General features: G+C 29.0%; 1 protein-coding gene across 2 annotated transcripts; it reads right to left on the bottom strand.

Annotated features, from left to right (window-relative positions):
- Positions 1-17394: 17394 nt before the first annotated feature.
- On the bottom strand, positions 17395-62402 carry LOC132720329 (pyrokinin-1 receptor-like). Of its 2 annotated transcripts, XM_060704457.1 has the most exons (5): positions 62266-62402; positions 61583-61831; positions 20700-21245; positions 19928-20053; positions 17395-18207 (listed from the first exon to the last, which is right to left on the bottom strand). In XM_060704457.1, the coding sequence occupies exons 2-5, from the start codon at positions 61647-61649 to the stop codon at positions 17720-17722; spliced, it is 1227 nt and encodes a 408-aa protein (XP_060560440.1). In that variant the 5' UTR covers positions 61650-61831; positions 62266-62402; the 3' UTR covers positions 17395-17719. The 2 variants fall into 2 exon arrangements, with proteins under 2 accessions (XP_060560440.1, XP_060560438.1); XM_060704455.1 differs by lacking the exon at positions 62266-62402 and having other exon boundaries at positions 61583-62245.
- Between the last annotated feature and the right edge of the window lie 9687 nt (positions 62403-72089).

Below are 72089 nucleotides of genomic sequence, written 5' to 3'. Positions count from 1 at the left end.
CAGAATCTTTTCTAAATACAATTGTACCGGTCATCAATTATTTCATTGTTTTGAGGAATATATCGTTATAACATATTGATTTTTGCATATTTATGAATCCAACATAAACGACAACAATGATAAAATTTTGAAGTCTGTAATCTTAGAATTAAGCAGCTATCGAATACTCGTAATACTCATATACGGAATTGTTCTGATGCTCAAGCAGATACGAAGGTATTGTTTAAGCCTTTACTTCATATAGATGTTTTGATGGCTTTTCGACCCCCTCCCCTTTTTCAAACAGTGAAAAAATACCCTATTTAGGCCCCAAACACTGTTTTTCGTTTGGGAAATGTTGCTAAAAAGTGATCACTTTTTCGGCGCCGCCCCCTATCGAAAAGGTACATCAGGGGGTTGCCAGAAGGGGGATATGCCCCTTCTGTTTTGGGGGTTTGTAGTTCCCCTCATCGCCAAGAAAATTTTGGACTTGTGAGAGGCTAAAAATGACCCAAGGTCGATCATAAGGTAATGTAAAAGCAACGCTGAAAAGCCTTTGACTTTTTCTCAATCCATTGAGAAGTTGCAGCACTTTGAAATCAATTTTGATGGAAAAAATCAACGCAAAATAGTATTTTTGGCAATTTTGAGATGTCCCCTCGTTGCCATGTAACATGAAATTTAAAACTGAGCATGTCGTTACAAAGGCAATGGCCCAGTCAACATTTGTGCCAAGTTTGATTAGTATTTTGAAGCATTTTTTATAGTTTCATAGCAGTTCGAACTTGTGACAGGAGGCTTTTCAATGAAAACGGATATGCTTATGAGGGAAAGGGTTAAATTAAGATATATTTCGCTGAGTTACAAATAACATTGTATTTATAGTGAAGAATTGACCATTTACAAGACTTAGCCAACACAAAAACGAAATTAAATATATTGTTTTTGTCGTACAGTTTATCACGATTGATGTTTGCTTTACACTTGATTCAAACATCCGCAACATAACGTAATGTAAAGTATTTTCATAACTTATTATCGTAACATTTTGATAGAAATTCAATTAAGTTGATTAACCTGGTAGATTATATTTCGACAGGTATTCCAACTTACAACTACATATTCTTCAAAACAGGCGTGTTTTAATATACAGAGGCCTTAACGTATGAGGCACTACTTCTGTCATATTTAGTTTATTGCATACTTGTCGATTGTAAACCTATTTAAGTAAAAACTCTTAATTAGGCTTTTTTATCTCCTACGTAGGAGTTTTTATTTTTTTTATAGAACATTTTTAATTGGCTCCAGTACGCTTCTGTACCAATGAACAGGTCAATATGTGCAAATTAGCAAATAATTTGGAGGTTTTACTCAAAACTACCAGATTTTAAACAATAAATTAGTTTTGGACACATAGTACAAGATGTAAGGCAAGCTAAATCATAAAATTCAATTTAGCACCTAAAACTCACCTTTTAAAGATGACCTTTTTGACGAGTGTTTCTGTAGTATATACAAAGGTTTTCCGACAAATTCCGTGACAGTCATCACAAAAAGTCCTGACAAGTTATCATAAGAACTCCATCCGTCGTGTAACAGTCCCGTGCAAACGATGTTAACTAAGAAGTGCGCAAGATTTTTTTAAACTTCAAAACAAAGAGATACAACTGTTGTTTTTCTGTTAAAGCTTAATTGACAAAATTGTTTATTAAATGATATGAAAAGCGAATCATTCCTCATACAGATAAGTTCATCAAACGATGATTTGCAGCAAGGAAGTTTATAAGTTTATATTTTGCTTAATGCAATAACTTACATAATACTTAGAGCTGTCGTAATACAAAAATCTTGACGTAACATTGTTTAACACCAATCTGTGTATATGATATGTTAGCTGCTATGTGTGTTACCTGAAAACTGTAACCTGGAAACATAGTTATCACCTTTATAAATCACCTTCATTTATATACTTTGTGTGATTTGAAAAGTAACAAAACATTTTAACTTAAACTTTGAAAACACTCAATAAAACGAAAGAAATGAAACAAAAGTTCTCAGTTTGAACGTCGATTTGACATAAACATCATCAGACAATATCTTTAGTTCATTTCAAACACTATCATCATCTCGAATTGTTCCCTGTTATACAGATAAAATAAAGCTTTGATTTAAGTTTTGACGCAATGCTTTACAAGGATATTCGTATGTTCTGATGCCAGACGGTAGTATTTAAATATCTGAATTTCATTGATGGTGCATATATCTTCATAAATAAGGAAACGTTTATTGCAAGAGACTATGCTTTCTTGACATCATTAACATCCTATACACATACACGAATTATCATCACAGTCTTAACGTCTCGCCAACAAGAAATCACAACTCCTCAATTGCTCATAAATGTGGTCATGCCTGTTTTTCATGTTAATGTTAAAGGCACCAAGGGCTTAAGAAACTATCAATGAATATTGGTCCAATTTCATAGGGTCAATGTCTATTTTTTACATATCTAACAAAGAAACCATAGCTATATTGGCTTGCGAACTGCTTTACAACAGTCGTGCCATAATTTTCAATTCGTACTTTTAGGTTTCTGCATGAAAAAGTGTTTTTGTTTGATGCCTTCTGGGTGCCCTGCTGTGGTAGCTTCGATGTGTCGGAGGCTGCGTCCTGTAAACGTTGCCTTTGCCTTGGCGATCTTTATTTTCGTTTTTTAACTTTTTTTAGATTGAAAGTTTTTATAACATGTTGGATATTAGTTGTCAAGACTTATTCATCAGCAACTCAAATGTGTACGTGATGTTTTCTATGTTCAAGTTACAATTTGAATGTTCTTGTACATTCAAATGAATCTGCAAACTATATGCCATTGTTATATCATATCTAAATATAATTTAATCTATATCTATGAAAGGAACTCCACTACGGGTTTTTGACACGATTGGACGTAAATCTTTTATTTACTAGTTTAATGTTCAATTTGATGTAGCTCTAGAAAAATAATATGTGTGCAAAATTTCAGATCACTCGCTCATTTCGTTTTTCTTTATAGAATGATTATTTTAGTTGTGAAAAATGACCTAAAGTAGAAAAGTAAAGTTACGCTTTTTCACTTAAATCGGGCTAACAATAGCACAAAAATACATTTTTCAATTCCGTTTTGTGTTTATTTCTTAAATGTCCTTTGCTAATCTTTATGTTTTAAGTGTGCCAGCTGATCCATGTAAGCTATTCAAATTTTATGTTTTAGGGTCTTTTTTTTACCTCAGTGGAGTTCCTATAAGATGTTACTTTTTAAGACTGAAGCGTACTGTTCCTTCATTCTTATACGATATTAACATACGTAAATAAACGATTTATCTATATCCAATCAATTAACAAGATTAAAAAGGTATATCTTTAAAGATAATAAAGTACCTTAGATGAAATTATTTTAATTGCTATATTCATGCAGTGCAATATGCTTTATTTACTCATTAATATAAATAAATCTGACATAAGTAAATGAGAAAAACATTTATATGCTACGATTTTTGTGTTATCTCAAGTCAGCATTAAATTAACTCATATTTGTTTTAATGTATAAATTTTGATTTAATCTTTTTGCATGGTGCTTAATACATCTGAAACATTCAAGCAGATGCTAGACACATTTTCAATAATAATTAGGCAAATAGTTTGGAAGATGTATCTTTTCCTGTTTGAAATCGCAAAAATAACAAGTTTCACAAGGCAGTAGGAACGATTGTTGATAAAACTATCAACTGTAGTAATGTACAAATTGATAGACTGTATAGTCATGTTTTAATTTCGACCTCACGTCACGGAGAAGTTTAAAAAGCTTGCTAACATGTAAACATCGTTGCTTTGAACCGTATTTATTTGTCAGATTTCAAGCTAAATGTTACTGTTTATCATAACGTTTATACATTTCCGACTGGTGTTTAATTTGCATCCCTGCAAGAGAAGAAGTGATTGTTAAAAGAAAATTCAACACTCATAAAAGTAGAGATGGGGATCATGCGAATAATAAATGGACAATAAGTGATTTAAAATAAAATTGTACTACTGTTATTTCGTTGTTTTTTTTCTGTAAGTTATTAAAACTGAACGTTTTGGGAAGCACAATAACAACACATATGTATTGTAGTATATTTTACTTATCAAGAGAGTGTTTTAATTTTATTGAAATAATTGACACAAAACTTTTATTTACTGAGTTATTGCAAAATATGACCTGTAATATTTCTTATTCTAAGCACAAGGAAAAATTCTATTTTGATGATTACAGATGACATCACGAGTCAGTTCAGAAATGCTTCCTTGCACTTTAGGTGGTATACAATCTTCTCTCGATCAAAAGTTATAACATCTATTCGTATAACCGATAAAAAACGTTTCTTCAAAAGATATAAAATTGCTGTATCGCATTAAAATCGTACTGAGGCTTGCTATAAAGTGCTATAGAACAAAATAATATTGGTGAGAACTAACGTTAAGGGTGTATACGGTACAAAGATGCTGTAATACTTTTAATGATTCGTTTTGTATCAAATTTATAGCTTAGCAAGTAAACAAGTGTTTTCTTTATTCTTCCGTGCATGTGCATTGCACAAACACCAAACATCAAACGGCAAATAGGTAACCAATTTCTTTGATGATATAGTTTATTGATATACAATAAATGCATAATGATGTAATCAATAAAAGATCAGACACCATTAACAATGTCTAATAATACAATCTAAGATACAGTAATGTTGTACTCAGTCATAATTACAAATATTAAGGTTATATAGAAATATTGATTAATTTTAAACTCACATCATAAAAACACCTGCGAATAATTCTTAACTTTGATTCAACGTGAAAATGCTTAGTTTCTTTAATGCCAGTGCTAGGATTTGCAACAGAGCTGTAGCATTCACTATCTCCAACCTTAAACAGTTTCTATAATTCCATGACAGACGTCCATAAAGATTTATAACATATCTTTATTGAGAGATTTCAAAAATATTAAAGGAAAAGAGAACAACATTTTCAACCAGTATCTCTCGATAGGTTAAAACATCGATTTTAATATAAATCAGCAAATCATTTCAATTAAATTATCTAAATGAGTTACTCTTGATATACAGATGGTAGATGCAGATTGCTTTAAATTCTAATTGCATTTAAGACGAAGTGATTAAAAGTTATAATATACTCTCATGTTGATGTATTTGTATGTAATCGATGCCACTAGTTTTTGGAAGCATTTATTGCATACAAACATTTATTTTATTTATTAATTAGTACCAAGATCAGTTTCACTGAGCGTTACGGATTGTAGAAATGTAGCCAGTATCTATAAAACACTCATTGAAATCATTGGAACATTTTGTTTGAAAAGGGTAGTCCCTAAGGAGCAATCCCGTTAGAATTTACACTTAAATTCTGTCGTTCAGTAAGATTTAATGGCAAATTTTGAAGAATCTTAAAACGTTAAAATTAGATTAAATTACCACTTGACTTTGTTGGTACAATATCATAATTATAATCAATATAATTTATTCTTAAGTGTGTGTAGTACAAGCTTTTGACCTTCTTCACAACATGTGTCTCAATTTCTTGAATTTCACACTATAATCAAGTATTTAACATGCTAGATAATTTATTATTACTGCTAATTGAGAGATACTGACATTTTAAAGGTTTTACAATCTCAAATATAATAATCCTTCAAACCTTTCCAATTTCCGGATTTTTGAAATTTATTATTTACATACTTAACAGCTTTAAAATAACTGCAGTACAACCACTATAGAATAACACCTTCTGGAAGAGCTGCGGAGAGGTGTTGCTCTATAAACGTTTAATTTATTGTGAAGTCCTACTTAGGTGGAAAACGTCACTTAGTTTAAATAGGTGGTTGCTCTACAGACGTCTTATAATCTTTTATAGAAATGTTAGTATGAAGAGCTACCTATCTTTTAATATTGTTGCATTTAACTATGTTTCTTTTACAAATTCCAAGGATTAAGTTACTGTTTACCATACACTTCATAAAATTCCGACTGGTGTTTAATTTGCATTTCCGTAGATAGAGATGATTGTTAGAAGAGGATCCAACTCTCAAAAGCACAGAAATGGAAATCATGTGAATAATAATATAAGTGATTTAAATAAAGGTATATTACTGTTATTTTGTGTTTTCTTTCATTGTTATTAAACCTTAATGTTTTGGGAAACAAAACTAACAATAGGCCTACAATGTTGTATTTGATGGTGAGTTCAATATTGAAATTTTTTAGGAGAGATATTTTTTCTCATTCTTTATTATTAATAAAAAGAAACCTTAGAAATGATGAATTTACGAAAAGAACGACCTGCAACTGCTTCTAATTGTAATTATAAGGGAAAGATATGAATTCCATTTCGATGTTTACAGATCACATCAAGAGTCAGTACATACAACATGTTTCCTAAATATAAAATATCTTATTGATTAAAAGTTATAACATTTATTCAAATAACTGATGAATAAACGTTTCACCAAAAGATATAAAGTTGCTCGTATCGCATTAAAATCGCACTGAGAGATGCTAGGAAGTGATATAAAACAAAAAAATATTGATGAGAACTAACGTAAAGGGTGTGTACGGTAAAAAGATGCAGTAAGTCTTTTATAGATTCGTTTTGTATCAGTGTTATAGTTTAACAAGTAAACAAGTGTTTTCTTTGTACGAACATGTGCATTGCACAAACAGCAAACATCAAAGTTAACGGCAAATTACAGCAACCACTTTCTTTGATGATATAGTTTAATGATGTACTATGAATGCATAAAACAATATTAATAAAAGATCAGACGCCCTTGACAAAGTCGTAATAATAAATATACAGTAATGTTGTGCTCAGTGATAATACCAATTATTATGGTTATATAGAAATGTTGATTAAACTCACAGCAAGAAACATCTGAGAATAATTATTAACTCTGATTTAAATCCAGTTTTGACGTGCAAATGCTTAGTTTATCTAATGACAATGCTACGGTCTGCAACTGAGCTGTAGCATACACTAACTCAAACCTTCAACAGTTTCAATAATTCCATTCCATGACAGGCGTCCATAAAAATTTACAACATATCTTTATTGAGAGATTATAATAATATAAAAGGAAAAGAGAACTACACTTTCAACCAGTAACTCTCCAAAGATTTAAACATCGATTTCAAGATAACTCAGCAAATCATTTCAATTTCATTATCTAAACGAGTTATTCTTGTTATGCGTATTGTAGATGAAGATTACTTAAAGTTGTTATTGAATTTGTACCATGTCATTACAATGATTTCTGTTGATAAAGTGTATATCTGATCAACCTCAGCTTTACCAGACACGTCATCAATACATATTGAAATAAAATGAAGAGAATAAAATATTTTTACCTCTTGCTAGTTTGAAATTATTAACTGATAACTTTGAATCGAATATCCTTTTTGAATATTAAAGTCTCTCTGACATTTTGGACTATTTCTTATCATGATGACCCTTGGCAAATTACTGCGCGCGGCACGAACGAAGGTCTTTGTTTCATTTCAAATTCAAAGAAAGAAACGCATATAGTGCAATTGAAAACATAATTAATAGAATACCAAACAAGTGTCTGATATTAAAACATTTATCAGGCCCGGCAACAAAAACAGTGATCGACATGAAGGCTCAACAATGCCTTCTTTTTTCATAGCATTGCCTGATAAATTTTGTAATATTAGACACTTACATGGTTTTCTCTTGCAGACGGTTAAATCATTTATCGAGTTACTCACATGTTGAAGTATTTGTAGCCACTTATATATTGGTATACAACCATGATTTATTTTATTCATTAATTAATACCACGATAATGTTTACTAAAAGTTACAGATTGTTAATAAGTAGTCAATGGCAAGGATCTGTATATCTTTGGAACAATTTTTGAAAAGAGCAATCATATCAGAAATTTCACTATACAGTAATATACTGTAGTCCAATTCCTCCGAATGTCAATAATCGAATAATTGTTAATATGAAATAGGTAACTATAAAGTTTTTGCCTAAAAACTAGCTAAAAATCATGAAAGCTGCACACATATGTGAGGAAAGTAAGAATTTGTAAACCAAGCATAAAAAGGGATCAAAGCTAATGAAAACTACAGTGACACTTCTGAAAATCGATCACCTATGGGGGCACTAAAAAGTTCGACATTTCGGAAGTGTCTGTAATTCAGACGTTTGGAATAAGCTAATCCGTTGAAACATTTGACATCAGTTAATAAAGTAAGACATGAGGAAAATTATATGAAGGTCATGAAAACTATAAAGAGTCTTAAAATGTTAATTCAATTTAATCACCACCTATGACTGACTTAGTTTATACAATATTTTAGCATAATGATAATTGTCAATAATTTACCCGAAAGTGAGTTAAATGTAGTACCAACTTTTAACCTTCTTCACAATATGTGTCTCAGTTACACGATTTACACATTATAATCATGCATTTAACATGCTAGGCAGGTTGTGCAAAATAAATGGTAATTGCTAATTGAGAGAAACTGACATTTTAAAGGTTATACATTTTCAAGTATAATATTCCTTTACACTTTTTTCAATTTCCGGATTTTAAAAGTACATTTTCATTGATATATCGCAAATTTTATCAGAAAATTGTTCGGAATTCAGAATTTTGAAGCTCTGGAATTCAGAAGTATTAATTGCATAGAAAATTCAAGAAGAAATTTCGTGACGCTGAAAATTGTTCGGATTTCATTTACAAGATCTGGAATGAAATTACTTCATTCAGATGCATTTTAAAGTTCAATTAAACATTATCTATTTATGGAAATGAATGAATCGAACTAAAAGGACTTGTGAATATAAATATTAAAAAAATTGTAGCATTACCATTGAAAAACTATTAATTGAAGAGAGTAAAAACCGTAAAAGGTATGGAAAGAGTAGATCCCTCGAAGGCATTGAAAACAAATGAGCCGCGTCACGACAAAACCAACATAGTGCGTTTGCGACCAGCATGGATCCAGACCAGCCTGCGCATCCGGATCCGAATGTCAATAATCGAATAATCATTGAAATCTAGAGATTTAACCAATGTAAGTAATAAAGCATAATACAATTCATTGTTTCATGCGTTTACATTTAATAAGCGTTCCAAGATACTCATCAAGTATGATTATAATTATTCACTTTGAATTATAGGAAGTATGTTTCTATCTTTAAATAATGATTACATATAAGAGGTATGACTATACAAATAATGAAGTTAATCTTGTTGATGTCTGATTAGGTTTATTCATTTTAACTATCTATCGATACTTCACTTATGTTTTGCTTAATAAACTTATTATTAATATAAACAGGTATAACACAACTACAACTACAGCATTACCACTGTTGAGCAAAAAACAGTCTGAAAAACAAAGATTTTAGTTGCTGCTGAGTGTTGTTCCTCTATAGATGTTTACTTAATTGTGAAGTCTTACTTCCGTAGAAAATGATACATTCGTTTGAAAATGGTGATTGCTCTACAGTGAACCGCTTTGCAAAGGTTGATCTGAACATATCTATAGACGAAGCTTCTAATAACTCAGACTAATAATTGTGTTTGTGTGTGTTTGTGTCAAGTCAGGATTAGATCAACTTAAAATATTGACCATATGAAGGTTGAAAGATCCATTTTATTCATTTTGAGATTTTTCAAATAGAGTTTCATGCAAAAAGAGAGTTAAAATAAAGTTGCAAAACTATTATTCCACTTTTTATTTCTTTCATATTTACAAATTACAAATTGTCAATTTAAAAAGAATAACAAAAAATATATAGCAAAAAATGTCAGTCAATATCAATCAAATATTGTTTGGTTTCTATGTTCTTTCTATAACTTGAGTTGGTTCTCTTTTTGCACCGTAAATATGTAACAGGGAAGTACAAAATGATAAACTTCCTTTGATATCAATTAATCGTCAATGTTCGAATAATAAAAACGAGTGGGCCAGTCTTTTTATATTTTAGCTTTATGTTTGTTCGTCAATGACCATTATAACAGTCAATCTTCTTAAACATATAGCCGTTTCAGCCCAACTCGACAACGAAAAATGAGCATAATGTCACTTTTAAATTAACACAATTAAAGAAATATTTGGATTTTTAGCAGACAAGAATGTCTAATTTAAATATAGATAAGTGTAACTGAGTTAAAATAACGCACCCTAGCACCGGCTTAAGCAGAATTCAACATTTAACACGAAAATGGTGAAATTTTGAATTAAGAAACATCCGCAGATGTGTCCATACGGCGGTTATCATGGAACCTTCAATGTGGCATCGGCTTAAGCAGAATTCAACATTTACTATGCACTGGTACAATTTTGAATTTTGAAACATCTGCATTGTTGATGTCTGATGAGGTTTATTCATAATAACTATCTATCGATACTTCACTCATGTTTTGCTTAATAAACTGATTATTTATATAAACAGGTATAACATTATGGATTTTTAGTAGACAAGAATGTCTCATTTAAATATAAATAATTGTAACTGAGTTAAAATTACATTTTTATCTGCTATCTACATGATCTATTCGCAATCTTTGCCAAAATAGAGAAAATAAGAATCCCTAAAGAAAGCCCAACACGGCATAAAACCGGCTAAAATATAAAAAAAAAAAACTGGCCAACTTTTTTTTATTATTCGAACATTACCGATATATTCTTGAGGATAACTATATCTACCAAAATTGAATTTCAATGTATCGTATCTTTTTTGTTCCATTATAAATAGAAATGATTTGACATTTTGTCATTAACATATGTTACGAAAATTGATTTTTGTGAAATATATAAAAGAAAACAGTAAAGGTGGCATAAATAGATCAAGACATTAGGTGAAGACCACCTTCGTGCAGGCTCTGTTTACAATTTTCGAATGACATTTTACGTATATCAAGAGATCTTTAATCTGGGCGTTTGGAATAATTTTGTTTTTTTTCCTTGCGAAGGAGAGGCTCTATGTCGATTTTGTCCATGCTAACGTATACGACATATATATGATTTGGCAAAAATGAATGAATTAGATAATATTTTAAAATTTTACCCTTTCTTATTCAATTTTCTTTTTCATTTCGGCTCGTTTTGTCGCACGGAAGGTTTGTACATGTACTTGCATTAAAAAAAGCACTATATAAAGATAGATGTATGAATACGTAATCAGCACATTTAAGCAGTTCTTGAGTTTAAAGACCGTCCCGTTCTGTTATCTATAACTACCTTTCGTTTATGTTTATTTTTATCTATACGTTGTATAAAGATTATGGCAGTTAACTTACATGTTTGTGTAATTATAAAATTTGAAATTTTTAACTTTTGAAAGCTATCATGTAGATATCAGAAATTTAGAAAGACATTAAACCATCATTTCATAGAAGATATAGAGGTCAGTTTGAACAAAAAAGTACTCAGGCAACATCACCAGTTCATTTAAGATATATTTTATAGTTTCTATAAAAAAAATTCTTACGAAGAAGATTGAATATTGTTTCGATCCTTTCTTAGACGAATACTTTTACAGTCATTTGTATATTCTTATGTCAGACAAATTTGTGAGAATATCTGTAAATAATCGGTAACGTAATGCATATGGCTTCAACATAAGGACACATTTTTTGAAGAAAAAAAAAATTCAAAATATGCATACTTCAATGTATACATCCATTTTATTTCTGCGATTATTTACCAATCTTAACAATGAAAAACATACACACTCACCTTATAAGAACTTGCTAATACAAGCGTTGCCTTTTAAAATCATGATATTTGTTCCGCGGTCGTTGTTGTTGAAAATATTTATTACCACAGGGTTCATTATCAGGTCGCATTGACAAGTAACCCTCTATAAACTGGCAACATGAGGATTAAGTGACTCATAACCATTCATGTTACAATTCATGGTATTTAGTCAGAAACAATAAACAATCTTGTAGCCTAAAGTTAAATTTATGCAACCAATGATCATACCGTTCGCAAAGGAATCTGCGAGTGAGCTAGAAGTGACAATCATCTTTTCAGCCTTGGTCGAAGAATATCTGTGAACTGCAAAATTAATTAGTGGCTTTACGACTCATTGTTTATCATTTGTATCAGTTAACATCATTTAATATATATCCGCTCGAATATCAGTATAGACAACTTTTCGTTTGCTTTAAAATGATGGTTTGCAGTTCAGATAAGCGTTCAATTACCCTTATGTCAAATAGAACACAACGTATGATTCAATATAATCGTTAACAACGCTGCACTAATATCTTTATAACTTGGCTTATTTTTCATAACTAATTTTGTTCACGGGAGCTGTTCTAGCTAAATGATTAGGCTATCTTTATTGATGTTTGCTTAAATATGATGCCAACATCAGCATTATTCAACAGAAAGTTACTTATTATTTTCTCTTAACATAAATTATTAGTTTCAATAATGCTTACCAAAATAATGAATTATTTTGAAAACTACTCATCAAATAATTAAAGGACGGGTGATTTGTATAAGCTACAATACAGTTCAGTAAAATAATTCAAAGGTATGATTTTTATCTGAAGAATATCTCGGAGATAATTGTGCCGAAATGTTCTGTGATATGATGTTTATTAAAACAGGTGTGTTTATCATTTTAGACAGCTTTTCCACCTAAAACATTTTATTGCCAGTATTTCTGTCATGTTCAGTTCATTGCGAAGGTTGCTAATGAAATAATAATTTTATATATAAATAAGTTGTATGCACAATAAAATAATTTTATTTTAATTGCTTCGGATTATAATTTTTCCTACATACTGCTTTGATGCGCGTGCAAATAATCCCGATATATTACATTAAATAACATTTCATTTCAGAATTGATTCTATGCAACTGACTGTTATGTTAGTTTAAATTTGATTGCTATAATAAATTATTAGATTATATAAAAACAGTACATACATGTACAATGTTGCTTGTATTTATTTTTTATGATCCGTGTGTAATATTTTTACGTCGATTTTCAACATATTGTGGCTCATAACTCGGCGTTCAATCCATCTTGCCCGCTCTCTCTGGATAACCAACTAGTAATTACCAATTCCTCTGCGAGTGACCAACTGCTTATCCAACTTGATTGGTGAGAGACAAATGACTATTTGATCCAATGTCCGCGAAAATGTCAAGAAGAAGTTCGGCCTAACCAGCTTCTTTTGAAAATTTTTGATTGCAATAATGAAACGTTGCTTTGTATTAAAATATTCCTGCTAGAGCTGAAAATACATATTGGTTTTTTGGACAGCTACAAATTTATAAGATATGAATAAAAATTGACTTAACCATGGATGAAATGTAAACATTGGAAAACAATATCTAAATGATAAATATGAAAATTATTTATTACAATATTTTGTTTCTTAATCAAAACCAAAAGGCATACAATTTTGTGTTTTTCTATGACAAAATGTGTGCTTAATTTGCAATGCTTAAGATGAAATTATGCAAAAAGCATAGCAAAGAAACTATTTGAATAATGAAGTGCACTTTCTTTGTTTTAAAAACAAAGGCAAATAGCTGATGTTTGTTTTCTAAACTAAAACTTGATTAGTTTATTAGACGTTTAAAAATCAAAAGAACGTGTCTCAAATAAGTAATTGTTTTGTTTTATATGTCGGTAAAATCTTTTCAATTTTTTTCAGTTTAAGACTCATGTACCCCATAAGCTAAAGCACAATCACATTTCAATCAAAATTAGGACAATTAATTATGGTAAACGAAAACGTAGGATGAACCATTGAATGCTTAGTTTAAACATATTTTATTTCGAACATTTTACACATACAAGATTTACATACAATGGTGAAATAATACAATTTATTACATGCTTTTCGATGGTTTATAGAAATATATCAGTGAATTAAAACTGATAATTTCACTGTTTGAAACAGTGAAATTATCAATTTGATAATTTCACTGTTTTGAATTTAAGCCCCTTACGTTGTTTCAGTGAAATACCAGCGTTCACAGAACTGGGTACCAACTTAATGACGTGACGTCGTAAATGACGTCACATTGTATAATTATTTGGCGCGCGTTTCATTGATTATTAGGTAAAAATGTCCTTTTTAACGTTTGATTGCATGTAATAAAAAGAAAATTTGTTTAGTTTAGTGTAAGATTGAAATATATTCACCTCGTGAACACCAAAAGTTCACATTTCACTCGTGGCTGCGCCACTCTTGAAATATACCTTTTGGTGCTCACTCGGTGAAATATATTCCGATCTTACACTGAACTTAACAAATATCCTCTATACAATGCTGAAAAGGGATTGAATGCTTCACAGTACAACTAACTGAAGTTTATATATACAACGTTACCAATTAACGTGCTTGCGGTTTCTTGGTGCTTGACTTTTATATGTTTCATTCACCTGTAAATATGACAAATAAATGCAATGCAAATAAAGGTTAAAAAGATAAACTATCGAGTCTTTCAAGGTGATGAAAGTTGCGACATTGTTCGACTATCAAGGTCTCGTCATAAGCGGAATCTTGCATTTGAAATTTACCATCACATCAGAGTTACCGCCTCGTATGAATCTGCAAAATACGTGTTTCTACCTTAAATTAATGAGTGCAGTAAACAGGTATTTCTATGATGAAAAACAAATTAATCAATCTCGTCGATGATGTCTCTGGTACGATTTAATAAAAGTAGCTATATTTTTGTCTGACGCCTCTTAAATGTTGAGAAAAAATACATTATGAAATAATGATATGAACAAGTTTTATACACAAGATGAAACCAGTAACTGTCAATTACATAAGTATGTATCAAATCAAAATAAAAAAAATATCTTATCAAAGTACTGACAGTAGACTTTTTATTGAACTGGTCTAAATTGTTGATTATGATTCAAACTCATTCAAGCAAGTGATGGAGTATGCTTATTTACATTTTTCAGTATCGACGGGGCAAATATAAAGAATGATACAGTTTTCCTTCATTTTTAGACGAAGTGCTATAAGCTTCAATAAATGTAGTCGTTGCCAATGTTCCATGCAATGGTAACAATGGATAAGTCATTCTATCGCATTGCAATAATATATACAAATAAATTTATTGGAATATACATGCTTTTTGACTTTATATGTAGTTACTTTCTACAGTTTAAAATCTTCTTATTGTATGCAATGTTTCTATTCAATTGCATTCTTTTATACACTACGATGATGTATTACGTTGTTGTGTTGATTTTTTACAGTAGTTTGTGGAGTGGAAATAAAATTTAAAAAATAATAAAGCAAGAAGTACAAAATTGAACATAGAAAGAACATACAGTGAACGTTTCATTGTTACTGTGTAATAACTTTTCTCTCTTTTCTAGAAAATGTATTAGAGACTAAATTATTTACTTCCTTCAATATCTATACTGCCTATTGTAATTTCCCTCAAACTTTGATTTAGCATATTCTGTATTAGAACAGTGTGTTCAACATTAAATGGCACAAATAATACAATTCGGAAAACTTTTATCTTTGATTTTTTTTCTGCTGTTTATGTTCGTGATACGCCATTACAAAAAATGTTTGATGTTAAAGCAGATACGATTGTCTAATTTAAACATAGATATTTATAACTGAGTGAAAATGGTGAAATAAAATTGTATAATTTTCTGTGAAGAAAATGGAAAAAAATATGAAATAATATTTATAACGTCATTATGCTTTATCTTGAATAAACTCTTATTTTTGCAATAAAAAAAAGAACAATTTATTCATCTTTTGCATTGATAATAAATTTATATATCTGTTGTCATTGATTTAAAATATTCATAATTTGTGATTTAAATGTATTATGACAAATTCTTAACTGTATTTCTGCCAACGCTTTAATAGTGAAATCAAATATAAGATTTTCGTTTTTGAAACAGTCTGGCATTTTATCATCAAAATAAATAATTCTTATTGACTCGTGAAAGATGTTAAATGAAAGAGAAATTGTAATATAATTAGATTGAGACTTTGTGTGTGCCGCTGTGTCGATGGAATATGATTATTCAGTTAAAACCGCTTTCATGATTAGAATAATTTGTTTCATATCGCGTTCACGCAGTCTAAAGACAAACTTGCATTCCAAATGATTAAAGCAACTGACATTTTGAATTATATTATGTACAATTTGTAAATATCACTTGATTATCGGTGTTTGAACCTCAACTCAGAAATATTTATTTGTTGCTTCTACTTAAATGTAGAATGTAGAACACAAGCAAATAACATGTTAATTGTGCATAAATAATTCAATAGCATGACTTTTCAAGATAGTTACATATCTAACTCCAAAGTGCCAATGAAAATATTTTTTCATCATGTTGCAATATTCCTATGTATGTTTCTTTTATAAACACGATTGCTTTGTATAAAGTCTGATATTTATCATCTACATGAACTCTTACCAATTTGTTTTGCTTTTCTTCATTAAATGAAAATGTCAAGAAAGCAAATGGACAAAATAACTTGATTTAATTCAGAATTTGGTTTTGAATCTGTTTGCTACATCTTCTTGTATTGAACATCTAGAAGAAATCACTCATGTACTTAAAAAATCAGAATGTATGTATTATACTTTAAAAGGAATAAGGTTATTTTCATTACATGCGGACAAAACAGATTTATATAAAGTTAGACATTCCTTTAGGTTGTAGAATGTATCAACGTTAAACGATTTAAAACATAAAAGTATGGTTTGCATGATCAGCAATTATTTACTATTCACTTGTTTTTGTCTTTTTAATTCCTTTCAGGAAATATCCACTGTTCCAAACTTTTCTAGAGTCATGCATGAATAACTTGTAAAATATGGATGCTTCTTGAAGAGTCTTTTCAAGAAAATCAAACTTAAGAAAAATGTATCAAGGGTCCAAGGAAAGAAAAACAGATTCACGATTCAAGCCAAGATGTACATGTTTTGTGCCACTAAAGAATGATTTCGCGACAGTTATCACCATATTTTTCCTGTGTGACTATTGCCGTAATGAGTATTTTTGCATGCTTTGACGTCATTTTGAAAATTACTTGGATTGTTAAGTGCTGTCTGCAATGTGTAAATTATATTCTTTGTTTCTTCACAATATTTTACTTTTAGATAATTTTTAAAATTTTCATGGAAATTTGCATTAATCAGGAGGCATGCTGCTTTAAATGTAAAATTTAACAATATTATTTCCTAGACAGATTTAGAATTCACCATATCCTTCTAATGCAAAATCAATCTAATTTGAAAACTTGAATTTGGAACAAATGAAAATATAATTATCGTCCAATGAGGTCAAATACAAACTTTAACAACATAATAATAATGGTTTATGTTTTTATTACAAATGTTATTATAACCATGATCTTTAAAATATTCACCAATCTTGTCAACGTTCATCAAACACAATATACAATTTGCATTTTTTTTTGAAAAATAACCTCTTAATTGTGTGCACAATTCATATTTGCTGCTAGTACTAATTCACCAATCAACGTGTTTTGAATGGTTTCCAAAGCGATAAGAAAATATGTTACATTTTTAATCCCGTTTATCATTATATCATTCTTTTTTTAAATAAAAATTATGAAATATATTAACAAGCAAATTCCATGCACATAAGTTCTTCTGACAGAAATCTTATCGTACTAGCATGCACTGTCGGCAGAATTTGTATGGAAGAGTAATCCTTGACGCTCGTAACTAGGTGAAGGTAATTTATCCGTTTGTTCAGATACACACACATTACAACACACTGGCTTCTTCCTGTCTTCTGTCCACAGTTTTTCACAACAAGTTGTCTGAGTTACTTCCGGAAGAAGGTGTTCCCTTTGAGGTTCACATTGCTCATCGCTTTGACCAGTTAATGAAAGACTTACTTGGGTTTGTATTGTATCAGATCGCATCACGTGACTTCTATCTGACGAGCCACTAGTTGTTGGTCGTGAAACAGTACGAGTGGTAAAAGGTCTAGCTTTACTACTGTAATATGACTGGTGAAGGCCGCTGGTTCTTATATTTAAATTACGTTTACGTCTACAGTGACATATTGTTTCCCGAAAAGCCTCTCGGTAGCGCTTAGACATCACATTATATAGAATTGGGTTAACAGTTGATCCAACAAAATAGAGTACACCTATAAAATATAAAAAATATATGTTCATAACTTAACACAATGGCATGCTTTTAATTACATTATTTAATGCATATGCCACCTGCATAGAAAGACATAAAATCCGCATTATATAACCAAGTTTGATTTTGCTGATGTAATAACTTAAAGTTAGGCATACATATATAGTAAAGGAGTTATTGTAGGTGTGTGCATTTAGATGTTTTACTTGTATGTATTTCGCTCCAATGTTATTGACAAGAACGGATCACACTAGGCGCCGCGTAACTGCTTCGTGAGATACTGTCCTGGCAAAATCTACAAAACTAAAATACAAGTTCAAAATCAAGATACTCCTTACAAATTCTTTTCTTGTCTTATCATTTTTATTTTCGTAACTATTTGTTTTAATGTACTCAATATTTTCATAAGTGAACAGTTGTGAACAGACATATTTTCTTATCGATATTTCAATATTTGAAACTTTACTAAGTATGTAACAATAACAATTTAGCTAAGATTTTTCGTAGTGCATCAAACGTTATAGTTTATTCTAAAACTGAAAGTTGGATTCTTTCTTTACTCCCAAACATGTTTGGAAAGTCGTATAAGAGAGTGTGTCGTTATTTGTGATAAGTCATTCTATTATAACCTATTTTGTTATATTTTCCATTACTTCTCTCAACCTTCTATTTATGTGAATGGTAGGTAATTATGTTAAATAAATATGTATTTTCTTAATATATAGCTTATCAAATGCGAAGCAGAATACATGTTTAGATTATCTGTAAAACTCGTCTATGACTCTAGTATTTAATTTTCTTGATCAAAAGCCTGACATAATGAAAAAAAATCACGAAGCAACACATTTAAAATATCAAAATATTTCAAAGTTTTGATCATAAGCCAGAAATGTGGTAAATTTATTTGTGCTTGTAGACTTTATTTATAGTTTTAAACCCAATGTGCTTCCATAGCCTCATAATTCTTTTCCTGAACTTGATATATGATGAATTCCCTTGCCAAGACATATATTGTTTTTCTGTTCAATCAGGAAAAAATAACAGATAGAAATACATTCATTAAAATCAGCATGGTTAAAGAGTCTGTATTACTTCCATTGTTTTATTAAGACAATTAACTAGATGCATTGGCATGTGGAATCAAGATATGATGTAAAAGCAATTTAAAGCACCTCTCTACATTACTTTGACATTAAATCTTGAAAAAGAAGAAACTTAATGTTCTTTAATTTTACATAACTTGAATGTCCACTAATATTTACTCATCTGAATACGATATACGTCAAGGATATGGATATGGAGCTGAAGGAATTTCATCATTTTAAAATGTTTGTTTGTTTTATTGGGTTTTCACACCGACACATAAAACATATGGCGACGTTTCCGCTTAACTGGTGGAGGAAGACCTCAGGTGCCCTTCCGTTCATTATCATAAATACGAATGGGCACCTGCGGAGAACCACCGACGTCCCGTACTGAATTTTAAGTAAAAGCAACACATGCTTAAATTCTATTACAATATCTAAAATTAATTAAAAACTACATTCTTTGTTATATTTAACTAAACTCTTTGCAAACGAAAAAAATTAATACAGCTATTAAAAAAACGAAAATATTTATAATCGTTTAAATATAAATGCTTTATAATCTATTTGCTTGAGTAGTTGAAATTGTATTAAATATCTTTAAAGTGTAATTAGATAATTTATTTAAATATTTACCAGAAATGTAAAACAATGCGCTCTGTATATCCAGCAACAACGGCGTCCAGACCCTGTTATATAAAGTGAGCAATCTTTGCGCGTGAAATGGCGCCCAGCACGTGAAAAAGGCAACAACAACTCCCACTAAAAATTGAAAACAATTGTACTATTTAGTTGGTAATGATATCATTTACATTGAAATTGGCATAAGTTCCGTGCCGTTATTAGCTTTTGTGCCCGCATTTAAAACATTATACTGTTACTTTTATGTATATAAAGAACGCTGAGCACTTGCAAACTATGTATCCTATCAAAATATATTGCATTATGTGTATAGTGGTACCTGGTAAAAAAACAAAAACAGTTACATGTGCATATTAAATAAGTAATCTAAATATTTCAAACTAAACAGGGCAATAATAATTACTGTTAACATCAGTGTAAGGGTTTTAATATTTCAGTTTAAGACCAGAATAAGTTTAATGGTAACACCCTGGGATTGGAGTTGTTAGGGGTCCCTCGTAAATATCCGTCTGCAAATTGTCAGTATCTAAATATATCTGTATGATACCATGCTACTGCGAATGTAAGCATTAAAACTTCAAGTGGAATTAAAACAATCATAAATCATTAAACTATCTCTGACTCACTGTTGACAAGAAAGGTTTATAATTGCCAACACAAATATATAAATAGTTGGTCTGTTCACAATCTTAATTATATTAGGCTGAGCTTGTATTTTTAAATTGATAGACATTATCATTAAGACTTTAACGTATTCATTACTCACCAAGCATTCGAAACACAGATTTTCCTGATTGCGAAACAGGCGTTCCCAGGTTTCCTTGGGTTTCCTGCGAGGCAACTCGTTGTAATGCGGCATGACGCAAAGAGATAGCAATCATCAAATATAACACAGCCAATAAACTCATTGGAAAAACAAAAAACAGGAAGGTTGAAAATTGGAAAATATAAACCATTGTTGAATGGTATCTTTGTGGCATGTTACAAATTAATGACTCTGCAATTGGAGTTCCATTGTTGTGTTCTGCGTCAATGTAATAAAATAGCTCCGTATGCAGCGGATATGGTAAAGCACAGACTAATGATATGAACCAAATTGCAGATAAAATAATGATGCTTCGAGACAAGTTAGCAAATTTATGAGCCATCAGAGGGTGACATATAGCCACATATCGTTCGATAGTAAAGGCTGTGATAGTCAGAACCGACGCATATGACGTCATTTCCTGTAGCAAAGCTTTTATATAGCAGAATATTTCTCCAAAACGCCATGGGTACGACTCTAAGATAGAATATGCCTCCGAAGGTAAAGCTGAAATGGAAAGAATACACAACAAATTGTTTTATAATTAAACCACTGATTTAAGTACATTAAATATGAGTGTGGCCTTTCAAAACGAATATTTTGGTAAAAGTATGTCAATTTTAGTTAGCCTACATACTGCTCTGTTGAAACAACGAATTTACAAGCATTTTATTCAGAAGTGTTGTTAGATGATACAGATAAAAATATTGTAAGTTGTTTTCTTTTTTTTTAAATAAATAATACTACTTAGATAGGTCTATAACAAAATTCTGGTAAAACACCTAAAGCAAGGTTTTAAAGAAAAATGTAGTTTTATTGATAATTGTCTATATGAGACACTAAAAAATCTATAAAAAACAAATCGAACCTGCAGCATTTTTAGTTTTGCCGTTTTGTGGCCTTTTTTATTACTAGGGCTTCCGTGTTCTTTATTGTTTTTATCTAAACCATGAATGGCTGGATGTCTTTATGTAACATGCCAATCTTTCATTATCTGTCCGACATCAATTTTTTGGACATTAAGATGAGAACATAAAAACTAGGAAGCCAACAATAAAGAACCTGGTCAGACCGCACATACTTTGGTGGCAAATTTCAATCACTCCACGTAATGACTTAATGACAATTTCGATCCTCAAAAGCAAAGAAAACACATTCAAAATAGATTTTGGCTGTTTATAAAAGGTAACAAATTTTGTTATATTTTAATTTAGTTACATTTTATTGTAATAGATGCACAATAAACATTCCTTATAACAGATGACCATCATATTATTTAAAAGGTGTGGTACAACAGCACCATATGAAACTTTCTATATATGAAACGAAACTGAAGTTTTTATTACTGTTTCCTTAAATGTAACACATATCAGTCAACCGAACGCTTTTTATAACAATTCGCTAACAGGGCGTTTGGTTCTTGGATTACACTATAAGAATTGAGCGATAATTAGAATGCGACACTGAAAGAAATACTAGATATTTTACCGCCAGATATAAGTTGCATACGGGCCTTATATAAACTTTTCTATTCAAGAGCCATTTTTTCCTGTTGAAAACTGATGAGCGCTCCGCACTGTTAAAGATTATTTTTCGCTCATAATTTACACCATAATAATGCAAATATGTAGAAACATGTTTGAATATTGATGATGATAGTAGGAAAATAAAAGGTTGTAGTTATACTTATATCTATACAATTCATTTGTGTCCCACACTTTTGTTGTTGTTGTTGTTGTTATTCATATTTTTTCCTATTTCAATTCTATTTCTACTCAGTTATACTTCATGTATAAAGGGCTCGCCTATATAAAATATCTTATAATTATAATGATTTTGAATTAATGTAAAAACATTGATATTGGCTTTTTGCAAAATAAGAAGAAAGAAAAACATTATCTGGAATACTTGTTTTCAAAATATTTTGAACTCTAGTTAAAAAGAATTGACTTTATTTGAATGGAAACAATTAGTCATTTAAAATGTTACTGTCTGTTACACACTACGAGTCATATTTCTAAGCTGGACATACAACGAAAATGTCAAAACAATAATCGACTTTTAATATTCATGTTTTACATAACGTTTTACATAATTGCCGCTGCTGAATGTTAAATCTGTAACCAAATCATAGAAAAATGCAGCAATTATAATTCCACGGAGATTTCGAATAGTTTTACGTTCTATAACAACAAGACATACCTATTAAGTATGAAACTATTACTGCGAAATGGAGTTCTACGAAATGAAGATTTGCGTTTTAGTTTTATATGATAGAGATCTCTTACTTTTCATTATATTCAGTAATATGTTTTTGATGGGAAGTGAATTAAAAGATTTGCGTTTAATTGCTTTTATATCTCTATATATTAACCTTCATAATATGCAATTTGAATTATACTAAGTATGTTTTGATAAAAGATATAACAAACGTTTAGATCTTAGAATGTTTCCAGGATTGTTGGATTTTGAAAGAACTTTAATAAATATATAGAAAAAACTAAATCCACCGTTAGCATGTGTAACCTTATAATGAATCAAAAAACTTTAAATTACACGCCATTGATACGAACTTTAATATGTAGCTACAGTTAGGGTCTTTTGCGAGTCCACATATTTTCCGTAATGTTCTGAACAATGTTGAATTACATATTTATACTTTATGCAAACTATTTTTAGGAAGACCATCATGATTTAAAAATATTTTCTGTTATTTTAAATTCTTCTAAGTATCTTATCAATCTTTCTTATTTATCCTATATATATTGCGATGTTTTAAAACTTTGTGACTGTGGTATTGTATATAAGTATGAGACAAATCAGTATAAATCAAATCAAATCAAGTCAAATCAAATAAATATCCGTACACATCGAAAGTTTAACCGTTAGCTAATTGAGACATTTTTCAATCATCCCAACAAGCAATGCTTCACTGACAAGAGAAATTTAAAATGTATAGACTTAGCATATAGGTAAGAGACTTTACATCTCTTAATTAACCTCTGTCCAGAATGAAATGGTATTTTTATGATAGAACGGTGTCTATTGGTATCATTGTTGTCTGGGTAAAACAGCAGACGATAATTACCTTCACATTGTTTACAGCATATCTCGGATGTTTCCTGAAGTTCATGGGAAATTAATTTGCGTGATGATTGTTTTGAAATGATCTTGTTGATAGTCAAATAATATATTTGTTTATCACTATAAATAAATCACATTTTAATAAATTCTAATTTTTAATTTCTAAATTTTAATAATTCAACATTTGACTAAAAACCTTGCTTTACACATTTTTCTCGTATATTTAAGTATGAAGAATACTTGAAATCTTGAAAAATTATTATCTTAAAAAATTAGATAAATCTTTTTGTTTCCTTTGCTTTTCTTTGCATCAAATATTGGTATGATTATAGTTATTTGAGTAACAATGCTATTTTCTTACATTTTGTCATTTGTATTCTTTAAAATATTTTATTTTGGCATCTTGTTATAATTCCAATAAAACCTGCATTGGGCATATTGATAGCCTATCGTTTGCCTTTTTGCTCTTATTATAAGCAATTGGTATAATATACAAACAACTACACTGGCCATTCAGATGAACTATCTTTTGCTTTTTGCCTCTTAAGTAATTGGTATAATTATAGTAATTAAATAATTTGTATGCAAGTCAAAATGTTACATTTCTCTATTGTTACGACCTTTCCAGACCTTTAACATCTGGCTTGCTCTAGAACCATTAACATACCATTAGTAAAGCATTATTAATTACATGTTTGACCTTTGTAAACAATACCAAAGTTGTTGATTTTCGAAGCATACTGTGCCTTTAACAATACATGTTGATGAATGTCTTATTCTTTATTAACATATAGGATTTTATGCGCCTTTCTTGAATAGGTTTTTCTTTCTCTTAAACCGGACTTCAGAGTTGTTGGATAAAGTGAGCGATTTTTCACTATACAAATTGCAACCCTCTAGAGATTTTCGCTTTCCGTAGTTCTTACAAAAGTTTAACATAATGATTTTCCTTTACAGCGGTATAAATCCTCTATAACATGCTACAGATATACATGTTATGTAGGCTCAAAATTTCTTTTATGTATAACCACTCGGTGATTTAAATCGAGTATTGTAGTCATTTGTAACAAATGTATCAATGATATCATCGTTAAATATACACAACTAGCTTTTAAACAAACGTATACTAGAATTTCAATTTACAATGTTTGTCTTTATTTCTTTTTTCTTTTTTTGTGAATTCATTTTCAATCAGCTTACTACATAGGTTTTACCATTTGAGCATCATGTAACACAGGGCGAAGCCTGGGTTCCAGTCAGTCGATTTTTTATGTGCCTCTGTTCGGCAAATCGACACTCGAACGAGTGCCAAAAATATCAACGCCTGAATCCCAGGCTATACATTGCAGACTCTTAATAAAAGATGTAATATAAATAAAAGATGTCGCAATTTAATGAATTGATTTTCGTAATTCGCCGTTAAAAAGACTTCCTTCATCGCATACTACTCATGTCATGAACAATATTTATTGAACAATCATCATACACGAAAATTATTCACTGAGCACTCCCCACAAATGAAATATATTTAATGAACAAACCTTACAACATGAACTACATTCATTGAATACTCCCCACACATTAACACTTTCCACAGAGCACTCCTGACACATGAACACAAGTCACTGAACAATTCTGCCACTTGGATATGAACACTCCTGATATTCTGGACACTTTTCAATAATATTCATTACAGCATGAACAGATGTCAATTAACATTTCTCACATCATAAATTTATTCCTTTAGCACTACTCGCATCATGAATATTACTCATTGAGTACTATGTGAACATTGTTTACTAAACACTTATTTACTTAGCAATAACACACTAACCTTTACTCACATCATAACCATTATTTACTGATTTTTACTTACGCTGTTTATCATTTCAATTGGAATGTATGCAAAATGAAATAAAGAAATATACTCAGAACTATTATAATCATTATCAAAATCTCGTTTTGGGTTAAAATCATTTTTGTGTAATTTTGCATCATTTAAAATTTTTTTCCTGGAAGAACGGAGTGAAAAGTACTTGTTTAAGACCTACATCAAATGATCCACACATTTCGGACACATATTTCCCGTCCTTTCTTGTCAAACATGTCGGTGAAGTATTTAAAGTCGCACGAGCGACTGCCTTCTTTGTGTCTTTTACGCAAGTGATGATTGTGGCCGTGTGTTGTTTCCTGTACACAACTCTTTCTTAGACTTTATTTTCTTGGACTCTGCCATTTTCATGTTGATGACGAAACATAAACTGAAACCGCTCATACAGTTTTTGATAAAACTAGAAGATATAGTTTTTGTTAAAACTATCAGATAAGATTTTTTTCAGTTAAAACAGTTTTTTTCCATTTACTGCGATGTGTGGTTGACAAGGTAGCTATTATACATATAATGCACGAATAATTAATTAAAGAATCATAATTTTGAAGGATCAGATACAGAAATAAACTTTATTTTCACATTTAAGTTTGAAAAAAAAAATTAGATTAAAACTTGTTTATACTTTTTATGCAGACAATAAACAATAAACTTAGATTAAAAAAATCTTAGTCTAGAATCTTTTAATAATGCAAGTTTATCACGACAATTTATCGTTGATATATTCTATATATACATGGCTGCTCTATATTTATTTTATTTGTTATATAAAGAAATTTGACTATTATGGCCGTTTATTAACGGTTGTTTGAATCATAATACTTGTCTATATAAACCTGCAAGACGTTATGCAGATATTTTACGTATTGATTATGAACTGAAGAGCTGAGATTTTACCATAGAGTATGTTCAATCAACATCTTTGATGTTCTTTCTCCAGGGAAAGGGGATCTAGTAGCAATATACCAGTGTATAAAATATAATTATGCAAATAACAAATTAAAAATAATTCATAACCTATTGTTCATTGCTTAAGTAAAAATATGAAGTTGCTATTTAGAACCGTAATAGTTTCGTAGTGCTCGATTTTTGTTAACATAAACACGTCTATTACCATTGATTGGTTGCTTCAATCATTGCTTCCTACAATTTACCTAAATCTTTTACAATAACTTTGCGATGTGATGTGCGTAATAACAGAACGTACATGAATTAGGAAATCGAATTAAGAAAATAATTCTTCAATTTACAAACTGCAAAAATATTCACTTTTAGCAGATATCCTTAGATTAGGGAAAAACAACAACAATTTAACGCTTGCTTCACGTAGGATTCATTTCATGAATAACGTATGAAACGCTGAGGTGCTGAAAATGTTTGCGTATTTATAAATAATCACAATATGCGGTGTTTTCTTTAACAGCTAAACGAATTTTGGAACTAAGCCATTACAAATAAACGATTCATTATCTATAGGAAAACATTATAAATGATTATACTTAAATCTTTGCATTCTATGCACGAATAATGAAATTATAGAATAATAAATATTGATGGATCAGAGACAGAAATAAACATTGTTCTCACATTTTGATCTGAGAAAGTAAATAGATTAAAAACTTATTGATACTTTTTATGCAAACAATAATCTTGAATGAAATCCTTAGTCTAGAATAATGCTGCACGTTGGTATTTTTTATGTACACGTCTAAGATTTAAATTTGCTGTATTATAAATTCGTTATATAAACAATATGACTATTATTTATTAAAGGATGTTTGCAATATAACACTTTTTATTTGACTTATAATCTTTCAAAAATCTTTTTAGACAAGGACTAGGACTGAATTGACAGTTTTCAAAGAAATTTTCAAATAATTATTTTTTGCCTCCCAGAAATGAGTGCTTGTTCTTGAGATCAGGCGGTGTTTAAATTGCAAAATGGGCCTGGTATTGATAAGATGATCTTTTAATTGCTCCTTTATAGTATTTGTACAAAAAACGTATTAAAATCAGTCTATCATGTGCAACTTTAGAAATCTTTAAATCAAGATTGAATAGCCAGCTTAAAAGCCCCCTTATACTATCTCACTGGTGATGTAAAAGCACAAGTTCTTCACACTCGTTCACGTCTAGGTTGCAGTTCTTGATATTTTTCGCAAATCTATTGTAAACGACTCACACTGTCCCTGTGGCAATATTGAAACTTTAAATCATTATCTTCTTACTTGTCCAAACTTTCAAGTTCAAAGAAATATTTTCTTTACAAACCTTCAATGTCCTTTAACTGTTCAAAATCTACTATATGGCATTAAACATCTCAATTTTGAACAAAACACAAATATCTTTAGGTGCATCCAAAATGCATTGTCGCCACTAAACGTTTCACATCATAGATAGTGTTTGTGTATGTTACAGAGCATACTTTATACATTATATTAAGTTAACGGTCTTATCGGTAGCAAATACCTCACTTCCACACTGGGACTCTTTTATCAATTTATTTGTAAATTCATATCTCAAAGCATTACACGTTATTTTGACGAGTCAGCCGACATTCTTTCAAACCCACTGAGGAAATGAATTTATATTAGTCTTGGACTTGTTTTCAAATCCTCTTCCGAATTTAATTAAGTTATAAAGTCATTAGAATTGTTTACCTCTAAATTCATATCTTCAGTCTCAAATGATTTTTGTTAAACAATGTCTTCTGGTTGTAATGTATATATGTTTGAAATTTTTGGAAATAAAGATTGTTTAAACTAACCTTCTTCACAATATATGTCTCAGTTTCATAATTTTCACACTATAATCAAGCGTTTAACATTCTTGACAGGTTGTGCAAGATAAATGGTTACTGCTAATTGAGAGATACTGGCATATTAAAGTTTTTTACAATCTCAAGTATAATAATCATTCGCACCTTTTTCATTTTCCGGATTTTCGAAGTAAATTTAAATTGACATATCCCAAATTGTATCAGAAAATCGTTCAGAATTCAATATTTAGAAGCTCCGAAATTCAGAGGTAAAAAACAGGAGTAATTTTCGTGACGCTGAAAATTGTTTTTAAAATTGATTTTATTTAGAAGTTCCGTATTTAATCAGTTTGATATCTTTTATCTATCTTGACATTCTACAGAATTATAAGAGCTGTCATTATTTTAAGTAAATCACGTTTTCTACTGATCGTTTCATAAGTTTTTTGTGTGGTATTGTACAACTTACTAATGCGAATGTAATGAAAGCATTCAAATGATTCCACACAAAAATGCGTTTAGGATAATTATTTTAAAATTATTCTAGTTTTTCATGTAGCAATTTGAAATAGGATAGTATTAAGTAAGCTTATTAATAAATAGAATAAAAACCTTTATTCAAATGCATTCTTTAAGATAAATTATAAAATTTGAGAATAACTCTAAAAACAAATTTGGAAGTCCTGTGAATTGAAGATCGTGAAAGTTATGGAACGAGTAGATCCCTCGAAAGCAGTGGTAACAAATATAAAACGTCAAAATACAGATTCGGCTTAATCGAATTCTTCGTAAGAGATGACTAAAACTCCAACGTCGTTCAAGACTCAGGCACAGGCAAAAGCAATAAAACATAATAAATTCGATAAATTAAATGATTCATGTGTATAGATTTTAATAGATCTTCAAGAAAATCATCTGGTAGGATTATAATTATTCACTTTGAATTATAGGAAATATGTTTCTATCTTTAATTAATGATTACTTGAAAGAGGTATGACTATAGAGATAATGAAGTTAATCTTGTTGATGTCTGGTAAGGTTTATTCATTATAATTATCTATCCGATACTTCACTCATGTTTTGCTTAATAAACTTATTATGTATATAAACAGGTATATCAAAACTACAGTACAAAATCTGTTAAGCAGAACCTTCTGGAACACAAAGCATTCGGTTGATGTAAAGAGGTGTTGCTCTAAGAGTTTTTGCTTTATTGTCTGAGGTTAACTTAATTGTGAAGGCTTACTTCTACTTTATTGTCTGAGGTTTACTTAATTTTGAAGTCTTGGTTTACTTAATTGTGAAAGCTTACTTCTACTTTATAGTCTGATGTATACTTAATTGTGAAGGCTTACTTAAACTTTATAGTCTGAGCTTTACTTTATTGTGAAGTATTACTTCTACTTGATAGTCGGAGGTTTACTTAATTGTGAAGTCAAACTTTATAGTCTGAGGTTTACAAAATTATGAAAGCTTACTTCTACTTTATAGTCTGAGGTTTACTTAATTATGAAGGCTTACTTCTACTTAATAGTCTGAGGTTTACTAAATTGTGAAGTCTTACTTCAATGTCTGAGGTTTACTTAATTGTGAAGGCTTACTTCTACTTTATAGTCTGATGTTTACTTAATTGTGAAGGCTTACTTCTACTTTATAGTCTGAGGCTTACTTAATTGTGAAGGTTTACTTCTACTTTATAGTCTAGGGTTTACTGAATTGTGAAGTCGTACTTCATAATCTGAGGTTGACTTAATTGTGAAGGCTTACTTCTACTTTATAGTCTAGGGTTTACTGAATTGTGAAGTCGTACTTTTACTTTATAGTCTGATGTTTACTTAATTGTGAAGGCTTACTTCTACTTTATAGTCTGAGGCTTACTTAATTGTGAAGGTTTACTTCTACTTTATAGTCTAGGGTTTACTGAATTGTGAAGTCTTACTTTATAGTCTGATGTTTACCTAATTGTGAAGGCTTACTTAAACTTTTTAGTCTGAGGTTTACTTTATTGTGAAGTATTGCTTCTACTTGATAGCCGGATGTTTACTTAATTGTGAAGTCTTACTTCATAGTCTGAGGTTAACTTAATTGTGAAATCTTACTACTACTTTATAGTCTGAGGTTTACTTAATTGTAAAGGCTTACTTCTACTTTTGTTTTGAAGAAGTGATCGCTCTACAGAGAACCGCTCTGGAAAGGTTGAACGGATCACTACTCTAGACGAAGCTGATAAGTGTTCGAATACATTTCGTGTGTGTGTGTGTGTGTGTGTGTATATTTGCCTGTGTGTGTGTGCGCCGACGCGCGCGTGCGGTAGTACATGTTTGTGTGTGTCACGTCGGGATTAAACAAAACCAAAAATAGTACATAAAATTTTGAAAACAGTTCTCTATCTTCCACCGTAAATGTATAACAGGGAATTACAAAATGATATACTTCCTTCTATATCAATGTTGCTTATTGTAATTTTCTCAATTCCTGATTACGTACAGAGAAAAGAAAGAAAAATAATAGACTCCGTAAATATTGCGTAATATATTGGTACTGGTGATCAATTACATTATTATTGGTGTTTGATTTATTGTTCCTTATAACATAACTATGAACTCAACATAAATGGCAACAATTAAACAATTTGGAAAACTCTATCTTTGAATAGAAATAACAGTTAAATTCTTGTTAAACACAATTACAGAATTTTTTGGATTTTTAAGCTGTCAAGAATGTCTCGTTCGAATAAAGAGAAGTATAACTAAGTTAAATATTTACATTCTTATCTTTTATCTATTCGCAATCTTTGCCAACACAAAAGTGAATTTCAATGTATCGTATCTGTTTCTGTCCATTATTTATAATAAATAGAAATAATTTGACACTTTGTCATACCATATGTTATGCAAATTGATTTTTGTGAAATATATTACGTAATTAAGTTACAGTGACATAATTAAATCAAGATATTCGTTGAAGACCGCCTTCACGCAATCTCCTTGCGTTTACTCTCGCAATCCATGTAATTAGTTTTCCGAATTAAATTTTACGTATATCAAAATAATTTGAACATGGGCAATTGCAATTTCTTCTTTCAAAAGTGATTGTTGTCTTAAGGTTGTATGTCGATTTTGTCCATGCTAATGAATAGGCACATACATGATTTAGCAAAAAAAGAAAAGAATTAATTAAAATTTTAAAATGTTTCCTTTTTTATTTAATTGTGTTTTTCTTTTCGGATCGTTTTGTCGCACGATCGGTATATATGTAATTAAGCAGTTCATAAGTTTTAAAGACCGTACCGTTCTGTTACCTTTAACTACATTTCGTAGTCTTTTATAAATTTTTCCTGTTAGCAAAAATTCATTTTTGTACGATTTATGATAACATATAATTCTTGTTAAAGACAATTACAAAACATTTCATACTAACTAAAACAAGCAAACAAAACAACAAAAAACAATTACTTCTTGCGTTTATGTTCATTTTATCTATACGTTGTAGAAAGATTTTGGCATTTAACGTACATATTTTTGTAATTATTAACTTTTGAAAGCTTCCAATGTAGATGTCAGAAATGTAGACAGACATCAAACCGTCAATTTATAGAAAATTGAAAGGTCATTTTGAAAAATAATCCTCAGATAATATCAACAGTTCGTTCAAATAATATATTTTATTGACAAATTATTTTTTACGAAGAAGATTGAATAATGTTTCGATCTTTCTCAAACAAGCGTTTACAAAGTCATTGCCAGGACCATGTGCGAGAATATCTGTAAATCATCGATAATATAATGCACATGACCTCAATATACGAAATACATTTGCGGTGTTATTTACCAATTTTTACAACTAAAACATACACATTAACTTTTATAGGGCAGCTGATAAGACAAAAGAATTTGTAAAAACAAGAATCTTGAGATTATTTCCGCGGTCGTTTTACTAGAATAGTTTAATATTTTCATGAATAACCACAGGTTTCGTTATCAGGTCGCATTGTCAAGTTACTCTTCATAAACTTGTAAGTATCTTCCCTTCCATTGCCCCTTCATTTATTTCTTTAAACTTCCTCTATGCCCTTTGACTTTATGGGCCTATTATTCAATTATTTATTTGTTTTCTTTGGGTTCCTTATCAGTTACAAATTATTTCCTGTTCTCCAATCATTTATTTTTCTTTGAATTCCTTATCGGTTGCAGGTTGTTTGTCATTTTAGTGATTAGTCTGTCAGTGCTCTGCCTTGTGTCCTGTCCTGTTTTTGTTTTGGGTCCGCCTGGGCTCCTTGCCACTGGTTCTTGTTGCTGGGTCGTGTGGGGGCTGCGTTCATTGAACGCTGCCTTTCCTTGTTGGTCTTGTTAATCATATTTTTGCTATATGGGGATTAACTGACTCGTAACTATTCATTTTACAATTGGTGGCTCAAACATGACAGCATTAAGTCAGAAAATTAAAACACATCTTGTGCAAAAGATGATCATACCGTCTCGCTGAATGAGTAGGCTTTTTTGATATTTGCTTAAATATGATTCCAACATCAGCACAGTTCAACAGATAGTTACTTATTATTTACTTTTTACATAAATTATAAGTTTCAGTGTAAAGTTTACCAAAATAATGAATATTATATTGAAAGCTACTCATCAAAAAATTAAAGGACGGGTAATTTGTATAAGCAGGGCTCAAACAAATACAATACAAGTCAGTTTAATAATTCAAGGTATGATTTTTATCTGAAGAATATCTCGGAGATAATTGTGCCGACATGCTCTGTGATATGATGTTTATTGAAACAGGTGTGTTTATCATTTTCAGACAGTTTTTCCACCTAAAACATTTTATTAACAGTATTTCTGTCATGTTTAGTTCATTGCAAAGGTTTTACATGAAATAAAAACTATTTTATATATAAGTACATTGTATGTAGGGTTGGACACCGGTTCCCGGTATCGGTCCTATACCGAATAGTAACTTCGTAAATAACCGGTATATACCGTTTCGTAAAATACCGGTACTGGATTTGATACTTTTGTAATTTTGTAAAATAATAATTTAATAGTCAATATGTCAAAAAAATAAGAAGATTTTTAAATAAAAACAGCCTACAAACACGTAAAACAAACTGTGAACTACTATTATCATGCGGCGAGTACGGCTTTCGCGGCAAAGTTGAAGTTTGTGACGCGGCGATATTTTTGTAAAAGTATTGTGCCGCTTTTGTTCAAGATCATAATATTTTTTTACTCGGCAGGAAAATATAATTATTTAAACTGATTTTGGTAAAAGTTTTTAAGTTTTAAATGTCAAAGGAACAACAAGAAAACAAATCAAATACTTGAGTAATCAAGGGCACATCACACACGGTCCTGCTAAACACATCGCACAAAGCTTTTGCTGTAATGAGAGCAAATTCAACATGTGACAATTGCTAATTCAAACAATGCTTTTTAAAAAATTATTAAATCCTTTTTTTCAGTTTAAGTTTCTAAACACTCATAATGAATACATATTTAATGATTCCAGGTTCTTTTCTTCCATTACCACATGTACAAATCCACACGTGAATTACGATTTGAACATAAATGGGGCCGACATATTCCAACAAAATATGCCTCATTTTGTTGTTGGTGTAACACTGAACTATTATTAAACATGTATAAATTTTCTTAACAAAAGAATGCTGACAGAACTTCAGTCAAAAAGTGTGAATGTCGGCGGCTCTTTGATGGTGATAGAGTAACAACATCAAAGGGAGGCATATTCTTTTGAATAGCCTATTATGCACCTGTCAAAGGTCAACTTGTGTGTATTACACATTAAGATCTGTGATACTTTAAGCAACTGAAACATATTTCATATAGTGTTTTGTAGGATTTTTTGCAAATGTTGGCTAGTATTTTTGCGTATTTGAGCAGTATGGAATTATGCAATTTGGTGAGGCAAGATGTTCACGGTGCATGCTATTGAAAAATAAAAGATGTATAAAATTGAAAGGTAAATTCAATATTAATAAATACCAAATCCTTATTATTTGTTAAGCATAGGTATTTGCTTTTTGACTTCTACAAGGACTAATATTAGGTTAACATGAAAATGTAAAAAAGTCATTTTGGAAACAGTCTGTGCATATACATGTATTTCCAAATTTCTAAGTTAATTACTGGTGGAAAATATGTTTGTACAGACTGGAAACATAAGTGACTTTGAAAAAACATCTAATGAAATTTCTTTCATGTAATTCCAAATTGCAAACAAATCCAGTGATTTTATTTTTTACAGTAAACAATAATGTGATTTAAAAAAGAATATCAGCATCAGAATAAAATTTCTTCACAGTAATAATAATAGCTGTAAGAAAATAATAGATAACCAACTGTCTTAAATTCTTTCAGATGTAGAGATATCAAGATTAAAACAATAATTTGTAGACTTCTCAGCTGCAGACTGCTGTCCTGCATAAGATATTTTTCTGTGTATAAATTATGTCATATTCTTTTGATGAAAAAGTAAAGGTATTTTACAATTAACATGTGTAAATGTTGTAAAAAAGAGTAAACACAAAACATGGAACTTGAGAAAAGTATACTTTACAGCATGAAAGACCAGTAATGTAACATATTTATTTTCTAGCACTACATGTTATATCTCTTCAGTTCTTATACTTGCAGCAAAGGGTTTGATGTGGTATTGTAAAAGTATCAGTATCAGTATCGATAAAATACCCGTATCGTTTCGTCAGTACCGGTATCGGTATCGGACCGTTTCGTGAAGAACGATATCCAACCCTAATTGTATGCACACCAAAAATCATTTAATTTTAATTCCTTCGGATTAAAATTTATCCTACATACTGCTTTGATGCGCGTGCAATTAACCAGATATATCACATTAAATAGTATTTCATATCAGAATTGATTCTACGCAACTGGGTGTTATGTTAGTTTAAATTTGATTGCTTTAATAATTTATATGATTATTAGAATAGTAAATACTCAAACATGTACAGTTTTGCTTGTGTTACATGTTTTATGTTCTGTATTAATGTTTTCACGCCGATTTTTAAGATATAGTCGCTAATTTCTCGACATTCCGTTCGATCCATCTAGCCAGCTTTTCTGGATAATCAACTAGAAATTACCAATTCCTCCGCGTGACCAACTACATATCCAACGTGATTGGCGAGAGATTAATGACCATTTGACCAGATGCCCGCGACAATTGTCAAGGAAAAATTTAACTTAGCGCGATCTAACCAGCTTTTTTGAATATTTTTGATTGAAGTAATGAAAATTTGCTTTTTATAAAGTGGTGAGCTTTAAGAATATTTGGTTCAAGACAACTACAAATTCGAAATGTATATAGACAGATGTGAATACAGCATTTCTAAAATATAGATGAAACGGAGAAAAAATGACTTATTTTTTATGATATACATATAAAAATCAAATACGATATGTTTTTTTCAGTTAAAAACAAAGGCATTCAATTAAGCTGTTTTCTTTTTGTTTAATAAAACATGTGCTTAATTGGCAATGCTTAAGATGAAATTATACAAAAAGCATAGCATAGAAACAATATTTATAATGAAGTGCACTTTCTTTTCGTTTAAAAAACAAAAACAAATAACTGATGTTTTTTTATTACTAAACTCTGTTTTATGTATTAGACGTTAAAAATCAAAAGAACGTGTATCAAATAACTAATTGTGGTGTAGGTAACAACTTTTCTACTTTTTCAACTTAAAACGCATTCTTAATTATAAAACTTACTTCAATTCAGAAAATACAAAGCATAGAAACATCTTTTTTAACAAGATTCGTGTACCCTATTGATAAAGCACAAGCACATTTCAATAAATTAAATGTTAAAAGAAAACAGTGGGAAGTACCATTGAATGCTTGACAGTACAACTAATTGAAGTCCAAATATACAACGTTTGCATGCTGTTTGATCGGTGCAACGTGGTTACTTTAACTTCGTAGCTGACTCGTATGCGTTACACGTACCTGCAAATATGAGAATGACGAAGTTCAAAATAGCAATAAAAACTAAGGTTAAAAATTGAACTCGTTTAATTTTAGTCTTTCGAGACGATGAAAGTTGAGACATTGTTCAACTTTCCAGGCCAGGGCACAAACCGAATTATGCACTTACATAGTACAATCACATCAGAATAACCGCGTTGTATGATTAAAATAAATCAGTTTAATTTGCAGAATGCATGTTTCTACCTTAAATTAATGACTACATTATTACATCATTACAGGTATTTCTATGAAGAGAATAAAGTTAATTTAATCAATCTCGTTGATGACATCTGTGGTACGATTTATTAAAAACAGCTATATTTTGTCTGATGCATCTTGAATGTTGAAAAAAAACTTTATGAAGTAATGATATAAACAAGTTTTATACACAAGATGAATGTTTCAAATCAAAATAAAATTATCTTATCAAAGTACTGACAGTAGACATTTTTATTGAACTGGTTTAAATTCAAACTCATTCAAGCTGGAGTATGCTTATTTACATTTTCAGTATCGACTTGGCAAATATTAAGGAGGCTACTGTTTTCCTTCCTTTAAAAACGAAATACTAACAGCTTTTAATAAATATAGTTATTGCAAGTTAACAATTAACATATAGGAATCCATTTCATCACACCGTCATTGCAATAATATATACAAATAAATATGTTGGATTATACTTGTATTTTTAAATGTATATGTAATAATTTCCACAGTTTAAAATCATGCAGTTGTATGAGATGGTTCTATTCATTTGTTTTCTTTTATACAATACGATGATGCGATAAGCTGTTTGTGTTGATTCTTTACTGTAGTTTGTTGAGATGAAATAAAATTTTACAACAAGAAATTTAAGCAAGAAGTACAAAATTTAACATAGACAAAACGTAAATTAGAGATCATACAGAAAAGTTTCATTGTAAAAAAATTTCTCTTTTGGTAGAAAATATGTTAGGGACTAAATGATTTACTTCTTCAATATAAATACTGCCTATTGTAATTTCCCTCAAACTTTGATTTAGCATACAGAAAAGAAAGAAAAATCATAAATTCAGTCCAGATTTAATCAGAAACTTTGCTTTATATCCCGGTACTGGTGATCAGTTATTTTCCATGGAAACAAATTGTTAGTGTATATTGATTTTTCAATATTCTGTATATGAACAGAGCGTTCAACATAAAATGGCACAAATAATACAGTTTGGAATTATATATCATCAAAATTTCCTGCTGTTTTTGTTCGCGATACGCCATTACAAAAAGTTTTTTTTTTATAATTAAGCAAATACGATTGTCTTATTCAAACAAAGATATGTATAACTGAGTTACAACTTAATGTGAATGTTGCAATATAATTATATAATTTTCTATGAAGAAAATGGGGAAAAAATGAAATAGTAATTATAACGTCACAATGCTTTATCTTAAATAAGAAATAAAAAAGAAAAAATAGTCATCTTTTGCATTAATAATGAATTTATTTTATGTTTTCATTGATATATTTAAATTATCCATAATTTGTGATGTAACTGTATTGTGTCAAAATTCTGATCTGGGTGTTTGACAACGCTTTAATAGTCAAATCAAATCTAAGGTTTGCGTTTTGTGTTAAAGATACGATTAGAAAAAGTCTGGAATTTTATCATCAAAATATATAATTCTGATTGACTTTCGTGAAAGATGTTAAATGAAAGAGAAAAAGTGATATAATTAGATTAAGACTTTGTGTGTGCCGCTGTGCCGATGGAACATAGATAATTAAGTTAATACCGCTTTCATGATTAGAATAATTTGTTTCATATCTCTTTCACGCAGTCTAAAGACAAACTAGCATTCCAAATGATTAAAGTAACTGACATTCTGAATTGCATTATGAACAATATGTAAATATCATTCGAATATAGGCGTTTGCAACTAAGAAATATTTATTTGTTGCTTCTACCTAAATGTTGAATGAAGAACACCAGTAAATAACATGTTAATTATGCATTAATAATTCAATAGCATGACAAGATACGAGTAGTCTCATATCTAACTGTAAAGTGCCAATGAAAATCATTTTATATCATATTTATATGTTGCAATAGTCCTATGTATGTTTCTTTTATAAACACGGGTGCTTTGTATAAAGTCTGAGATTTATTAAATACTTGAACTCTTATCAATTTGTTTTGCTTTTCTTCATTAAATAAAACTGTCAAGAAAGAAAATTTACAAAATAAATTGTTTTAATTCAGGATTGGGTTTATAATTTGTTTGCTATATCTACTGGTATTGAATATCTAATAATCACTCATGTACTTAAATTTTTTTAGGAAAAAAATCAGAATGTTTGTTTTTTACTTTAAAAGGAATAAAATTATTTTCATTACATACGGAAAAAAGAGATTTGTATAAAGTTGGACATTCCTTAAGGATTTAGAATGTATCAACGTTAAATGATTTAAAACATAACAATAAGGTTTGCATGATCAGCAATTATTTACTATTTACTTTTTTATTGCTTTCGAGAAATCTCCACTGTTCCAAACTTTTCTAGAGTTAAAGCCGCATGCCTCCAGAAGAGTCAAAGTATTTTCAAGAAAATCAAATTTAAAAAAAATTATCAAGGTTCTAAGGAATGAAAAACAGATTCACGATTCAAGTAATGATTTACATGTCTTGTGCGACTAAAGACTGATTTCGCAACATTTTTCACCATATTTTTCCTGTGTGACTAACGCAGTTATGACTATTACTCATTTTGGTAAATTACGTAGGTTGTTATGTGTAAATTACTTTCTTTGTTTCTTCACAATATTTTACTTTAAATGCTTTAAATGTAAAATTTAACAATATTATTTCCTAGACAAATTTAGAATTCACCATGTCCTTCAGCAAGGCAAAATAAACCTAATTGGAAAATTGAATTTTGTACACGGCAAATGAAAATATAATTATCGTCCAATGAGGTCAAATACAACTTTAACAACAGACTAATAATGGTTTATGTTTTTATTACAAATGTTACTATAACCATGATCTTTAAAATATTTTTCATTTTCCGGATTTTCGAAGTAAATTTAAATTGACATATCCCAAATTGTATCAGAAAATCGTTCAGAATTCAATATTTAGAAGCTCCGAATTCAGAGGTAAAAAACAGGAGTAATTTTCGTGACGCTGAAAATTGTTTTTGAAATTGATTTTATTTAGAAGTTCCGTATTTAAGTCAAGTTTGATATCTGTTATCGTATCTTGACATTCTACAGATTATAGTTTGTCATTATTTTAAGTAAATCACGTTTTTCTACTGATCGTTTCAATTAAGTTTTTGTTTGGGGGAATTGTATCATACTTACTAATGCGAATGTAAATGAAAGCATTTAAATGATTCCACACAAAAAATGCGTTTAGGACAATTATTTTAAAATTATTCTAGTTTTCATGTAGGCTAATTTGAAATAGGATAGTTTAAAGTAAGCCTATATTAATAAAAAGAATTAAAACCTTTATTCAAATGCATTCTTAAGAAAATTATAAAATTTGAGATTAACTCTAAAAACGAATTGGAAGTTCCTGTAAATTGAAAGATGCGAGAAAGTTATGGGAAATGAGTAGATCCACTCGAAGCAGTGGTAACAAAATATAAAACGTCAAAAAAATACATGGATTCGGCTTTAATGAATTCTTCCGTAGGAGATGACTAAAACTCCAACGTCGTTCAAGACTCAGGCACAGGCAAAAGCAATAAACATAATAATTCGATAAATTAAATGATTCATGTGTATAGATTTTAATAGATCTTCAAGAAAATCATCTGGTAAGGAATTATAATTATTCACTTTGAAATAGGGGAAATTTAAGGGTTTCAAATCTTTAATTAATGATTAAAAATGAAAGGGGGTAAAATTTAAAAGAGATAATGAAGTTAATCGGGTTGTTTGTTGGAAAGGGTTTTTTTTCTTTTTAAAAAATCTATCCGATACTTCACTATTTTTTCCCTATTTTTTTTTAAAACCGGGGTAAACATAAGTACGTAAAAAAACTGAAAATTTCAACCCCTTCGGGGGAACACAAGAATTTTTTCCCTGCTCTAAAAAGATTTTAAACCTTTATTTTTAAAGGGGTTTCTGGGGTTTTAATTTAAATTTTTAAAAAATTTTCAAAATAATAAAACCCTGGGGTTTATTTAAATTTGGGGTGAAGATTATTTTTTCTTTTTTTGGGAAGAATAAATTGTTAAACGAAAAACCGTTCGGGAAAATTTAGGGATCACTACCCGACAAAGGGTTTTATAATAGTGAAAAAACTTTTGGGTTGTGTGTTATGCTCAAGTACTTTTGGGGATTTGTTTCTGTGTGTCCCCAAGCCGGTGGGGTCGAAACTTTTTGTGGTGAAAGGGCCCATGTTAATTAACAAATTTAAAGTTTGGAAAAAATTTTAAACCCTTTAAGTATTAAATAACAAAATTTTAAAAAAAAAAATTTTCATTCCCAAGTTTTTGGGGACAATTCTATACCAAAAAAGAGTAGTGCTTTTTTGGGTTCCATAAATTGCACTTGTGCCCGAATTTTCTTTGGCAAGGATATAAATTTTTTTAATTTTTTTAACATACATTTTGGCTTTTTTCTGGGGGTTAAATTTATAATTTTGATACATGAAAAACTTTTTTTTTTGGGGTTTTGGGACACAAAACAGAAAAAAAAACAAAAACATTCGGGTTTTAAGTTTCCCGGTTTTTTCTTCTGAGGGGCCATTTCCCAGAAAATTTTCAAATGGTTTGATTTTCTTTCAAAACCTTAAAAATTTGTTTTGAACGGTTTAATTATGAAATGAAAAAATTGCGCTAACTGCCCCTTTGATTTTTTTGGAAAAAAATTAAAGACATTTTTTGAAACCTCAAAAAATTTAAAAAGGACGGGAAATTTTGTTTTTAAGCGGGGTTTAAACACATAAAAACAAGTCAGTAAAAATTTTTCCGGGGTATGATTTTATGGAGAAAATTGGGGGACTTTGCTCGGGTATATGATGTTTTTTGGGAAAAGGTGTTTTTATCATTTTAAAAACAGTTTTTCCCACCTAAAACATTTTTTGGGAAGTATTTTGTAGGGTTCGTTCATTGCAAAGGGGTTCAAAGGGAAGAAAAAATTTTTTTTATAAATAAGTTGTAATGCACAATAAAATAATTTTATTTTAATTGCTTGGATTTTAATTTTTCTACAAGTTTGATGCGCGTGAAAAATAACCCCAATATTAAAATTTAAAATAACTTTTCTTTTTCAAAATTTAAATTTAAAATGCAACTATTTTAAAGTTAGTTTAAAATTTGATTGCTATAAAAAATTATTAGATTATATAAAACGTACATACTTACAATTTGCTTGTATTTTTTTTTTATGACCCCGTTTTCATTTTTTTTAGGGTCAAATTTTCAACATATTGTGGTCATAACTTCGGCGTTAAACCCATTTTGCCGTTCTTCGAAAAACCCAACTAGTAATTCCATTTTTTTGGGGCCGGTAACAATGTTTAAAAAAAACTTGTTGGGGTGAGAGAAAAAATGACTATTTTGACCCAAATTTTCCCGGGACAATGTAAGGGAAAGAGTTGGCCCAAACCAAGCTTTTTTGAATTTCATTTTTGCTTGTATTTTTTTTTCATGTTTCGATGAAACTTTTTTTAAGTGTTTTTCCACATTGTGGTCATACTCGCGTTAAATTTTCCCCGGGTTTTTTTGGATTACCAACTAGAAATTACCAATTCCTTGCGAGTGCCCAAACGGGTTTAAATCCATTGTTTGGGTTGAAGAAAAATTCCCAAATTTTGGCTTTGCGAAAATGTAAGAAGAATTTTGGGGGCCTCCCCCGTTTTCTTTTGAATTTTTTTTTTGTTTCTTTCGAATTTTTTGATTGAAAGTAAAGAAAATTTGTTTTTTTAAACAATATTCCCCCCGGGAACGGGAAAATACATATTGTTTTTTTTGGGGACAGCTAAAAATTTATAAAAGCTAAAAATTTCCCGGATATGAATAAAATTGTTTAAGAGATAAATGAAAAAAAAGGGGAAACAAACCCTTTTTTTAAAAATGAAAAAACTTGAAAAATTTTTAAAAAATTACAAATTTTTGTTTTTTTAATTTCAAAACCAAAAGGAAAATTTGTTTTTTTCTTTGAAAAAATGGTGTGTTAAATTAGAATTTAAGATGAAATTTAAAAAAAGCATAGAAAAAAAAATTATTTTGGAAATAAAAAAAGGCACTTTTTTTTGTTTTAAAAAAACCAAAGGCAAATGCCTGATGATTTGGTTTTTTTAAACAAAAACTTAAATTTATTTTTATTAAAACGTTTAAAATAAAAAAAGGCATTTTGTCAATAAGTAATTGTGGTAAAAAAACATGTCGGCAACAATTTTTTTCTTTTTTAAAAACAAAAAAGCATTCGAAAAAGGATAAAAATTAATTCAAAAAATAAAAAAGCAAAGAAATATTGTTTTAGAAAAAGGGTTTCCATGAAACCCCATAGAGGGAACAAAAAAAACACTTTCAATAAAAATTAGAACAAATTAAAAATGGGAAACCGCAAAAGGGGGGAAGTGTTTAAAGGCTTGATTTCAACTGTTTCGAAATCCATAAAAAACCCCCAAAATTTAAGGGTATGTTTTTAATTCCCCGTATTTTTAAACCAACCTGAAAATTTAAAAAAAGATGAAATCAAAAAGAAAAATTTCGAGATTTAAATTGATTTTTCCCAAGTGTAAACAACGGGCGACTTGTTAAACCATACTGAAAAAAGGAAATTGGGGGGGCCCCTAGGGAAACCGATTGGGAAATTCATTAAAAATTTCACTTTAAAAGTACAAAAAAACACAAATGACTACATAAAACAGGTATTCAAAAGGGTTTGTCTTGATGTTGTGGGGGTTTTTAAAAAAGAGTTAGTTTGTCTAAATTTTTCTTTTAAAAATGTTAAAGAAAAAATACTTTTTGGAGTTTTTTAAATTTAAAAAAAGTTGTAAAACTTAGATAAAACCTTAATGTAAAATAAAAAGGTTTGCAAAAATGGGAATGAGATGAGTTTTTAAAGTATTTACAGTAAAAACCTTTTGAAATTGGATATTTTTAAATTGTTGTTATCAGTTCAAACTCATTAAAGCGGGTTTGAGGGAAAGTTTTGTTTATTCACATTTTAAAGTATGACTGGGCAAGTAAAAGGGAAGGGGAATACTTTTATCTTCTTTTTCGGGACGAAATATTTAAAAATAAAATTTCAAAAAAATATTTTTGGGGGGTTTCCCCAATTTTTTATGCTAAAAGGAAAAAACAAAATAAAAATTCATTTGGATTGTTGAAAAATTTTCCCAAATAAATTTTTTTTGGGTTTAATAAAAAGGGTTTTTTTTTGACCCTTAAAATGTAGCCCTTGTTTTTTTTAAAAATACTTTCTACAGTTTAAAATCTTGTTTTTTTTGCATTTGGTCGCTTTATTTTTTAAATTTTTAAACGGTTTTTCACAAAAAAGAAAATTTGCTTTAAACTTTTTTGTTTTTGTTTTTTTCTGTATTTTTTGGGGGGGAAAAAAAATTTTAAAAAGGAATTTTAGCAAAAAAGTAAAAATTAAACATGGGAAAAAAACCGGGAAATTTAACCGGATAATAAAATGTTTTTGGTAAAAATTTTCTTTTTTTTGTGATAAATGACCACTTTTCAATATAAAATTCGGTTTTGATGTATAAAAAAAGGGAAAAGAAAAATTAAAAATTCACCAGTTTAAATCAAAAAATTTTTGTTTTAAAATTCCGGGTCGGGGTGTAGTTTTTTTCCCCATGGAAACAAATTTATTGGGTATTTTTGGATTGTTAAATATTCTGTATAAAAAGTGTTGGGGCTTAAAAAGGGCCAAATTAAAAATTGGGAAAAATTTTTATCTTTGATTTTTTTTCCTGCTGTTTTATTTCTTTAAGGGCCTTTAAAAAAAAGGGTTTGATTTTAAAAGCAAAATAAAAATTGCCCAATTTTAAAACTTTTAGTTTATTTAAAACCCAAAGTGAAAAGGGGTGAATAAAATTGTATAGGTTTTGGTTAAAAGAAAATGGAAAAAAAAAATAAAATAATTTTTTATAAGTCATTTTTGCTATATTTTGAAAAAACCAAATTTTTTGGCAAAAAAAAAAAGAAAATTTTATTCATCTTTTGAAATTGGGATGAAAAAATTTTAAATATAGGGGTGTTGTAATTGATTTAAAATTTTCTTTTAATTTGTGTTTTTAAAATTTTTTAATGAAAAATTTTTATATCTGTTTTTGGCCCAAACGTTTAAAATAGTAAAATTTTTCGTTTTGTGAAAAGTCTGCTTTTTATCATTAAAAATAAAATTTCGGGATTGACTTTCGTAAAGGGAATTTTAAAATTTGAAAAAAAAAAGTTAATAATAAAGATTAAAAATTTTGTGGGGGCCGCGTCCCATTTCCCAAGAGAAGGGGAAAATTTTTAATTAAAAAGGGTTTTTTCAGGGTTAGAAAAATTTTTGTTTCAAAATTTTTTCCCGCATTTCAAAAAGACAAACTAGCATTCCAAATGATTAAAAGTAACTGGCTTTTCTGAATTCCCATTAAACAATATGTAAAAAATTTTTCGAATATAAACGTTTGCAACTAAGAAAAAATTTATTTTTTTTGCTTCTACCAAAATGAAGAATGAAAAAAACCCTGTCCGGGTAAGTACATGTTATTTATCATTTTTAATTTAAATTTGCAATAAATTTTCAAAAAAAGTTACTACTAACCCCCAAAGTATCAATGACAATCTTTTTTTCAGCAAAATTTTCAATAGCAAAAAGTTTGGTTTTTTAGGGCAAGATTTAATTCATAAACACGAGTGCTTTTTTTAAAAAATGTTGAGATTTTTTAAACTACATAACTATATTTTTTTTTCCCATTAAATTACAAGTTTTAAATTTTTTAAAGAAATTTTAAAAAAAAAAATTATTTTTGGGTTTTTAATTTAAAGGTTTGGGGTTTTTAAATTTTTTTTGCTTAATTACGGGGAAAAGGGTTATTATTCTTTCTAGAGTCATTAAAATTCTTAAAAGCTGTGTCATTTTAAAGAAAAAAAAAATTTTAAGAAAACTATTTTCCGGGGTTTAAAAAAAAGAAAAAAAAATTCACGATTCAAGAAATTGTTTTCCATTTTTATGTGCGACTAATGATTTAAATTTTTGAAGTTTATATACCATTTGTTTTTGGGTGATAACGCATTTAATGACTTTTTTTCCCTACTTTCCCCTCCTTTTGGGGAAATTACGCGGTTTTGTAATGAGTCTGAATTGAAAATTATTTATTTTTTTCCCTTTCACAATTTTTTCCCTTTTAGATTCTTTTTATTTACATGGAAATTTTGCATTAATCGGGAGGCATGCATTAAAATGAAAAATTTAAAAAATATTATTTCCTAGACAGTTTTTAAAATTTCCCATACCCTTGGGAAAAGGGAAAATCAATCTTATTTGAAAAAAAAAAATAAAAAAAAATTAATTTGGGTCGTCCAATGAAAAAAATGAAGTAAATAAAAATTTTTAAAAACGGGAATAAAAGGGTTTTATTTTTTTTTTTACAAATGTTTTTTTAAATAAATTTTTAAATATTCACTTTATTTGTCAACGTTCATCCAAACACAATATACAATTTGAAATTTTTTTTGGAAAAAACCTCTTAATTTTGTCAAATTAAATTTTTGTGCTAGTGCTAATTAACCCAAATTAAAGTGTTTTTTGAATTTTTTCCCAAAGGGAAATCAAGAAAATATTTTTACTTTTTAAAATTCCGTTTATCAATTAATAATTTTTTTTTTTAAATAAAAATTATAAAATTATTAAACGGGGCCAATTTCTGCAAATAAGTTTTTCCCTGCCAAAAATTTTGTCGTCTAGCATCACTGCCCGGAAGATTTGGGTAGGGAAAAGAGAAATCCTTGACGCCCCCGTAAAAAGGTAAAAGGAAATTTTTCCGTTTTGTTCAATAAAACCACATTAAAAAACCGGGCTTTTCCTTCTTTTTTCCACAGTTTTTCCAAAAAGGGTTGGTCAAATTTTAATTCCAAAGAAGGTTTCCCTTTTGGGAGGTTACTTTGTTTCTTTTGGGTTTGCATTTTGAAAAGATTTTTGGGGTTGTTTTGGGTATGATCGCATCACGTGATTTTTCCCGACGAACCACTAAGTTTTTGGGTGGGAAAAAACCGTAGGAGGGGTAAAGGTTTAAGTTTTACATACGGGAAAATATACTGGTAAAGGGCCGCTGTTTTTAAAATTTTTTAAAATTACTTTTAACGTCTAAAGTGACATATTTTTTTCCGGGGAAAAGCATCTGGGTAGGGGGGCTTAGACATAAACTTTAATATAAAAATTTGGGTTAAATTTTTGATCCAAAAAAAAGATAAAAACCTATAAAATTAAAAAAATATTCATTAACTTAACAAAATTTGGGAAATTTTTTAATTACTTTATTTAATGCATATGCCCCCCTTGGCATGAAAAAACAAAACCCCCGGGCATTATATAGTTTGATTTTGCTGATTTTTAAAAAAAATTTACCCTTTAAATTAAGGAAAATTTTTAGTTAACAATAATGAAAAGGAGTTTTATAGGGTTTTTAATTTTAAAATTTTTGTGAAATTTTGCTCTAATATACTACCAAAAGAGGGGATAAATTTTCGCAGCGTCTTTGTTCGTAAGATACTGGCCTGAAAAAATCTACAATATTTAAAATTACAAGTTTTTTATCAATAGAATCTTTTTAAAAAAAATTTTTTTTTTTTAAAATATTTTGTCTTCGAAATATTTTTTTTAAAAAATGTCCCCAATATTTTTAATTATTTTTTTGTTTTGTTTTAAAATTTGAAAAGGTCATTTTTTTTCATAACTTTAAATTTCAAATTTTTCTTCTATTTAAATACACACCCGAATTGTATAATGAAAGGGAAAATTTTTTTTAAAATTAAAGGGAATTTAAAATAAATTTATTTTTAAAACAGTTTGGAAAATTTCCTGCCCCCCAAAATTATAAAATGTCCCGTTAATTCTAAAAGGGAAAAAATTCCGATTTTTTTTTATTTAAACTTTTTAAAAATTTTTTTTGGAAAGTCGAAAAAGAGTTTTTCCCCTTTTCTTGCAGTGTTTTTGATCTTTTATTACCAATATTTTTTTTGGGTTTAAAATTGAAAAGGGGTAATCCTTTTCATTAATTTTTTAAATTTTTAAATAATATTTCTATTTCAGGGGAAAAAACCCAATTGTATAAATTATTTTTTTTAAATTAAACTAAGTTTTATGGAGAATTAAAAGGGCCCCACATAATTAAAAAATCGTTATAAATTAGTTTTAAAATTTTCTTAAATAAAAACCCCTGACAAAAATAAAAAAAATCACAAAAGAAACACTTTTAAAATAAAAAATTTTTTTTAAAAAGTTTTTGAAAAAAGGCCAGAAATGGGGTAAATTTATTTTTTGCTTGTAACTTTAATTTATTTTTTAAAACCCCAATGTGCCATAGACCTAAAAATTTCTTTTCCTGCCTTGAAATAGATGAATTCCTTCCCAAAAGGACTAAAATTTTTTTTTCTTTTTAAAATCAGGAAAAAAAAACAGATAAAAATACTTTCTTTTAAAATCAGCATGGTTAAAGATTTATACGTCATTTTGTTTTTTTCGTTTTCAAATCTTTTAAAAAAAAAACCAGAAAAAAAGAAATTTTAAAATCTTTTTAAAACCGACTTTTCTTTTTCAAAAATATCAAACCCCAATTTTAAAAGAAGAAAAAATTTTTTGTTTTTCATTGGGTTTTACATATTTTTTTCCATGCCCCAAAAAATTTTTCTATTTAAAATAAATGAAAATCAGAAATTTAGGGAAAAAGAATAGCTGAAATTAAAAAAAAAAGAAAAAAATTGAAAAATTTCCCCATAAAATTTTCCCAAAAATTAAATTAAAAACTAATTCTTTTTTTTTAATTTCACAAATTTTTAATTTTTTGCTTTATGAAAACTTTTAAATGCAGTTTTAAAAAAGAAAAGGGGGTTTATATGTTTAAAAAAAAAAATAAATTTGTTTATAATTTTTGTTTGAGTATTTTGAAATTGTTTTTAAATTTATTTTAAAGGGGTTAAAAAGAAATTTTAAATTTAAATTTTAAGAAAAAAAACAATGGCGTGTAATATAAAGAAAAACCCCGGGGTCCAGACTCTGTTATAAAAAGGGAAAGAATTTTGCGCTTTAAAAATGGGGGCCCAGCAAAAAAAGGGAAAACAACTCCCAAAAAAATTAAAAAAAAAAATTGTAAGGGTGTTATTTAAGTGGTAATGAATTTTTTTCTTTTAAAATTTTTTGCATATTTTTTTGTGCCGTTTTTTTGCTTTTTTTGTCGTTTTTTAAAATTTCCCTTTTTAGGGCTATAAAGAATAGGGGGAGCAAAATTACATTTTTCCCTTTCCTTTTTGCCCCTGCTATAAATTTTTTTCCCTTCGTAAGGGAACTATTTTAAATTTAAATTTAATGTTTTTGCCCTACCGGGTTTAAAAGGGAAAAAACAAAATTTAAACTTTTTTGAATTAAAATCAAATTTTTAAAACAAAAACTGAGCAAATAATTCTTTTTCCCAGGGTTTACTTTTTCAGTGAAAGAGATAAAAAGGGTTTAATTTTAAAAAATAAGATTTTTGTTCGGGGTCCTCAAAAATGTCCGTCTGAAATTTTGGGTAATTTTAAAAATATATTTTAAATATGATTATGGCTGTTGAAAATGTAGTTTTAAAAATTTCCATATAATTAAAAAAAACCATAAATCTTTAAAAACCCCTTGACTCACTGTTAAAAGAAAAAAAGGTTTTATTATTCCCACACAAATATAAAATAGTTGGTTTTTTAAAATTTTTGATTAAAATTTTGGCTTAGCTTGGGTATTTTTTAAATTTAAATAAACTTTTCATTAATACCTTAGCGAAATTAAATTCCCTTCCCAAGGGCTTTTCGCAAGTTTTCCTGATTGCAAAAACAGGCTTTCCCCAGGTTTTTTTTGGGGTTTCCTGGGGCACTCGTTTTTAATGGGAATGCGCAAAGAGATAGCATCATAAAAATTAAAACACGGGCCAAAAAACTCATTGGAAAAACAAAAAACGGGGAAGGGGTTAAAAATTGGTTTTATAAAAAGCCATTTTTAAAATTGGTATTTTGTGGCATTTTAAAAATTTAATAAATTTGAAAATTGGATGCCATTTTTTGTGTTTTTTCCCGGTAAATGTAATAATAATTCCGTATGCGCGGAAGGGAAAAAGGGCAAAAGACTAATGAAAATGAACCAAAAAATTGCAGAAAAATAAATGATGTTTTCTAGAAAAAGTTAAAAATTTTATAAAGCCATCAAAAGGGTAAATATACCCAAGTATGTTCGTTTAAAAAGGGCTGGGGAAGGTCAAAACCGACGCTTTTCCCTTTCATTTCGGGTAGCAAAAGCTTTTATTTTGAGAATTTTTTTCCCCAAAACCCAAAATGGGTCCCCCTCTAAGGGGGGAATATCCCCTTGGGGGTTTAAAGTAAAATTTGGAAAAAAATTAAAATTTTAATTAAAATCAAAAATTATATATAATAAAATGCGTGTGATTTTTCAGAAATTTTTTAAATTGTAAAAAAATTTTAAATCAAAACTTAGTTAGTTTAAACTGATGCTCAGTTGAAACAACTAAAAAAAATTAAAAAAGTTTTTTATTCGAAAGTGTTGTAACATGAAACATTTTAAATATTTTTAAGTTGTATTTTTTAAATGAATAAAAATGCTTAAATGGGGAAAAAGTGAAATTCGGGTTTAAAAAAACCAAAAGCATGCTTTTAAAAAAAAATGTCGTTTTATTTGTTTATCTAGGGGGGACAAAAATTAAGTTATGTAATAAAAACCGGGCCGGGGATCATTTTCAATTTTGGGCCCGTTTATTGTTTATTTTTCGGGGTTTCCCCGTTTTTTCTATTTTTATTATCAAAGCCAAAATTTTTGTTTGGATGACTTGTTACTGCCATTTTTTAAATTACCCTATCATTTAAATTTTTAGGGACTTTTAGATGAGAAATAAAACATGAAACCCGACATTTTAAGACTTGGGGTAAAAACCCGCACAGAGGGGTCCCTTAGTACGGGGCTCAACAACCGGTGAAAATCCCCTTTTACTCGTTTTTCCATCAGGTTAAGAATTAATGACAATTTGGGATCCTAAAGTGAAAAGGGGAAAAAGAAACCCCCAAGTGTTTCTGTCTTTTTAAATTTTGAGAACACATTTTTTTTTACATTGTTATGTTGTGCCCAAAATTTTTGCCAATAAATTAATGGGTGGGATATAAATTTAAAATTTCCTTTATCCCTAAAACCCCCTAATTTTAATTTAAATGTGTGGTACAACGGCATGCATGTGTTTATCATTTTCTATATTTGAAACAAAACAGATTTAAAGTTTTTCACATTAACAATAACTCAACAAAGGGTTTTAAATAAAAATGCAAAAGGTTTTTTGAGTATTTGGATCACATAAGAATTAAAGCGATAATTAAAGCGACCCTAAATTCAAAATACTCGTCAGCGGGAATTCAGCAAACAAAAGAGCATTAAAAAATTTGTTCTTTTTCCGGGGTAATAAATGCCCTTTAATTAAAATTTAAAATATCTGTCAGATTTCCAAATTTAGGGTTTGAAAGAATGAATTTTTATATAAATTTTCCCTGTGATTTTCCCCCAGATATTATTTGTATAGGGTTTTGGGTGTAAAGTTTTCTGTTAATTTTTCCCTGTTAATATGATGGGGGACAAAACCCACCCCAAAAAAGATCTTTTTTCGCTCATAAATTTACACTTTTGTGAAAGATTTTTTGAATATTGAGGGATGATAGAAAGGAAAATAAAAGGTTTTTAGTTAAAACTTTTTAATTATAAAATTCTTTTGTGTCCCACATTTTGTTTTTTGTTGTTTTTTTTATTTTTTCCCCCTTTTTTAAATTTCCTATTTTATTCAGTTTTACTAACTGTTTTAAGGGGGGCTGGGCCTATTAAAATTTTTAAATTTTTTAAAAAAATTTTTTAAATTAAATTAAGAAAAGCAATTGATTGCAAATGTTTTTTGCAAAGTTTAGGAAAAAAAAACCAAATACCGGGGGTTTAAAATACAAATTTTGGGAAAATATTTTAAAACTCTATTTAAAAAAAGGGTTGAATTCATTTGGAATGGAAAAAAATACCCCGGTCTTTTAAAACGTATGTTGTTAAAACTTTGAGAATTTCACGCGGGGACATACAACGAAAAGTAAAACAATATGACTTTAAATATTTTGTTTTAAACAAAATGTTTTACATAATTCCAGCTTTAAAATTAAATTTGTAACAAATCTTTGGGGAAATGCGGGCAATTGAAATTCCAGGAGAATTAAAAAATCTTTTACGTTCTATAAATCAACACATGCTTTTAAAGCATAAACTTACTGGCCCCAAATTTTTCTAGAAATGGAAAAAAGGGATTTCCTACGGAATGAGCAAAATGGAGAATTGCGTTTTTTTTAAATTTTGATAGATCCTTGCTTTTCTTTATATACAGAAAATCATTTTTGTTTGGGAAAGGGAAAAAAAAAGGGATTTCTTTTTCATTGTTTTTATAATATTTTTTATTAACCTTCCGAAATTAGAAATTTGGGAAATTTTATCTTTGTAATTTTGATTAAAGATAAAAATCAAATTTTTTAGATCTTAGAAGCTTTCCCGGATTTTTGATTAAAGGAAATTTTAAAAATTTTTATAAATGTTTTAATCCCAGTTAAACATTGTCCCTTATAATGAATAAAATTTTTGTTAAATTTAAGATTGATACGAACTTTAATATGTGGGCTAAAATTTGGGTTTTTTTTTACGAGCCAAATTATTCCGTTTTTTCAAAAACAATTTTGGAAAACATTTTTTTTCCCTATATGCAAAAAATTTTTTGGGAAAGACTCATGTTTTTAAAAAATATTTTTTTTTTTAAAAAAGCGTCAAAAAAGGCCCAGAAAAATGTTTTTCGGGAAAATTTTGGGTTTTTTAATGGGTTTTTTATTTTAATTACAAAAGCTTTGGGGTAAACAGTAGTACTAATCAATTATCCAATCATAGGATAAACATGATTGATACTACATGCGTCTAAATAATTAATTATATGGACAGGTGAAAGTGGTACAATTTTAGTTCAACGATTGGGATTTATTTTATAGGGTTAAAAACACCTAATAACTGAATTGTAGGCCACTAAAATAATGCATTACAGAAATGAAGCATATATCTCTTAAATCAAGTTCGAATGAATAGAAGTTAGTTTTGGTTTAAAAGGGTGAGGTTTTTCAATTGGGTAGCATTAAATTTTAAAAATTTGAAAGAATGAAAATATATACTCTTCCACGTAATTTTCATTTCTTTATCTGAAAGTGATTGAACAAAATACTTTTTAAAATCATGTTCTTTGTATTCTTTATGAAAAAGGTGAAATTAAATAAAGAAAAACAAACTTAAAAACTTGTTTTGTAAAGTTGTTTTTTGTCCGATTTAAATTAATGCGGGGAAAAAATTACACTTTTAAAATATTTTCACTTGGAAAATTTTTCCGGGTTTTGACTTTTTGTTAGATTTATTTAGGGCATTTGGGGAGAAAAACATAATTGATGAAAAAACATATAAAAAAAGGCTCGCTCCCGGATTTTTTTTTCCTTTTTTAAAATTTATGGGATTTTAAACAAAAAAAAACAAAAAAATTTAAAGGGCTAGGGAAAATTTTTAACTTTTAAATAATAAATTTTTTTAAAATTTATCATATCGTTTTAATATGTTTGCAAGGCAAAAATGCAATTTTTTAAGAAAAAAGGGTTGTTTTTTGTTTTAAAGGGGCAAAAATTTCGGGGCAGCAGTTATTAAAATTTTAATTTGGGTTTTGCCCTTTAAAAGGGAAATTTAATATTTTTTTTAAACCCCAAAAGGGGTTTTCTCACTTTTATTAAAAACGTATAACTACTGGATATCCTACTGCACTTGATTTTAATATTTACTCTTCAGTGCCAAAAAAGGACGAAATATGAGAATACAGATCAACAATATTCAATGAACGCACCCTCCCAATAAAATCCATCAACAACAAACATGGAACCCCGCACAGCAACAAGCGAGTAACTCTTGAAGCGGGTATACTTTATGAAATTCTACGTGTCAAACAAGTAAAAATATTCCATATTTTTTGTTTTGTATGATAAAAAAATATCTGCAAAATAACGTCATATAATTTTTCAAAGTGATGGAACAAATGTTAAGTTTTAATTTTTAGGGGATGTTTCTTTTTCTTTTTAACCATGCATTAAGTATTTTAAGAGAGTAAAATAACAGTAAATTATGCATACGTTTTAATGTATAACAATTGAATCTTCTTCTAAGTATCTTATCAATCTTTCAGATTTAACCTGTATATATTGCAATTTTTTTTTAAAGGTTTTTGTCTTTTTATCATTGTATGATTTGAGGAGAAAAAAGTAAAAAAAAAATTTAAAATAAATAAATTCCTTTCACATCGAATTTTAAACCGTTGCAATTTGGGAAAGGAAAAATTTTCCCAATCACCCAAAAAGCAATGCTTAATGACAAGAAAAATTTTTTAGAAGTAAATTTTTTAGAAAAAGGGTAAGAATTTTAATTTTTTAAATTAAACTCTGCCCAAATGAATGGGTTTTTTATGATAGAACGGTGTCTTTTGGTTTTATTGTTGTCTTGGTAAAAACAGAGAGATAATTTTCACATTATTTTAATTGTTTTGGTTTGTTTTTTGGATTTTAAAGGGGAAAATTTAAATTTGTGTGTTTTTTTTCCCCTTTGTTAAAATGATTTGTTGAAAAAAAAAATAAAAATATATTTTTCACAAGGGTAAATAAAATTTTTACTTTTTAAAATTTTCTAAATTTCTAAATTTTTTTCCCTTAAAGGGTTTAAGCCCCCTTTTAAATTTCAAAAAAAATTTTTTTTTGGTATTTTTTAAAAATAAAAAATAAAAAAAATTTAAACTATCTTGTGTTTTTTTTGGTTTTTCTTTGCATTAAATTTTTGGAAATTTAATTATAGTTTTTTTGAGTTACAAGGGCTACTTTTTACAACTCATTCCCCATGCCCTGATGATTTCTTTTTGTTTTTTTGGCTCTTAAAATTTTTTAAATTAAAAAAAATCCCACGGCCTTTTAAAGAGGGAATATTTTTGGCCCTTTTGCTTTAAGAAATTTGGGTTAATTAAAGGGCCCTTTAAAATTTTTGGGATCGTCAAATTTCAACTTTTTAAATTTTTAAACCGACACAAAAGGGCTTTATTTTAAACCCTTTCCCCCATTGGTTTTGCTCAAACCCATTAACAACCAATTAGAAAGGGCTTTAATAATTACATTTTTGGGACTTTGGGAAAAAGAAAAAAGACTATTTGATAGGCCTTTTAACTTCCCTTTTAAAGGCTAATGTTTATTTTTATTAACAAAATTAGGATTTTTTTGCGAAATTCATGAATACGTGAGTTTTTTTTGGCTTTAAAGTAAAGCTTTTTTTTACTATACTTTTTGGGACTTTTTTCATTCCCCCTCTAAGGATTTTTTTTTCCATACTTATTAAAAAATTTTCACCATAAACATTTCCATAAAACCCGTATGAATAAATTATAAAATGCTAAAGATTAAAATGGTTAATGCAGGGGGGTGGTTGTGTTTTCCCGGTTAAAAAGCTCTTTTAAATTTATAAGTTTTGATTCAAAAAATTTTTTAGTCATTTGGTTGCACTGCATCAATGACTCATGGGGTTAAATATACAAAACTGGGCTTTAAAAAAAAATGAAATATTTAAAAGGAAATGTTTTTGTCTTTTTTTGTTTTTTTTAATTTTTTAAATTTTTCATTTTTTAATCTTATCTTTTTTTTTTAGTTTTAATTTAACGAAACTATTTAAAAAAAAAAATGACCAAAATTTTATGAGGACCCCGGGGTTTTAGTCGGTTCATTTTTTTGTTTTCCGGCAAATCGACACTCAAAAACGGGTGATATCAAACCCCCGAGTACGGTATAGCGCTTTTTTGATATGAAAAAGAAAAGATTTTTCCCTTATCCCGGGGTACAGGGCAGAAAATTTAATAAAAATTTACAATAATAAAAAATTGATAAACTTTAAGTATCGTAAGCGATTGGTTTCAGAAACTAAACTTTGGTCAAACTTTTGTTGGTCCAGGTCTTTGAAAAATTAAAAATTTTATGGGAGGTAAAGGTCAATGACCCCGGGGGGTTTCCCAAAAAAATTTTAAAATTTTCACTGATGATTTAATTTTTTTTTCCCCGGGCACCAACCGTTAACATTTAATAAAAAACCCTTTTAAATGTTTTTTACATCGTAAAAAAAAAGACGGGGTCGAAATTTTAATAAATTGATTTTCTTACTCGTTTTTTAAGATTTTCCTATTATATACCATAAAGCCATGAATAATTTTCCCCTTTTTAACAATTCCCCAAAAAACTTTTACTGGGGTTTAAAATTGAAATTTATTTATTGGGCATAACTTCAAATAAACAATTTTCCCAATTGAAAACCCCATCCACCCCTGAACAATTTTTACGGGAAAACCCCGACCAAAAAAATTCCTTGAGACCCTTTCAACATAAATATAACAATGAACCCCCCTTTTTAAGAAACTTTTTGGGATTTATCTTACACAAAGGAAATTTTTACTGAACACGCTTAAAAAAAACACAAATTAAATGCCCCCTTCTCAAAAAAAAGGTTTGGTATCTTAGCTTTAAGGCTTTATGAACCCCCCTTTTTTTCTTATTTATTTGCACTATTTCTTAACATTACTCCGAATTATGGCTATTATCTAATCTACCCACTCAAATAAATAGAATGTTTGTACTAAGTGTTTAAAATTGCCATTTAATAATTTCCCAAAAAAAAATTTTGACGTATTATTTTTTGTAAAAAAAGGGATTATTTATACTTTTTTAAATTTTTAAAAAAATTGCTTTTAAATTGTTTTAAAATCTTTCAAAAATAATTTTGGGCGATGGGGATGTGCGTAAAAAGGGAAACTCTAAATTAAAAAATTGGGAATTTAAAAATAATTTTCAATTTACAAACTGAAAATATTCACTTTTACAGATACCCAAAATAGGGAAAAAAAAAAAATTTTAAGCTTTTTCCCGTGGGATTCATTTCATAAAAAACGTATAAAACCCGCTGGGTTTTAAAATGTTTGGGGTATTTAAAAAATAATCAGATTGCGGTTTTTTTTAAACGCTAAACAAATTTTGGAAACTAACCCATTAAAGAAAACGTTTATTATTAGGAAACAAAAATTAAATTTGTTAATTTAAATCTTTGTTTCTATGCAAAAATAATGAAATTATAAAAATTAAAATTTTTGAGGGATCAAGCGGAAAAAAACCATTTTTCTCCCCTTTTAAATTGAAAAAGAAAATAGATTAAAAACTTTTGATATTTTTATCCCAAAATAATTTTTAAATGAAACCCTTAGTCTAGAATAATGCTGCACGTTGGTACACGACTGCTTTAAGTTTAAGATTAAATATCTACTGTATTATAAATTCGCTATATAAACAACATGACTATATCGCCGTTTATGAACGGATGTTTACAATAAAGCACATTTTATTTAGCCATTTAATATTTCAAAAATCTTTTTAGACTTAACTGACAGTTTTCAAAAAAACTTTCAAATAATTCGTTTTGCTTCCCAGAAATGTGTGCCTTAATTTGGGATCAGGCTGTCGCCGCTCACTTTATCCACCGGTGTTTATATTGCGAAATGGGCCTGGTATTGATAAGATGATCTTTTAATTGCTCCTTTATAGTTTTTGTACAAAAAAGACGTATAAAAATCAGCCTATTATTTTGTATTATCTACATCTATTACATATACATGCATAAGGTGTGTGTTTATTCGTCAGCTTGTTTTTTTTTAGTTTTATTAGTTTTTTTCCCTTTTGGTTTTTTTAAATTTTGGGGTTTTATAAAAAAAAATTTATTATCTACGTTTGAAAAAAATTGTTTGGGAAAAACATGCGAAAAAATGTTAAACCCTTAACTAAATTTTTTTTTATTTTAAACAGTGTTTGTATTTTTCCTCGAAAAAACTCTATTTCAGATATCTCTGTAAAATCATTCAAGTGGGGGGCCCTTTAAAAATGTCATTTATTTTCAGCCCCCATTCCCCCGGGTAAAATTTAAATTAAAGTAAAAAATTGGGTTTTCGCGCGATTGTAAAGAAAAGCGCTCGAAACTGACAGAAAATGAATTAAAATTGCTTGCTTTTACCGTTAATGTAAGCTGAAACAAAGATGTAAAACAAAAATTTTTAAATTTTCCGTTGCTTTTCCCTTTTTTAAAAAATAACTTGCATATTTGCAATTAGTTTTTTTTTTGGCAATAAAGAGGGTTCATATTGCGTAGTAAATCGGAAATATTAAAAAAAAATGAATTATATTTCTTGGAACCACCACACGTGTTTTAATCAATTTTATTATTCCACAAAGTTAGCACAAAGCTAGTTGACGGTGTTGCCTACTTAATGATACAGCTTCTTCAATGTAAAAGCAACATTGTTTAAATAATTTTAGTATGGATACAGCAATACTGATTAAAATAAAGTCTCAATGAGCTGAAACGAAAACGCTCAGGTCTGTTTAGTTATCATTTTTAGAATTTTTGATATCAGAATTTACCGTTCATTCCACCTTATCGGTTAGAACAAATCTTATATAATTGAAAAGTACTGGAAGATCCCCCTACCAATAAATTAAAAGCTCTACCATACTGTATTAATAAACATCTGTTATGTACATGTTTTATCAGAAACGCTTCATTACTTAAACATTCGGCTCCTGTTTTTTTACTCTAATCAATATGTTTGTTAGATACAAAAAAATTGTAGGCGGCCACAGATTTGAAGAGGGGATCATTGATGTGAAAGTTAGATAAGATAAAAAGAAATCTACCGTGTACATGGAAGAATAAATCATGGTAAATTATATCAGGATATAATGTTTACCGCTTGATCCCAGAAAATGTACACAGTTTTGTCCTGTTTGTACTTTTCCTGAAGCTTAATAAGAAAATGTTAAGTAAATCAGAACAGCAAAGATTATCTATGAAATAGAGGAAATATGCGACGCAATTTGTAAACTTAAACTTAGCCTTGAAAGCTGAGAACTCTTTTTATTTTTAGTAATTTGTTGATCAAATATTTCTTCAAAATGCATGCGGTAAACTTAACAGAGTTAACTTTAAAGATGATAACTGTTTTTATTTTAGTTCTTAAGTGTGTTGATTAAATATTTCTGTCAGACACTAAATGTATAAATCCATTTCTTCTGAGTTATATTTTATAACAATATATATCCAATGTTTTTTATATGTAGTTCAAACACTTTTTACCTTGAGTCAGAATATTATAGTCATACGGGTATATTTCAATCCTTCAAAAGACATATCTTTTTTAACGTTCATACTTTGGCTTCCAAATGCAAGTTTAAACATCATATATTTTAAAAAAGTAATGTCTAAAAATCCAAACACTGGACGGGTTTGATTAACTATTTACAAGAAGTTTAGAGAAATGATTAATGATGTATTATATTTTAGGAAAGTTTCGCACAAGCATATCAATTTGTTGTCATTAATTTGTAAAACTTATCAGACAAGGCTTGTAACTTACGAGTGTGATTTCGGAAGAAGACCTTGATTTATATGCTGCAACGTTTTCAATAATTGCTTCATTGTAAAATTTGACATGTTTATTGTGGTTTCTGTTGAAATTTCTACGTTATACAGCGTTCATCAACGCCATACAATTAATTCCAGAAGGTTTGCCATTATCAGACATTTACTCGAAATTGTTCGTATGCTATTTTTTTCCGGATAGCAATTTTAATGGTGGAAAACTGTCATAAATTATCTGCTATAAATCAGACACATCGTTATGTATTGCTTTTTGCGGGCATTCACATTTATAGATAATGTTATTTATTCTTGAAGTAAATATGTTCTGTAGTGCAACGAGAAAACTTGTTCATATAAATGAAATAAACAAGATGTGTACTGATACGTGCATAGTTTTCCGGGATGTTGATAATGAGTTATCAAGGTAGAATAAAACATATGTTGTACTAGTATATAAATCGACAATTCGTGCTATCAAACCAACACGTGCTTCGATATTTGTGAAGAACATGACTTTGAAAGATGGTTGTATAATCGGACAATAGTGACAATGTAAATATGTCTATATTTCGACATAAGTTAAAGTGCGTTTTTTCTTATTTTATTGTGGGGACCATTTTTACTTGTTTGTGTAATAATTAGCAATTTTCACCAACGAACAATTAAATTTTAAATAATTAAATGCCAATTCCTAAACTACTTTCATTTCGAGCAGTATCGATGATTTACTCTGGTAAAAAATAATCATGAACATAGATGTACAACAAAAAATATACTTTTAGCTTTCACAACTTTTAAAATGGGTTGTCTTTGCACTTTTTAGCATGAAATATCTGATAAAACGATTGTAAAATAAAGGAAAATAAATGGATCAGTATTAAACGCAGTATATATTACATCTAGGACAAGATAGTGAATGTATTTAGCATCTTTTATCAATTATCGTGAATATTCTCCCAGTTTCCTCATTATTCATTATGCTTAGGTATGAATTTCAAGGCGTAACTTCTAATCCATACTGCTAAGTAATATGCTTAAAAAACTACAAAACATAAACAATGGTTATGCAGAGTAAATACAAGAAATTCTTACAAAATTATGTCTCAGTTGTTTGGAGTGCTTCCATCAGACTTAAATGCTTTCTGATTACTGAAAATGTTCGAGCAATAATAAACGGGGACATAATAGGACCGTTAAATACGGTTGTGTGCATTTTATGGACACTGTTGTCAGCAAATACTGTCGTTTTTTTGGTAATTTGTTCAAACGTAACTGTTAAAAGATGACATTGAATCTGAGTTTAGTAAAGTATATTTTAAAAAAGCCCACTAAGGAATCAGGTGTTTTCACATATATACTATCATAGTTTTAAGAAGTTCTTCTATTTTGCTACAAATTAGTATACCAGAAAACAAAATTAAATGCTCCCTAAAAAATATGCAACTTTTAGTTTTAACATGCTTAAAAGGGTTTTCGCATATACGACAGTCACACTTAAATGGAAAGATATGGTCAAGGAATTTATAATAGCGATGCTTCATTTTACTTATTTTTTCGAGATATTGTTCAATTTTTGTTTGCTAAGAATGATTTTCTTTTGAATGCAAATCATAAGAGTATATATCTCATGTCTTAATACACATCAATTATATTTTTCACTTGATAAAAAATGAATGTTTAAATTCAAAATTATTTACCTCAATATGCAATTAATCTAGCGCAGTCGCTTGCAATTAGCAGTATTAAATTATTTATGTACTTAGGATTCATAATATTTTTTTTTAAGTACTTGTTTTTCATAGCATTAATAAGAACAATATTGTCATGGAAGGACGTTTGAGCCATACGTGTAAACGCGGTTTTGATTCTGTTTTCTTTTTTCGATGAAAATTTCTTGCTCTAGACATTTAGGCAAAGGTCGCTTATTTTAGGTTACTAGTAAGAAACAGTACAATCTCATTTCATTTTTCAATGGATTTCAAAAGTAAGGAAAATTCATTCACGCATTATTTTCATATAACTCTTTATCTAATGGAGTAAAATGAATCTAACAACTAAAATCATCACATTCAGTAATTAATGGATAAAATGTCAGAATGATCATTAATGATATCAATAAAAGGTACAAATAAGGAAAAAGATTCAATGAAAAACATTGAAGAAATTCAAAATGGCGACATTGAAAATACTGCAAGCTCGGTTTGACTGAGTATATAAATGGACAAAAGAAGCTACAGTCGACACTCCTGGCACCCGCCTTAATAACAGAATAACACTTGATAACGGAATCATGATGGTGATTATAAAGTTATATCTAAATATGAAAACACACTTACCTAATAACAAAATAAACAAATCAGATATTGCCAGGCTGAATAAATAGTAGTTGGTAGCTGTCTGCATGTAATTGTTCCGCACAATCACAATGCACGTGCAAATATTTCCGACTGTTCCCGAGATGAAAATAAGTCCATAAATTGTAAGTAGAATGACAACGGACCAGGTTTCCTGGAACCTTGGACCAAGATATAATTCAAGCAATTCATCCTTTGTTAAAGGGGGTGAACTGTTAGTCGTATTGTAATCTGCAGGCAAAACAGTGGTATTCATTTTTGTTCTTTTCGTGCGATTTTATTACATAAATGGAGAGTAAAATCATTTCTTTTATCCAAATATTTCTTGAGTAATAACAAACTCAGATTTTCTATAAAGTACACAAATCAAATCGCATGCATTAAAGCAATCCACATAATAATTGTCAAAAGACAAAATTGCGAGGCATAAAAAATATTATTTTCTTAAATTATTTCCAATCACAATGTCAACATAAATAAGAATTATCTATCTTTTCTGCAAATATATTTTATTTTGATGAATTATATCCTTTTGGACCTTCAAACTTTGTAAATCATGTCTGTTTAATCGCAAATGAATAGATTTAATGAATCCGTAAATACAGCGCGCTCAATTGCTAACTAACTACACACTGAACGGAAACAAGCTGTAGTATGGTGTTTACCTATAATAGAACATCCATTACGACTATGATCCAATACTTCATAGACAGCGAACGAATCAAAAACTTCTCGTCTAAACTTCCCGCTCTCATTGCATCATTGACATTCAGACTAAGTACTCGTGCATTTTTTCTCAAGTCGTTGCGTTCCGTTGATGATGATATTGAGAACAGTCTTATGTTGAAATACAGGTTGTTGCGTAATTGTCTTAGAGTAATTGATATCCTTTATGGGCTATAACTCGACTAAGGTACTTAAATTATAGAATGATGGTTCTTTTTCTTTTTCATTTCTGAAATATTATTTGGAGTAAGTTTTATTTTATGTCATAAATGTACAAGAAACGGCAAATGAAATACAATTTGATTTAATATCTAATTGAGTTGAACAATACACTTTTACTATATTTGATCTTTAAGAAAACTTTGAACATGATTAAAGAGTGCAATGAATCTTATTAAGCAGTGTCTCGAAAGGGTCTTAAAATGAGATTTAGTTTTCCTCTCACGTATTTATTTTGGAAATACCCTTGTTTATCTATGAAAACTCAAAACAACCCATTAGAATTTGGTGTGTTATTAAGCCTTCCTTTAAGAAAACATTAAAAGCAACCTATTAGACTTAGGGGCATTAGGTGCCTTCCTTAACCAATTAGTAGTATAAGATAAAAAGCACACAACGTCATTTACTTCCTCGGTGCTGATTGTTCCCAAACATTTTATCAGTTAAAAAGAAAAAATGCCCTTATCGTCAAATTCTGATATAGTTTATCATGCCCCATCTTTAGTTGTTTGACCTTATTACAGACCGTTTTCAATATTTTTTCAGAGGAAACATGTGAAAGCAAAGCGAAACAGACATGTTAATGTTTTCAACACACGACTATAATGTTGAATAACATGTAACATAAACTAACACATCAAATAACAATTAACAGTCTAAGTAAAACTAGGACGAAAGACATGTTAACAAAGAAATGGAAATTTCAACATAAAAACACAAAAATGTAAAAGACCGTCCAGTTATTCGGTTAAACAGACTAAATTGCATAAGGTTGGACTTTACGCTTTTTGACTCATCCATCGCAACTACATCAAAGTACCGCGAACACAAATACAGTGTTATTTATTGAAGTTTCATCTGCTTTTTTACCTCGACAATCCATGGAATCACCTGTATCTGTTGCATTGTGGTCTACTTATCAGTAGCATCTATATTTAGAAAAAAGTATCAATCATTACTTGGAAAATATCTCTGAATTTTTATCACGTGCTAGGTCAAACAAGGTTTAACGCGCAGTGATTTCAATGAAGGTATTTCATCACAGGCTTTACTCTACACCTTCGAACTTTTGAGAAAGTTCATTTTGTTTCAGAATTCAAGAATATCAAGAAATATGTTGATACGTAATTATTTACTCGTATCGTTATTGATTGATTAATCCAATTTTTGCCAGTGGATACGGACTGCTAAAGAGTACTTCATACCGTCTGATGATAAATGACTACTATCACGTGCACTTTAACTGGAAGAAAGCAGCATTTTTTGCAAATTTGTTTAGGAGAACTGTAAGTCAAATGTTAGGACATGAATAGTAGTCATAAATATACATTTTTTTCAGTTGTCCCTTTTCCAATGCATATCTTTAAAACAGGGAAACATGAATCCAGAATACAAATCGTCAAATGACCAATATCTCTTTCAAACAAAAATGAAAAGCGAAATCCTTTACGAATGCCCAACACGTTCATGGTTTACTAGCCCCTAGTAAAATAATGCGTGTGCGCTAAACGGCTCTTTGTTATGCAATTATGTTAGGAATTGGATGCATTTTGTTGCAAATGTATTAATTTAATAAAAAATAAAACCTATTCATTGTACTGGTATTTGGTAAATATAACGTCATTGTAAACCACTCAATAATAAAATAATTAATACTAATTTTACTCATGTGTTGCATGTTGAATTGTGTTTTAAATAATTTATTAACAAAATGCCTATACCAAATGACATTTTTTGTGATCGGCGTTGGGCAGAAAAGCAATACAAAAGACGATTCAGTTAGTATTTATTGTCATAACTTTCAAATATTTCATTTTTAATCGGTAAAAGTCATGTTAGTGAGGGACATTAAACGTTTTCTTAAAAAAGTCAGTGTTTTTATGCATTTCTTTGCCAAAACATTGCTCATATTGCGCATTTTAGGCAGATTATAGATGTTGGTCACTTTCTGCATAGATAACAAAAATATACAATTTATGCGTTACAATTAGTCGTTTGGGAACAAGAAACACAATATATCATATTTTACATTCGTATCATTTAACAGAATCAGGGTTCGAGGTTATAAAGGACCAGGGTAGGTACGAGGTTATTAAATAAGTTTGTTTTAAGCATGAAGTGAGGTCTCACGCAGAATTTACATGTATTAAGACCTCTGAAAAAAATTTGTTATAACCTGATAAACATCCCGAAATACATTTTGTTACAAAATACGTCTGGAAGAAAAATAATCAGAAATGTATTTTATTACAAATTCCTTCACAAGAATACATTCAAAAACATATTTTGTCAAAATCTTCATCATAATTATCTTTATACTCACTTATTTTCCTGTTAAAAATGTCAAAATTTTAAATTCAAAATTCGAAATATTTTTTTTTATTGTATTATATTTTAACATGTTAACGATAAAACATAAATTCCAAGACAAATTCTTATCATATTTATCTTGCGTAGATGTCTAAATGTTGTAAAATAATTGACATCTTCTCGTAAAATCCCGATTTCTTAAAACAGCAAGAAAAAATAAAAGAAAAGAAATAAAAATAAATCAGTTGCTTGCTTTGGATCAGAAAATACGGTGCAAATTCAAAGATGTGTGACAGTAATTCTATTTAGGAGTGATTTGTGATAAGTTGTAAATGAGTTAGTTATAAACGTTTGTTGAATTGCAACTCATCTTGCTTGAAATACAAATGCTTCTAGGATTGTACAATGCAACCGGTAAAATATTGTTATTATTCCAGTTTTTTTTAGTTTATTTTCTAATGAAAAAAAAAGTAAAGCTTTATTCTGAGTAAAATGATTGTTTTTTATTTTACTTATCTTTATTTGGAGTCTTGAGATTTTCACTCCTCGTCTATATAAAAACATACATATGATACATATGAATAAAAAGAAACCAAATCAATTAAATCATGTTTACAGGAAGAGTTAAATTAAATTACAATGTATCACAATAATAATTTTCATCATAAGAACAATTCTATAAAGTTTAAGCTACTCTAACGTCATGATATTTCTGCTGTGACATATTTATGACAAATTAAAGAAAAATTTGTCTTATGTAGATATAACAACTGACAAATTACAGTAATTTGTTGGACCTAAATTTTTTTAAGTACAATTAAAATAACAAGCTAATTTGTTTAAAAACCACCATGTTTGTAACTGGTATTAATTAAATTTAAAAATGCTATGTCGTTCATGATAATGATTGTCTGTATTTAGTATTTTTTGTCTTTACAATTTTTCTGAATTGGCGAAGTCTCGTGCAACGGGTGTCGTTTCACCAGTTACATCAATTTATTTTTTTAAATGCATGGACAAATTCAAATTAGAAAAACTCCTACGGTTTTGCTTAACCTAATATAAATTTCACGTAAATTCCATATTATGTTATTCAAGTGATGTTATTTTCTCTCGATTTCGTATCCTGTCATACATGTAAGAACTTTGCATAAAAACCTGATAGACGATTTGTTTTTAATTTATGTAAGCATAATTATGTTTTATTATTGAAAAACAGTAATAAGTATACTTAAACAAAACGCACGGTACAATAAGACAGAATGTTTACTCATCTCACTGATATTTTGTTGACGTCTCTAAATTTATCCTTTTCTATTTCTAAAATATTTTCTAATGGCCAAGGATCTTATTCTGAGAGTTTTTTTTAGAAATGACAGGACTGGAAATATTTTTATTTTTATATTAATATATAATTTTTGTATACTTTGGTCAATTGTGTAAAAAATCTTATTTTATTAATCCCTTCGTTTTTTTTTCTTTATTATGTAAAATGAACTTAAAATGGATAGGAGAGTTTGAACGCCTTTAACATAAATCGGACAAACAATCGCACTAGATTCCGATTTTCATTTTAATTTTTATAATATCCCTTATTATTGTTTTTTTTATTTATTTTATTTTTATTTTTTCATTAAGTGCTACACCTAATCTAGCTTTTTGTTTCAGGTTTTTCGACCTCACTGAAATATTTACAAGGTCATGATAATAATTTTTGTACACTAAACCAATCATATGTAATCAAAAACGAAACATGTCGTCGGTTTGATTGGAAGCTTGAAGCATAACTCATGTAAAATTGTAAAGAATTGTTTACGTTACAAATAACAGTTTTACTTATTGTATGTAAATTATGTAATGATCTTATCGCTTAAGTGTTAGGCAAAAAGCTTTACAGCTTTAATGAAGAGAAAACAAAACGATACAACCTGTTACTTGTTGCAATTTTAAACATAGGTTTCTGTGGCTATGACCGGGTTATTAAAACGTATTTCATGTTACTGTCTCATCAGTTGGCTTACGTGTTGAATTTATAAGTTTTCTGAATTGTGAAGACTGTTGTAGCTGCCAAAACTTAACAAGATAATCATGTTTAACATTGAAATAGCAAGTTTATGACAAGATTGATGGTTGTTACTTACGGAAAACCTTTGTGCTTACAGTAGTTTTACACCGATTTGATCATGTAAAACAATAACGTGTGCTGTTGCTAGCTTTTCTTCAAGTCATTTACTTTTTTAGTCACACCCTGAAAAAAAGACAACTTCTTTATAAACAACAACAAAAAAAGCCAAAAAAGAAAAGAAAAAAAAACAATACCAAAAACACAGAAAAGTTCTCCTAAAATAATATGTAGAAGGCAGTTTCGATTATGCTAAATATGTAGACTTAACTACGTCACGCACACACTTTCTATGATAACATCCTAAATATAAAAGTTAAAAATGAAAATACGAAACGATGTAGACACAAGATGTTAATCAAAGCTGACTGCCGGTGAACACATGTAGTGATAATACTGAAAAAAATATGCATTATGTCATCTATATCAATCTTAAACGTTGTATTATTCTAGTATATAGTTATATGGTACACAATTCCTTTAGAAATTAATAAATGTTACAAGTCTTGAACTGTTTAAATCACATTTAAATAATTAATTATTATCAACAGATGATTTATAGACAATATATTTGTATCTTGAATTTGATGACCGTAGCAAAGTCAATATTCAAACTGTCCGAGAAAGACGTGTTTTGTCTTCAAAGTTTTTACTGTAAGATCGGGGTTCATTGGTTTTGTTAGAATCAAGCAGTCAAATTACAATTAAATAACAAATGCCACTTTGGAAGAAAAAGGGATATATTTTTTATAACTTATGGCTGAATAACATAAATATGCATCTATATTTTGTGTAGTTTATAAAAAAACAATTAAATATGATACTAATTTAAATTCTGATAAACTAATGGAGACTGATTTGACTGTACAGATATTAAGCCATGGCCTTGAATCGCTAGCTTTCAAAAGCGCTTAATTTCTTATTATACTGGCGTTTCTGTGAGTTTTACCCATGCCGGAAATTTCATCTGGCATGGGGGGTTCCAGATGAGTCACGTGCTGTACAATAGCACGGTTAGGATGACGTCATTTAACCGTTATGAATGAAGTTGTAATTCATACGCTGTTGTAAGAAAGTAGTTACGGTTGTAATGATGTAAATTGTCATTGAAAATAAAGATAAAGAATTAAAAATATAATCGAATTTGGTAGAATATGCAAGAAAAAACATCTGACATATGTTTGCGGTTCGGATCAGAATATCCGTCCCTCAGTCACAAGCCTCGTTACCGCCCAATGGGCGGGTCACCTCGGGACGGATTCCGATCCGAACCGCAAAATATGACAGATATTATCAGTCTAGATTATTACATGCTTTTGTATTTAAGACATTCCGACAAATTCAATAACTGAAATTTGAAGTTTAGGTTATTTATTTCAAAGAAAAATATCAAAATAAAGCAAATTGTGCTCCTCCAGGGGCCAGCACTCAAATGTTAAAAAGTAGCATGTAAAATACTACTGCTAACATTAAGCAAAACATGCCAGAAACATTTTCTAAGTTGGGCAAACTTAGATTTCATTCCAATTTAATTGATTACGTCTTAGCGATAGTTTATGACAATGCTTAAATATTCAATATGCAATATGTTTATTATCAATCAAGTTAAAAAAACGCGACAATTTACGAAGAAAATACACCACAAATGTTATAAAAGATTTAAGATATGTATCAATTCCCAACTTTATAGTACTTGTTTTGTAGATTGAAACTAGTGTATTTAAAGTACATTGAATATCCCAAAAGCAAAAGCTCGTGGAGAAATGTAATGATTTACATCTCTACGAATTTTATCATTTCCAATAAATACAAGGCGTATACATATGGTTATTACAATATAGTTATGAAATTCTAATTCTAGTGTTAAAAATTGAAAAGGAGTATATTGTTTAACGTTTTACTGTATATACAACTTTATGGTTTGGAGGAAAACATAACGTCAAGTTAACCTTTAAACGGTCTGTTTGATGCATCGAAATTCGAGTGATTGTTCTTGTAGGTGACATGTACACATTGTTAACGATCGATATTTTACATGTTATTGTTGAATTCGTTCGATATGTAAGTAAAATTGTTTTTGGATGGTCGTTTCCTCTTCAATATGCAATAAATCAGCAATATCAATATGCGAAAGACTGTCTACTGTTTCTGTTACCATATTCTAAGATCATGCAAATGCATAAAAGCAGATAGAAAACAACAAAATAGAATTTATTTAAATATTGCATGATCTTCGAATATGATAATAATAAGAAACATTTTATGAGAAACGCATGGGGTCACCTACCTCGTTTTTGAAATATCAGCCAAGTATGATGAATATTTTTGAAAATTTGTTTGAAATGTCATTGATCTATATTGTTACGCATATGGATATTGTTGAATCCATTTTGTCAATTTCATTTCTGTTTAAAACATATAAAGGGTGTGAGCTGTTTTTAAGCGTTCAGTGTACACCATTCAGTAAGAAGAAAACCTATTCACTGGTTAAAAGTTATATTTGGAATAATTCAATTTCGATTAAAAAGAGCCGAACATCGGTCTTGATTCAAGCGTTTAGTTCATCCAGTAACACATATTATCTATGAAAATAGAAAAAATATAATAGCATTTAATTTCAAATAAAATCATTGTTTCGATCCAGTATATTTATTTAAAAGAGGTATGTAGAAATATATTGATTTTGCTCATAGTCTTACTGGCTCTGTTAAAGAAATTGACAATTCACCTAAGTAAATAATCTGTTTACTTATCTTCATATTCTGTCATTGATACATTAAATAAAGGCCCCTTAAATGTATTCATGTTGTTTTGTCAAGTAAGTTTAATATACTAGTAATATTATGGACCAATCAGTATACTTATTGGCTAATAATAAATATATAACATTCATCAAATTGTACTTATAATTTGGTGTTTATACCATTCAATTAAAATACGAAACTATAATTTTATTTCTAAGTTTTAGGTATCTTATAACATTAATTGCTATTATCGTCTGGCTACGAACCAATGCACCATTCCAAACAAATCGTAAAAATAAAAAACGCATTAATCGTACATTGAAAATTGACTGCACATATGTTCTCTTTGCAATAATAGTTAACCCAGCCTCCGCGCCCAACCTCAATACAATTATTAGATGCGTACCCTATGTCGCACAACGAGTTATATGTTAAACTAATTGACTAGACCTGACTTTGATATAATGTTCAGCGTATCAATCATATGATGATATAAAAAGTGCATTTCACTTGGTGTATTTTCAACACATGTTGCAGTGATAAATCCTCGATTCATTATTTCTTCATGATCAACGATTCATTATTATTTCATGATCAAACAACTTATAACACAAGTGGATACGGGAAAGAGTTCTCTTTGCACTTATTGACATATATAATAACTGTCTGGGTGCAGTGACTTTTGTACAATTGAAAAAAACACATTCATTTCAGTATCATTGTTTAACATGGTAATACTATTTATATGAATCCAAAAGAACGTAATATTCTACGAATTCAGTAAATGAATAAGTCGTGATATTTGAATATTTGTGTTCTTTTGTGCTACAGTGGATGTTGTTATATTTTTCTTGTCTTTCGGGATCATTCACTCCAGCAAATTTAGTGATAAAGGTTGTATACTGTTTAAACCGGTGCTAGAGTGCGTAAGAAATGTTGCAGTTTTACATACTCTTTTATGCATAGACTAAATTAAACCGAGTTTGCAATTGTCACATGAGTATGTTGTTTTATTGTTTCTGAGGGATTTCACCTTTTCCAGATTTATGTGACATTATGAAACAGAAGCATGAATGAAAGACAACTTACAACTGACTTTTATGTCCCATGAACTCCTCATCTCGCAATGATATATATAGAATTAGTGTAATATATGTCAGATCTCAATCTTTTAATAACACATTTCAGTTTATGCAGTACAATTGTGGACTAATAGTCCAGCTAATATCTATAATAAGTACCCAAGTTTGATACAAATTGGAATAATACCTACTTTTAAATAAAACTGTTCCATTCAATAGCTGCTAATATCATCTGAATTGAACTTACCTACTGAGATCAATGTTACAGAAAGTGGACTTGAGCCGATTTCAATCGATATTATTTTTTAACCAAAAATGATATATTCATTTTTTTTAAAGATCACGAGACTATCATTATAAAGCATTGTTTATTACATATTCATTAGGTCTGTCAGATGCATACATTAACGAAATAATTATATCAGTTACAAAATAATTTGTCTTAAAATAGATGCACAAATATATCTTTTTATACATTCGTATCATTTAACAAAATCAGACCATGATACGAAGAGACAAAGAAAGTTGTTTAAGCTCAGAGTAAGATCTAAAGCATTTGACTTGTAGGAAACTAATATAGGATACACATGTCTACTAACCTATTAAGAGCTAAGAAAAAAAGTTTTTATAACCTGAAGCAAATTCCGAAATACTTCTTGTTTTTAAAGTTTCTATGAATGGATTCGTGAATATGTCTTATTACATTTGATTCTTGTATTTCATATAGAAATATATCTTGTTACAATATAAGTCTTAAAGAAATATAATCAGGATTGTATTTTTTTTACAAAACTATTTCACAAATTTGCATTCAGAAACATATATTGTCAAAATCTTCATCATTTGTTTATCTTTATATTGTTTTTCTTGCCTATAATGTCCGATTTTTTTCTTTTATTTTATTATATTTTAACACGTTAACATTATATATGATAAGCTATAAAATATGTTCTTCTTACATTTAGTCTGGCATAGATGTTTAAATGATGTAAAATATTTGACATCCTCTCAAAAACTTCTTAAAACAGAAGAAAGATAAAAACGAAATCAGTTGGTTGCTTTTGATACGATATTGGATTCAGAAAATAAATTGCAAATTCGATCATTTAAAGATGTGTGATAACAATTTATTTAGGAGAGATTGGTGAGTTAGTTATAAACGTTTGTTAAATGGTGAGACACATCACGTTATTTTATTTTTTTTATTTATTTGTGCTTGAAATACAAGTTATTCTCGAATTATGCAATGCAACCAGCAAAATATGGTTATTATTTCAAATACTTTA

This window comes from Ruditapes philippinarum, unplaced genomic scaffold (assembly GCF_026571515.1).
Source record: "Ruditapes philippinarum isolate M1 unplaced genomic scaffold, ASM2657151v2 ctg5509_1_1_1_1, whole genome shotgun sequence".
Lineage (NCBI taxonomy): Eukaryota > Metazoa > Mollusca > Bivalvia > Venerida > Veneridae > Ruditapes > Ruditapes philippinarum.
Note: the sequence above shows the minus strand (reverse complement) of the source record. Positions and strands in the feature narration are given on the sequence as shown.

What these genes read in the sequence shown, in the direction of transcription:
- LOC132720329 (XM_060704455.1), bottom strand. Translation starts at nt 61,856, where the DNA reads ATGAATACCACTGTTTTGCCTGCAGATTACAATACGACTAACAGTTCA. An exon ending in TTTGTTTATTTTGTTATTAG is followed by an intron (nt 21,246 to 61,582) that starts GTAAGTGTGTTT and finishes TTTCCATTTCAG; the next exon opens with CTTTACCTTCGGAGGCATAT. An exon ending in ATCTGTGTTTCGAATGCTTG is followed by an intron (nt 20,054 to 20,699) that starts GTGAGTAATGAA and finishes TTCAATTTTTAG; the next exon opens with TGGGAGTTGTTGTTGCCTTT.